The sequence below is a fragment of the Triticum dicoccoides genome, chromosome 7A (assembly GCF_002162155.2).
Source record: "Triticum dicoccoides isolate Atlit2015 ecotype Zavitan chromosome 7A, WEW_v2.0, whole genome shotgun sequence".
Taxonomy (NCBI): domain Eukaryota; kingdom Viridiplantae; phylum Streptophyta; class Magnoliopsida; order Poales; family Poaceae; genus Triticum; species Triticum dicoccoides.
In genome coordinates, this window is record NC_041392.1 from 82,350,808 (window position 1) to 82,422,896 (window position 72,089).

At 45.3% G+C, this 72,089-nt stretch overlaps 3 protein-coding genes across 5 annotated transcripts; 1 reads left to right on the top strand and 2 right to left on the bottom strand.

Annotated features, from left to right (window-relative positions):
• Positions 1-28,570: 28,570 nt before the first annotated feature.
• On the bottom strand, positions 28,571-32,665 carry LOC119330684 (rRNA N6-adenosine-methyltransferase METTL5-like). 3 transcript variants are annotated; one of them, XM_037603798.1, is made up of 10 exons: positions 32,532-32,665; positions 32,376-32,432; positions 31,841-31,938; positions 30,961-31,030; positions 30,158-30,206; positions 29,637-29,725; positions 29,502-29,549; positions 29,252-29,311; positions 29,101-29,164; positions 28,571-29,032 (listed from the first exon to the last, which is right to left on the bottom strand). In XM_037603798.1, exons 1-10 carry the CDS (start codon positions 32,589-32,591, stop codon positions 28,938-28,940), a joined length of 690 nt encoding a protein of 229 aa, XP_037459695.1. In that variant the 5' UTR covers positions 32,592-32,665; the 3' UTR covers positions 28,571-28,937. The 3 variants fall into 3 exon arrangements, with proteins under 3 accessions (XP_037459695.1, XP_037459697.1, XP_037459696.1); XM_037603800.1 differs by lacking the exon at positions 29,101-29,164; XM_037603799.1 differs by lacking the exon at positions 29,101-29,164 and having other exon boundaries at positions 28,571-29,061.
• A 528-nt stretch (positions 32,666-33,193) lies between these two features.
• LOC119330759 (transcription factor MYB27-like) lies at positions 33,194-36,182 on the top strand. The gene is made up of 3 exons (XM_037603884.1): positions 33,194-34,281; positions 34,400-34,526; positions 35,448-36,182. Exons 1-3 carry the CDS (start codon positions 33,878-33,880, stop codon positions 36,180-36,182), a joined length of 1,266 nt encoding a protein of 421 aa, XP_037459781.1. The 5' UTR covers positions 33,194-33,877.
• Positions 36,183-36,634: 452 nt separating this feature from the next.
• Positions 36,635-44,988, bottom strand: LOC119330760 (MADS-box transcription factor 5-like). The gene is made up of 8 exons (XM_037603885.1): positions 44,633-44,988; positions 39,666-39,741; positions 38,860-38,921; positions 38,273-38,372; positions 38,054-38,095; positions 37,918-37,959; positions 37,222-37,358; positions 36,635-36,862 (listed from the first exon to the last, which is right to left on the bottom strand). Exons 1-8 carry the CDS (start codon positions 44,815-44,817, stop codon positions 36,823-36,825), a joined length of 684 nt encoding a protein of 227 aa, XP_037459782.1. The 5' UTR covers positions 44,818-44,988; the 3' UTR covers positions 36,635-36,822.
• Positions 44,989-72,089: the final 27,101 nt, after the last annotated feature.

Genomic DNA, 72,089 nt, shown 5'->3' on the forward strand with positions numbered 1-72,089 from the left:
CTTCGGAGTGTCCTTCAAGACGGTGTAGCTCTTTCGTTTCTCTCTCGGTGGACTAGTTGCATAGAGGGCACCGTACTATCAAGAGGGGGTCCGCTGGGGTATTGCATGGGTGGAATCATCACGTACACATCAGCTTCTCACCCTCCGAGCTTTTCCATTCCATTGAAGAGATCTCTCCGCTTTTCTTTGTCCTGTCTGGGTCCCAGCGGTAGTACCGCGCGACCCAGCCGTAGTACCGCTGAGGAGCCACAAGTGGCAGTACCGCTCCACAGTGGTAGTACCGCCCGTGACTCCACAGCAGTAGTACCGCTGGGGTGCCTGGCACCACTGCCTCGTCCTCAACCTCTTTGGAGAGATTCTCTCTCTCTCTCTTCAGTGTCCCAGCGGTAGTACCGCACTACTAGCGGTAGTACGGCCGAAGGGTCACAAGCGGCAGTACCGCTCCACTACGGTAGTACTGCCCATGACCCCGCTGCCGTAGTACCGCTGGGCTGTCTGGCTCCTACCGCCTCGACTCGAGGGGTCTTTTTCCCGTGTCAGGTTTTGTGGCACTAGTTGCGGTTGTAGAGGCGGTAGTACCATTTCAGGAGCGGTAGTATCGCCCCTACCACCCCGGTAGTACCGCATTGGGTCCTTTTCCCTACTAGTCTCCTCTGCACGGTAGTGCCGCTGGCTGGTGCGGCAGTACCGCTGACCTAGCGGTAGTACCGCCCCCTCTTAGCGGTAGTACCGCCCTGTGCGGGGCTCGTTGGTGAGGGGCAACGGTTGGGTTGTTGCCCCCACTATAAAAGGGGGTCCCCTTCTTCCCTTTGACCTACCCCTTCCTCCCCCAAACTCCATTTATTGCTCAAGCTCCATTAAATGCTCCAAGCTCCATTTTCGCCCGATCTATCTCTCTAGCCAATCAAACTCGTTGATTTGCTCGGGAGTGGTTGAGAAGGCCCCGATCTACACTTCCACCAAGGGATTTTCGATTCCCCCACTCATCCCTAGCGGATCTTGTTACTCTTGGGTGTTTGAGCACCCTAGACGGTTAAGGTCACCACGGAGCCATAGTCCATTGTGGTGAAGCTTTGTGGTTTTGTTGGGAGCCTCCGATAAGTTGTGGAGATTGCCGCAACCTTGTTTGTAAAGGTTCGGTCGCCGCCTTCAAGGGCACCAATAGTGGAATCACGGCATCTCGCATTGTGTGAGGGCGTGAGGAGAATACGGCGGCCCTAGTGGCTTCTTGGGGAGCATCGTGCCTCCACACCGCTCCAACGGAGACGTACTTCCCCTCAAAGGGAAGGAACTTCGGTAACACATCCTCGTCTTCACCGGATCCACTCTTGGTTATCTCTTACCTTTACTTGTGCAAGCTCTTTAGTGTTACTTCTCTTGCTTGCTTGGTTGCTTGCTGGTATTGCATCATATAGGTTGCTCACCTAGTTGCACATCTAGACAACCTACTTTGATGCAAAGTTTAATTTGATAAAGAAAAGTTAATAATTGGTAGTTGCCTATTCATCCCCCCTCTAGTCAACCATATCGATCCTTTCAATTGGTATCAGAGCCTCGTCTCTTTATTAAGGACTTTACCATCCAAAGAGTATGGTTGATACCGTAGACGGTGTGGAGGAACACTCCGGTGTGAATCCGATCTCGTCTACGGGTGATGGGGGAACCTCGGTCTCTCGTGAGGAGTTCAATGTGGCCTTGGAGACATTGAAAACCTCCATGATGACCGAAGTTGAAAGCATGTTTACTAAATTTCTTGAGGGGCTTAAACTATCCACCGCACCGTTGAAAGTGGGTGACACCGCCAACAAGGTGACGGATGCTATCCACGACAAGGGGGAAGCTAGTAGTGAAAAGGCTCCTTCTTCTAGTGGTAAGAATGACACCGACATCTTTGCCCATGTGGAACCACCACTTGTTTATGGTGGACCAGTTCCTTCCACTCATTTTAATCATGCCGGTCCTCCCCCTAAGATTGTGAAAAATGAGGATTTTGATTCTTGGGTTTACCGCTTTAAACGTCATTTAAATCATGTGAACACTAACCTTTGGAGAATCATTGAAGAAGGTTTATATCCACATGATCCAAGCAACTTCACTCCTCGAGAAGCCGCGGACAATCAATTCAATGAGAATGCTCTCTTCATCATTCAAGATGCAATTCCACCCGAAGACCTACCTCATCTTCGTCCCTTCGCCTTGGCCAAAGATGCATGGCATTGTGTTATCTCTCTCTACCGGGGAAGCGCAAGCATTCAACGCTCCAACTATGAAGTGGTGCAAGATGAGGCCGATGAGTTTGCTATGAAGGAAGATGAAGAACCTCGTGAGCTTTATCGGAGAGTAACCAAACTCCCGGTCTCACTACGAGATCATGGGAGCAAGGACACAGATGACAATTGGATCAAGCGCAAATTCATCAAGGCAATGATGCCCTACCACAAGGCCATGTCCTCCGTCATTCGTCAAAGACCGGACTTCCACACTTTGAACTCAAGCGAAGTGTTGGATGAGTTTGTGGCCATGAACATTTTGGACAAGACCGCCGACAATGCGGTGCTCTGTTCTCAACGGGCAAAGAAGCCTAACCTTGCATTGAAGGCCAAGCTCATTGTTGAAGAAGAAGAAGAGGAAGAAGAGGAGAGCAACCCCGAAGATACGAAGTATGCATATCATGAACACATGGCACTTGCTTCAAGGCAATTTTGGAGCAAGAAAAACTCGAGGCAAAACTTTAGCAAAAACAACTCGAGTGGCACGAGGGGCAAGCAACATGTAAGGACTTGCTACAATTCTGGCAACGTGAGTCATTTTGTTGCGGAATGCCCGTATGAGAAGAGGGAAGACAATGGTGGCAAGCTCATCTGAAAGGACAAGGCCAAGTCATTCCCCAACAAGAACAACTTCACCAAGAAGACTCCTCCCAAGGCATTGGTGGTACAAGAAGAGTACAATGAGGATGATGACGATGATGAAGATGATGAGTCGGTTGCCATGGCCTCCGTTGCCATTGCGACGACTTCACGGGTGTCTCTCTTCGACTCACCCAATGAGAGCATCACCGCCAAGTGCCTCATGGCTAAAGCCACCAACAAGGTAACCCTCAACATCAAAACTACCATCATTAATCATCCTTCTCCAATGGATAACATTAATGAACTTGAGGGAGCTAATGTGGAGGCTAACGAGTTTGAGGCCTTTATGGGAAAACTCAAGGGAAAATCCAAGAAGCACTTTGTTGCTCTCTTGGAACAACTTGGTGAAGCCAATGACATGATCGAGGTTCACGAAGACACCATCACTAATATGGAAGGGCATAGTCGTGACTATGCCGATGAGATTTCGGATCTTTCCAATGCTCTTGAGGAAGAGTGTGGTCTTCGATTGGCTCTTGAGGAGTCACACAACGTTGATCATGCTAAGTTAAAGAAAGATTATGATCATGTCCTCATAGTTTCTCATGTGCTAAACTCCGAGAAGGCCGAACTTGAGGTTGATCTTGCTAGACTCAAATAGGAGTTTGATCTACTTGACAAGGCTCACAAGGTCTTGAAGGGTGCTCATGCTAACCTCAAAGAGTCTCATGATCAACTTCAAGTAAAGCTAACCAAGGAAAAAGCCACTTTCCCTCGTATGATGTTAATTGATAATGCAAATGCTACTAACCCGTGTTGTGAGCATGTGCATCTCATTGAGGAGAACGCTAAGCTAAAGGGGCAACTTGAGAGAGGTCTTGCGACTTGCATACAAGGCAAGAAGAACCTCAACGATCTCTTGATCAACCAAAAGGGAGTTGTGGCCAAGGAAGGGGTTGGGTACGTGCCCGACTCCAAGAACAAGAAGAAGAATGACAAGACCAAACGACCTCCTCCTCTCATGCAAACCTTTGTGAAGGAGGGAGAGAGTGCCTCCGAGGAGAAGAAGAAGAACAATGTCAAGAAGGGCAATGTCACCCCTCCCAACAAAGCCGGCGATTTTAATCCTTCTTATGTGTTATGCCGTGCTAGTGATGGGCATGTTTATGCCAAATTTGTTGGTTCTCCTCATTAATACATTGAATGGTCTATTTGGGTTCCAAAGACCCTTGTTACTAACATCAAAGGACCCATTACAAAATGGGTACCTAAAACCAAGCATTGATCTCTTGTAGGTGTTTGCTTCCGGTGGGGGATCATGGTTGCTCGATAGTGGAGCTACAAATCACATGACCGGAAGCAAGGACTTGGTGGTGGACGTGCACAAGGTTCCATCTATGCCCACCAATGTCGAGTGGGGTGACGCCTCATCTTCTAAGGTATTGGGACTTGGCAAGGTGGTCATCTCTCATGATCTCACGATCGAGAAGGTCATGCTTGTTGAGTCCCTTGCATACAATTTACTTTCCGTTCGTCAACTTGCAATCATGGGCTTTGCCACTTTATTTGATATTGATACCTGGCCCTCTTGTGGAGCAAGACTCTTAAAGTAGCCTTTGTTGGGCATGTCGAGAACGGTCTATATGTGATTAACTTTTCGGAGCGACCCACTAAGACCGTGACATGTCTAATGGCTAAAGTTGATGTGGGATGGCTTTGGCATCGCCGTTTAGCCCATGTCAATATGAGATCTATGCAAAGTCTCCTCAAGGGGGACCATGTCTGTGGACTAACGAATGTTAGTTTTGCTAAAGATCGTGCTTGCAGTGCCTGTATCGAAGGAAAGCTACATGAGAAGGCTCACCCTCCCACGACTATCATTTATTCGAAGAGGCCTTTGGAGCTCCTTCACATGGATCTCTTTGGGCCTCCATCCTTCGATGGTCTTGGAGGTAGGAAGTATTGCTTGGTGATTGTGGATGACTACTCAAGGTACACGTGGGTGTATTTCTTCAAGAGGAAGAGCGAGACCCAACAAACCTTCATTGACTTTGCAAAAGAAGCACAACATCAACACAATGCAAAGATCTTGACAATAAGAAGTGACAACGGCACCGAGTTCAAGAACTACACCTTGGATGAGTTTCTTAGTGATGAGGGAATCAAGCATCAATATTCCGCACCCTACACCCCTCAACAAAACGGTGTTGCGGAGAGGAAGAACCGGATGTTGATGGATGCGGCAAGGACCATGATGGCGGAGTTAAAGTCTCCGTACAACTTTTGGGCCGAAGCCATCAACACCGCGTGTCATGCATCCAATCGGCTCTACCTCCGCAAGGGCTTGAACAAGACTCCATATGAGATACTCATCGTAACAAGCCCAACCTCAAGTACTTCCGGGTATTCGGGTGTAAGTGTTTCATTCTCAAGAAAGGTGTTCGGTTGTCTAAATTTGAGGCTAGAGCTTATGAGGGCATATTTGTTGGCTATGCTACAAAATCTCATGCTTACCGTGTCCTCAATAAGTCCACGGGACTTACTGAGGAGACATGTAATGTGGAGTTTGATGAGAATAACGGCTCCCAAGTGGAGCAAAGTGGCACTTGTGATGTAGGTGATGAAATTCCTCCCCAAGCCATAAGAAGAATGGGTGTTGGCTTTATCCTACCCATTGAGGAACCCCTTGTGGCCGAAGGAGAAGGACAAATCTCCACTCAAGTGGAGCCATCACCAACCCAAGGCCCACACGCTTCCGAAGAACAACATGAAGGCCCTCATCCTCAAGAACATGACCAAGGGCAAGATCACGCTCAAGACGGTGTTGACACATCAAGTGATGCCCAAGGTCAAGTTCTCTCCTCCGAGCAAGTTCAAGAACAAGAACAAGCCCAAGACGACGCTCAAGATGATCAAGCGACCACTCCTCGTCTCACCCCCGAGGAGGAATTAGAGCGCCGTGCCGCCAAGGTTGCTTCCAAGCTCTCCACCAAGGATCATATCATGACGAATATGCTTGGAAGCTTAAGAAAGGGGGTAAGCACTCGTAGACAATTAGCAAATTATTGTGAGCATCACACGTTTGTCTCTTGTGTGGAACCCCATAAGGTCTATGAAGTGCTAGAGGATCCGGATTGGCTCAATGCCATGCATGAAGAACTCAACAACTTCGAGCGCAACAAAGTGTGGAGATTGGTGCCAAGACTGACCGGGAATCACAATGTCATAGGAACCAAGTGGATATTTAAGAACAAGCAAGATGCCCATGGGATTATGATTCGCAACAAGGCTTGTTTGGTAGCACAAGGCTACTCCCAAGTCGAGGGTATCAACTACGGTGAAACCTTTGCTCCCGTTGCTCGTCTTGAATCCATTCGCATGTTGATTGCATATGCTTCTCATCATAACTTTAAGTTACAACAAATGGATGTGAAGAGTGCTTTTTTAATGGTCCTATTAATGAGTTGGTTTACATCAAGCAACCCCCCCGAGTTCGAGGATCCCTACTTTCCCGATCATGTGTATCAACTTGATAAGGCACTCTATGGCCTTAAACAAGCCCCACGTGCGTGGTATGACCACCTTACCGAGTTGTTACAAGACCGTGGTTTTGAAGTTGGGCTAATCGACCCCACTCTTTTTACTAAGAAGGTTAAAGGGGAGTTGTTTGTGTGCCAACTATACGTTGATGATATTATCTTTGGTTCTCCTAACAAAGCTTTCAATGAGGAATTTGCCGCTCTCATGACCTCAAATTTCGAGATGTCCTCCATGGGAGAGTTGAAGTTCTTTCTAGGGTTTGAAGTGAAGCAAAGAAGAGAAGGAACCTTCATCAATCAATCCAAATACACTCAAGACATGCTCAAGAGATTCAAGATAAGTGATGTCAAGCCGGCTTCCACTCCAATGCCCACCAAGTGCCAACTTGACTTAGATCCCAATAGTAAAGTGGTGGATCAAAAGGTATATTGTTTCATGATTTGATCCTTGCTTTACCTTTGTGCATCTAGACTGGACATCATGTTGAGTGTGGGAATTTGTGCACGGTTTCAAGCCGCACCTAAGGAAAGTCATGACGGTCAAACAATCATTCGATATTTGGCTCATACCCCAAACTTTGGCTTATGGTACCCAAGAGGATCAAACTTCAAGCTTGTAGGGTACTCGGATTCCGATTGGGCGGGAGACAAAGTGGATAGGAAGTCCACTTCCGGAGGGTGCCAATTCCTTGGCTGCTCTTTGGTAAGTTGGTCTTCCAAAAAGCAAAGTTGTGTGTCTCTCTCGTCCACTGAGGCGGAGTATGTTGCCGCCGGTAGTTGTTGTGCACAACTCCTATGGATGAGGCAAACTTTAAAGGATTATGGTGTCACTTGTGACAAAGTGCCTCTTCGGTGTGACAATGAAAGTGCCATCAAGATCTCTCTCAACCCGGTGCAACACTTCAAGACGAAGCATATTGAGATCCGGTATCACTTCATCCGGGATCACATTAGGCGAGGGGAGATCGAGCTCAACTATGTCAACACTCATGAAAACCTTGCATATATTTTCATGAAGCCCTTGGATGAAGCAAGATTTCGCGAGTTAAGGCATGAGCTAAATATCATTGATTCGAGCAATGTGGCTTGAACCCTTGCACACCCCACCACGCTCAATTTGCTGTCTAGTTTAGGTGTAGGCATGGACATAGGGGGAGTGTTGTTCTCTCAATGAACTCTCCCTCCCCCCATTATGCATAAATTGATCAAGTCTTTCACTTTAGCCATTGTTGATGGTACTTGTGTTTCAAAGACGAGTTTTGGTCATGGGCCCAAGGTTAAAATCTTCGCGGCGCCATACCTCTTGACTCAAACATAGGTGGCCTCGGCCACCGCCCTCTTTTGAAGAGGTGTGTCTTGGTCGTTTGCTGGTGTGCTCTCTTTTCTTGCCGTTCTTGTCTTTCCTTCGAGCAAAAGCCATGTTGTTTGGTTGCCGCAGCGTGCTGGGCGGTACTACCGCTGGTGGTGCGCGGTACTACCGCTTATAAGCGGTACTACCGCCCCCAGCACGGTACTACCGCTGAGGGACGGGACCAGGGGGTTATATCGGGGCAGGGGGAGGTTTCTTCTCCCCCATACCCATTCGCTTCGCCCCCTCTTTCCTCTTCCTCTCTCCAGCCTCAACTCGCCGCGGGAGGGCTCCAGCGGATCTCCGTCTCCGGGGCGTCCCTCTCCATTTCCTTTGGTGGAGTCGATCCCCACCCCGTTCTCTTGCCATGGATGCCGGTATTGCCCCCGTTCCTTGTCTCCTTTTGTCTCTTTTTCAGATCTTGTTTCTTAGGGGCAATGGTGGTAGCATCTCTAGATTTTTGGCTAAATCTAGGCTTGAGTTGGTTGGAGAAGGCAACTAGACTATCTCGATTAGAGTTTGGTAGGAATATTTTTGAATTTGGTAGGCCGGTAGTGCTGGATCTGACCACGGTAGTAGGAAACCGCTGTTTCTCCGCCTCGTGCTATAGGAAACTGTTGTTTCTCCGCCTCGAGCAGTACTACCTCTCTCGTTGGAGCGGTACTACCGCTTGACCTCGAGCGGTACTACCGCTCTCTTTGGGGCGGTACTACCGCTTGGGCGGTACTACCGCGAGCATGTCACGGTACTACCGCTGCATGCCAAATTCCATTATATTCCTGCCTTACCTTGATCCTTTTGTTGTGTTTGTTGGCTTATGCTCGTTCTTTCTGGTTGTTTTGCATGTTCTTGTGTTTGGCTCCAGGTGATGATCATTCTGAGCATCAAGCTTGCCGTATCAACCCCGGGCGCGCTACATCAAAACGCTACCGCACCTCTGAGCCAGCCGGTGGTTCCTCGAGCACCCAACCGCCTCCAGCAAATGCATCCGCAAGTGTTCCTCCACCTCCTCAGCACATGAAGAGATCCGCCAACAAGCCAAAGGGGAAGGCTGTGACTGAGATGACCAACAAGGAGTTTTGGGAAAAGCGTCGTCGCAATCCCTATGAGGTGGACCAAGAACCCACTTTGGTCAACCGCCCGTTCTGGAACCGATTTCAGTTTGCCATCTATTTTGATGTGATCAAGGCCAAGAAGAATCTCTTTGTTGATGTCCGCTCCATTGACACTGATGCTATGGAGAAGGACCCGGAGTACTTCGGCGAAGCCCTTCAGATGTGCACTCAGCTGAACATTCTCAGGATCATGCAATTCAACAAGGATTTTGATGCAGATTTGGTGGCTCAATTCTTTCCCACCATTCATCTTGGGACAGATGCCGACAGAACTCTGACATGGATGACCAATGGCAAGTTGCTTTCTGTCAAGTGGAAGGCTTTCATGGAGTTACTTGATATGGTGGATCATGGGCTTGAGACTCCAGTCGGTTTCCGCCCTCACCGCAATGAGACGTCCACCCACAAGCAAGCCCTTTGGCCCTACTGCACTGTGAAAGTTCACCCAATGACTAAGAAGAAGACCTATGAGCTGTCTCCGTATCTGGACATTCTTCATCGCGTCTTCCGTGAGACTCTATTTCCTCGCATCGGGAATCTGGATATGTACCACTCTTATCTCGTGGACATGCTTCTGTCCTGTCAGCATGAGAAGGACGCAAACACTAAGAGAGCCTGGATATTTCTCATGTCATGTGGTCTGAACTTCTATCTACCGTGTCTGAGCGCAAGTGCCCAATATATGGTTCATTCATCATGAGGCTCATTGAGAGGGCCTGGGCACAGACCTATCCCAAAGTGTTGCTAGAGACTGGAGACTTGGTTTCTCATGAGATCAAGCGTCTGAGGAAGAAGGACAATTGGGTCACCCCAGCGCCTCAAACAGGGGGTCCGTCTGCTGCTGCTGCTGCTGCCATGGAGACCGAGGGTGGGGCAGCCACTGATGATCACGAGGAGGATATTGGACCTCTAGTGTTGAACCCTCGTGGGCAAAGAAGCTTAAAAACAAGTTGAAGAAGCTTTTCTGCATGGAGTCTCATGGTCAGTACATGACTCATGTGGCGGAGAAGCATGCCAGGATGCGCCACAAGGAGCTCATGCGTCAGTTGGGAGCGACAGTTGCAAGTGGATCTGAGGGTCAGATCACAGAAGAGGAGGAGTGGATTCATCAGCACTGCCCTTGGACCGACTCCGACACCGAGAAGTTTTCGACCAACGACGGAGATGCAGACGATCACGCTGAGATATGATGATTCGACATCTTCAGTTTGCCATCACCTAGGGTCATAGCGTCGCTCTTTTCCCTTTTTGGTGTCTCGCTGCCAAAGGGGGAGAGAGTGTAGGGATTTGTGTTCATGCTTTGAGTTTGTCGTCTTGTGTTTTCGTGTGTGTTCTCTAGGTGTCTTTGTTTGGTTTGGTTTGGTGCCCGTGAGACCTAAGTTCTAGACATATGGTGTGAGACATATGCTCCCTATCGCTACCTTATTACTTATGTCTATTGAGTACTGTAGTTTATTATGAGTTGCATGCTTGTCATGTTTTATACTCTTCTCTCATATATCTTGTGCTTAGAATTGTGCTTAGAATTGTTGAACTATAAAATATAGGGGGAGTGTTGATCCGGATGTGTGTGTCTTGCTTTCCGTATGCTCCTCTTACTAGGTGTTGGGGAACGTAGCAGAAATTCAAAATTTTCCTACGTGTCACCAAGATCTATCTATGGAGAGACTAGCAACGAGGGGAAGGAGAGTGCATCTACATACCCTTGTAGATCGCTAAGCGGAAGCGTTCAAGTGAACGGGGTTGATGGAGTCGTACTTGTCGTGATTCAGATCACCGATGATCCTAGTGCCGAACGGACGGCACCTCCGCGTTCAACACACGTACAGCTCGACGATGTCTCCCACGCCTTGATCCAGCAAGGAGAGAGGGAGAGGTTGAGGAAGACTCCATCCAGCAGCAGCACAACGGCGTGGTGGTGATGGAGGAGCGTGGCAATCCTGCAGGGCTTCGCCAAGCACCTACGGGAAAGGAGGAGGTGTCACGGGAGGGAGGGAGGCGCCAAGGGCTCAGGTATGGATGCCCTCCCTCCCCTCCACTATATATAGGGGCAGGGGAGAGGGGGAAGGCGCAGCCTTTCCCCTTCCTCCAAGGAAGGGGTGCGGCTAAGAGGGGGGGAGGAGTCCATCCTCCCCAAGGCACCTCGGAGGTGCCTTCCCCCTTTAGGACTCTCCCCTTTTTCCTATATCTTGGCGCATGGGCCTCTAGGGGCTGGTGCCCTTGGCCCATGTAGGCCAAGGCGCACCCCCTACAGCCCATGTGGCCCCCCGGGGCAGGTGGCCCCACCCGGTGGGCCCCCGGGACCCTTCCGGTGGTCCCGGTACAATTCCGATGACCCCGAAACTTGTCCCGATGGCCGAAACAGGACTTCCTATATATAAATCTTTACCTCCGGACCATTCCGGAACTCCTCGTGACGTCCGGGATCTCATCCGGGACTCCGAACAACATTCGGTAACCACATACAAACTTCCTTTATAACCCTAGCGTCATCGAACCTTAAGTGTGTAGACCCTACGGGTTCGGGAGACATGTAGTCATGACCGAGATGTTCTCCGGTCAATAACCAACAGCGGGATCTGGATACCCATGTTGGCTCCCACATGTTCCACGATGATCTCATCGGATGAACCACGATGTCAAGGACTCAATCAATCCCGTATACAATTCCCTTTGTCTAGCGGTATGGTACTTGCCCGAGATTCGATCGTCGGTATACCGATACCTTGTTCAATCTCGTTACCGGCAAGTCTCTTTACTCGTTCCGTAACACATCATCCCGTGATCAACCCCTTGGTCACATTGTGCACATTATGATGATGTCCTACTGAGTGGGCCCAAAGATACCTCTCCATTTACACGGAGTGACAAAATCCCAATCTCGATTCGTGCCAACCCAACAGACACTTTCAGAGATACCCGTAGTGTACCTTTATAGCCACCCAGTTACGTTGTGACGTTTGGCACACCCAAAGCACTCCTACGGTATCCGGGAGTTGCACAATCTCATGGTCTAAGGAAATGATACTTGACATTAGAAAAGCTTCAGCATACGAACTACATGATCTTGTGCTAGGCTTAGGATTGGGTCTTGTCCATCACATCATTCTCCTAATGATGTGATCCCGTTATCAACGACATCCAATGTCCATGGTCAGGAAACCGTAACCATCTATTGATTAACGAGCTAGTCAACTAGAGGCTTACTAGGGACATGGTGTTGTCTATGTATCCACACATGTATCTGAGTTTCCTATCAATACAATTCTAGCATGGATAATAAACGATTATCATGAACAAGGAAATATAATAATAATCAATTTATTATTGCCTCTAGGGCATATTTCCAACAGTCTCCCACTTGCACTAGAGTCAATAATCTAGTTCACATCGATATGTGATTAACACTCAAGGTCACATCCCCATGTGACTAACACCCAAAGAGTTTACTAGAGTCAATAATCTAGTTCACATTTACCATGTGATTAACACTCGATGAGTTCTGGGTTTGATCATGTTATGCTTGTGAGAGAGGTTCTAGTCAACGGGTCTGAACCTTTCAGATCCGTGTGTGCTTTACAAATCTCTATGTCATCTCCTAGATGCAGCTACCACGTTCTATTTGGAGCTATTCCAAATAACTGTTCTACTTGGAGCTATTCTAAATTGTTGCTCCATTATACGTATCCGGTATCTCTACTCAGAGCTATCCGGATAGGTGTTAAGCTTGCATCGACGTAACCCTTTACGACGAACTCTTTTACCACCTCCATAATTGAGAAAATTCCTTAGTCCACTAGTTACTAAGGATAACTTTGACCGCTGTCCTGTGATCCATTCTTGGATCACGCTTGTACCCCTTGACTGACTCATGGTAAAGCACACTTCAGGTGCGGTACACAGCATAGCATACTGTAGAGCCTATGTCTTAAGCATAGGGGACGACCTTCGTTCCTTTCTCTCTATTCTGCCATGGTCGAGCTTTAAGTCTTAACTTCATACCTTACAACTCAGGCAAGAACTCCTTCTTTGACTGATCCATCTTGAACACCTTCAAGATCACGTCAAGGCATGTGCTCATTTGAAAGTACTATTAAGCGTTTTGATCTATCCTTATAGATCTTGATGCTCAATGTTCAAGTAGCTTAATCCAGGTTTTCCATTGTAAACACTTTCCAAATAACCCTATATGCTTTCCAGAAATTCTACATCATTTCTGATCAACAATATGTCAACAACATATACTCATCAGAAATTCCATAGTGCTCCCACTCACTTCTTTGGAAATACAAGTTTCTCATAAACTTTGTATACACCCAAAATCTTTGATCATCATCAAAGCATACATTCCAACTCCGAGATGCTCACTCCAGTCCTCAGAAGGATTGCTGGAGCTTTGCATACTTATTAGCATATTTCAGGATAGACAAAACCTTCCGGTTGTATCACATACAACCTTTCCTCAAGAATCATCGAGGAAACAATGTTTTGACATCCTATCTGCAAGATTTCATAAATAATGCAGTAATTGCTAATATAATTCCAACAGACTCTTAGCATCGCTACGAGTGAGAAAGTCTCATCGTAGTCAACTCCTTGAACTTGTCGAAAAACATCTTAACGACAAGTCGAGCTTTCTCAATGGTGACACTTACCATCATTGTCTGTCTTCCTTTCAAAATCCATATGTACCTAACAGCCTTACGACCATCAAGTAGTTCTTCCAAAGTCTACACTTTGTTTTCATACATGGATCCTCTCTCGGGTTTTATGGCCTTGAGCCATTTATCGGAATCCGGGCCCACCATCGCTTCTCCATAGCTCGTAGGTTCATTGTTGTCTAGCAACATGACTTCCAAGACAGGATTACGTACCACTCTGAAGTAGTACGCATCCTTGTCATCCCACGAGGTTTGGTAGTGACTCGATCTGAAGTTTCATGATCACTATCATAAGCTTCCACTTCAGTTGGTGTACGTGCCACAGGAACAACTTCCTGTGCCCTGCTACACACTTGTTGAAGTGACGGTTCAATAACATCATCAAGTCTCCACCATCCTCCCACTCAACTTTTCGAGAGAAACCTTTCCTCGAAAAAGGACCCAATTCTAGAAACAATTCATATTGCTTTCGAGTCTGAATTAGGAGGTATACCCAACTGTTTTGGGTGTCCTATGAAGATGTACTTTATCCGCTTTGGGTTCGAGCTTAATCCTGAAACTTTTTCACATAAGCGTCGCAGCCCCAAACTTTTAAGAAACGACAACTTAGGTTTCTCTAAACCATAATTCATACGGTGTCATCTCATCGGAATTACGTGGTGCCCTATTTAAAGTGAATGTGGTTGTCTCTAATGCCTAACCCATGAACGATAGTGGTAACTCGATAAGAGACATCATGGTATGCACCATATCCAATAGGGTGCAACTATGACGTTTTGACACACCATCACACTATGGTGTTCCAGGCTGTATCAGTTGTGAAACAATTTCCACAATGTCTTAATTCTGTGCCAAACTCGTGATTCAGATATTCATCTCTATGATCATATCATAGATCTTTTATCCTCTTGTCACGACAATCTTTCAACTTCACACTGAAATTACTTGAACCTTTCAATAATTCAGACTCGTGATTCATCAAGTAAATATACTCAACATCTACTCGAATCATCTGTGAAGTAAGAACATAACGATATTCACTGCATGCCTCAGCACTCATTGGACTGCACACATCAAAATGTGTTACTTCCAACAAGTTGCTATCTTGTTCCATCTTACTGAAAACGAGGCTTTTCAGTCATCTTGCCCATGTGGTATGATTTGCATGTCCCAAGTGATTCAAAATCAAGTGAGTCAAAACGGTCCATTTGCATGGAGTTTCTTCATGCATATACACCAATACACACGGTTCGCATGTCTCAAACTTTTCAAAAACGAGTGAGCCCAAAGATCCATCAATATGGAGCTTCTTCATGCGTTTTATACCGATATGACTTACGTGGCAGTGCCACAAGTAGGTGGTACTATCATTACTATCTTTTGGCATGAACATGTGTATCACTACGATCGAGATTTAATAAACCATTCATTTTAGGTGTAAGACCATTGAAGGTATTATTCAAGTAAACAGAGTAACCATTATTCTCCTTAAATGAATAACCGTATTGCGATAGACGTAATCCAATCATGTCTATGCTCAACGCAAACACCAAATAACAATTATTTAGGTTTAACACCAATCTCTTTGGTAGAGGGAGCGTGCGATGCTTGATCATATCAAGCTTGGAAAAACTTCCAACACATATCGTCAGCTCACCTTTAGCTAGTCTCTGTTTATTCCGTAGCCTTTTGTTTCGAGTTACTAACACTTAGCAACCGAACCGGTATCTAATACCCTGGTGCTACTAGGAGTACTAGCAAAGTACACATTAACACAATGTATATCCGATATACTTCTATCGACCTTGCCAACCTTCTTATCTACCAAGTATCTAGGGTAATTCTGCTCTAGTGGTTGTTCCCCTTATTACAGAAGCACTTAGTCTCGGGTTTGGGTTTTACCTTGGGTTTCTTCACTAGAGCAGCAGCTGATTTGCCGTTTCATGAAGTATCCCTTCTTGCCCTTGCCCTTCTTGAAACTAGTGGTTCCACCAACCATCAACAATTGATGCTCCTTCTTGATTTCTACTTTCGCGGTGTCAAACATCGCGAATACCTCAAGGATCATCATATCTATCCCTGATATGTTATAGTTCATCACGAAGCTCTAACAGCTTGGTGGCAATGACTTTGGAGAACCATCACTGTCTTATCTGGAAGATCAACTCCCACTCGATTCAAATGATTGTTGTACTCAGACAATCTGAGCACAAGCTCAACAATTGAGCTTTTCTCCTTAGTTTGCAGGTTAAGAAAGTCATCGGAGGTCTTATACCTCTTGACATGGGCACGAGCCTGAAATCCCAATTTCAGCCCTCAAAACATCTCATATGTTTCGCGATGTTTCAAAAACGTCTTTGGTGCCTCAACTCTAAACCGTTTAACTGAACTATCACGTAGTTATCAAAACGTGTATGTCAGAGTTCGCAACAACCACAGACAACGTTCGAGGTTCAGCACACTGAGCGGTGCATTAAGGACATAAGCCTTCTATGAAGCAATGAGGACAATCCTCAGTTTACGGACCTAGTCCGCATAATTGCTACTATCAACTTTCAACTAATTTTTCTCTAGGAACATATCTAAACAGTAGAACTATAGCGTGAGCTACGACATAATTTGCAAAAACCTTTTGACTATGTTCAGGATAATTAAGTTCATCTTATGAACTCCCACTCAGATAGACATCCCTCTAGTCATCTAAGTGATTACATGATCCGAGTCAAACTAGGCCGTGTCCGATCATCACGTGAGATGGACTAGTCATCATCGGTGAACATCTTCATGTTGATCGTATCTTCTATACGACTCATGTTCGACCTTTCGGTCTCCGTGTTCCGAGGCCATGTCTGTACATGCTAGGCTCATCAAGTTAACCCTAAGTGTTTCGCGTGTGTAAATCTGTCTTACACCCGTTGTATGTGAACGTTAGAATCTAACACCCGATCATCACGTGGTGCTTCGAAACACGAACTGTCGCAACGGTGCACAGTTAGGGGAGAACACTTCTTGAAATTGTTGTAAGGGATCATCTTATTTACTACCATCGTTCTAAGCAAATAAGACGTATAAACATGATAAACATCACATGCAATCAAATAGTGACATGATATGGCCATCATCACTTTGCTCCTTTTGATCTCCATCTTCGGGGCTCCATGATCATCATCGTCACCGGCATGACACCATGATCTCCATCATCATGATCTCCATCATCGTGTCTTCATGAAGTTGCCTCGCCAACTATTACTTCTACTACTATGGCTAACGGTTAGCAATAAAGTAAAGTAATTACATGACGTTTAAGTTAACACGCAGGTCACAAATAAATAAAGACAACTCCTATGGCTCCTGCCGGTTGTCATACTCATCGACATGCAAGTCGTGATTCCTATTACAAGAACATGATCAATCTCATACATCACATATATCATTCATCACATCCTTTTTGGCCATATCACATCACATAGCATACCCTGCAAAAACAAGTTAGACGTCCTCTAATTGTTGTTTGCATGTTTTACGTGGCTGCTATGGGTTTCTAGCAAGAACGTTTCTTACCTACGCATGAACCACAACGTGATATGCCAATTGCTATTTACCCTTCATAAGGACCCTTTTCATCGAATCCGATCCGACTAAAGTGGGAGAGACAGACACCCGCCAGCCACCTTATGCAACTAGTGCATGTTTGTCGGTGGAACCGGTCTCACGTAAGCGTACGTGTAAGGTTGGTCCGGGCCGCTTCATCCCACGATGCCGCCGAATCAACATAAGACTAGTAACGGCAAGCATATTGAACAATATCGACGCCCACAACTACTTTGTGTTCTACTCGTGCAAAGAATCTACGCAATAGACCTAGCTCATGATGCCACTGTTGGGGAACGTAGCAGAAATTCAAAATTTTCCTACGTGTCACCAAGATCTATCTATGGAGAGACTAGCAACGAGGGGAAGGAGAGTGCATCTACATACCCTTGTAGATCGCTAAGCGGAAGCGTTCAAGTGAACGGGGTTGATGGAGTCGTACTCGTCGTGATTCAGATCACCGATGATCCTAGTGCCGAACGGACGGCACCTCCGCGTTCAACACACGTACAGCTCGACGATGTCTCCCACGCCTTGATCCAGCAAGGAGAGAGGGAGAGGTTGAGGAAGACTCCATCCAGCAGCAGCACAACGGCGTGGTGGTGATGGAGGAGCGTGGCAATCCTGCAGGGCTTCGCCAAGCACCTACGGGAAAGGAGGAGGTGTCACGGGAGGGAGGGAGGCGCCAAGGGCTCAGGTATGGATGCCCTCCCTCCCCTCCACTATATATAGGGGCAGGGGAGAGGGGGAAGGCGCAGCCTTGCCCCTTCCTCCAAGGAAGGGGTGCGGCTAAGAGGGGGGGAGGAGTCCATCCTCCCCAAGGCACCTCGGAGGTGCCTTCCCCCTTTAGGACTCTCCCCTTTTTCCTATATCTTGGCGCATGGGCCTCTAGGGGCTGGTGCCCTTGGCCCATGTAGGCCAAGGCGCACCCCCTACAGCCCATGTGGCCCCCCGGGGCAGGTGGCCCCACCCGGTGGGCCCCCGGGACCCTTCCGGTGGTCCCGGTACAATACCGATGACCCCGAAACTTGTCCCGATGGCCGAAACAGGACTTCCTATATATAAATCTTTACCTACGGACCATTCCGGAACTCCTCGTGATGTCCGGGATCTCATCCGGGACTCCGAACAACATTCGGTAACCACATACAAACTTCCTTTATAACCCTAGCGTCATCGAACCTTAAGTGTGTAGACCCTACGGGTTCGGGAGACATGTAGTCATGACCGAGATGTTCTCCGGTCAATAACCAACAGCGGGATCTGGATACCCATGTTGGCTCCCACATGTTCCACGATGATCTCATTGGATGAACCACGATGTCAAGGACTCAATCAATCCCGTATACAATTCCCTTTGTCTAGCGGTATGGTACTTGCCCGAGATTCGATCGTCGGTATACCGATACCTTGTTCAATCTCGTTACCGGCAAGTCTCTTTACTCGTTCCGTAACACATCATCCCGTGATCAACCCCTTGGTCACATTGTGCACATTATGATGATGTCCTACCGAGTGGGCCCAGAGATACCTCTCCGTTTATACGGAGTGACAAAATCCCAATCTCGATTCGTGCCAACCCAACAGACACTTTCAGAGATACCCGTAGTGTACCTTTATAGCCACCCAGTTACGTTGTGACGTTTGGCACACCCAAAGCACTCCTACGGTATCCGGGAGTTGCACAATCTCATGGTCTAAGGAAATGATACTTGACATTAGAAAAGCTTTAGCATACGAACTACATGATCTTGTGCTAGGCTTAGGATTGGGTCTTGTCCATCACATCATTCTCCTAATGATGTGATCCCGTTATCAACGACATCCAATGTCCATGGTCAGGAAACCGTAACCATCTATTGATTAACGAGCTAGTCAACTAGAGGCTTACTAGGGACATGGTGTTGTCTATGTATCCACACATGTATCTGAGTTTCCTATCAATACAATTCTAGCATGGATAATAAACGATTATCATGAACAAGGAAATATAATAATAATCAATTTATTATTGCCTCTAGGGCATATTTCCAACACTAGGTGCACACATTCTGGGGGAGCCCGTCTATATTTTGTAGTTCTTAGTTTTCTTTCATTTATTTCTTTTCCTTGCGCAAATCCCTAATTGTCATCAATCCACCAAAAGGGGGGAGATTGTTACGGCATATCTCTCTCAAGGTAGTTTTGGTGATTGATGACAACATGTTTGCGGTCTAATCATGTGCTTTGAATAGTTCACAGATTCATCCCTGGCACGAGACATTTTCTTCCCTTCGGAGTGTCCTTCAAGACGGTGTAGCTCTTTCATTTCTCTCTCGGTGGACTAGTTGCGTAGAGGGCACCGTACTATCAAGAGGGGGTCCGCTGGGGTATTGCATGGGTGGAATCATCACGTACACATCAGCTTCTCACCCTCAGAGCTTTTCCATTCCATTGAAGAGATCTCTCCGCTTTTCTTTGTCCTGTCTGGGTCCCAGCGGTAGTACCGCGCAACCCAGCCGTAGTACCACTGAGGAGCCACAAGCGGCAGTACCGCTCCACAACGGTAGTACCACCCGTGACTCCACAGCAGTAGTACCGCTGGGGTGCCTGGCACCACCGCCTCATCCTCAGCCTCTTTGGAGAGATTATCTCTCTCTCTCTTCAGTGTTCCAGCGATAGTACTGCACTACCAGCGGTAGTACAGCCGAAGGGTCACAAGCGGCAGTACCGATCCACTGCGGTAGTACCGCCCGTGACCCTGCTGCCGTAGTACCGCTGGGCTGTCTGGCTCCTACCGCCTCGACTCGAGGGGTCTTTTTCTCGTGTCGGGTTTTGCGGCACTAGTTGCGGTTGTAGAGGCGGTAGTACCGTTTCAGGAGCGGTAGTACCGTCCCTACCACCGCGGTAGTACCGCGTTGGGTCCTTTTCCCTACTAGTCTCCTCTGCGCGGCAGTGCCGCTGGCTGGTGCGGCAGTACCGCTGACCTAGCGGTAGTACCGCCCTGTGCGGGGCTGGTTGGTGAGGGGCAACGGTTGGGTTGTTGCCCCCACTATAAAAGGGGGTCCCCTTCTTCCCTTTGACCTACCTCTTCCTCCCCCAAGCTCCATTTATTGCTCAAGCTCCATTAAATGCTCCAAGCTCCATTTTCGCCCGATCTATCTCTCTAGCCAATCAAACTCGTTGATTTGCTCGGGAGTGGTTGAGAAGGTCCCGATCTACACTTCCACCAAGGGATTTTTGATTCCCCCACTCATCCCTAGCGGATCTTGTTACTCTTGGGTGTTTGAGCACCCTAGACGGTTGAGGTCACCACGGAGCCATAATCCATTGTGGTGAAGCTTCATGGTTTTGTTGGGAGCCTCCGATTAAGTTGTGGAGATTGCCCCAACCTTGTTTGTAAAGGTTCGGTCGCCGCCTTCAAGGGCACCAATAGTGGAATCACGGCATCTCGCATTGTGTGAGGGCGTGAGGAGAATACGGTGGCCCTAGTGGCTTCTTGGGGAGCATCGTGCCTCCACACCGCTCCAACGGAGACGTACTTCCCCTCAAAGGGAAGGAACTTCGGTAACACATCCTCGTCTTCACCGGATCCACTCTTGGTTATCTCTTACCTTTACTTGTGCAAGCTCTTTAGTGTTACTTCTCTTGCTTGCTTGGTTGCTTGTTGGTATTGCATCATATAGGTTGCTCACCTAGTTGCACATCTAGACAACCTACTTTGATGCAAAGTTTAATTTGATAAAGAAAAGTTAATAATTGGTAGTTGCCTATTCACCCCCCCTAATCAACCATATCGATCCTTTCAACAGTTATGAACATATTTCTTTAAGACTCCCATGAACCTCTCAAAGGGGAACATATTGTGTAGAAATACAGGACCCAAAACGTTAATCTCTTCGCATAGGTGAACTAGGACGTGCGTCATGATGTTGAAGAAGGATGGTGGGAACACCAACTCGAAACTGACAAGACATTGCACCAAATCATTCTCTAACCTTGGTATGATTTCTGAATCGATTACCTTCTAAGAGATTGCATTGAGGAATGCACATAGCTTCACAACGGCTAATCGAACATTTTCCGGTAGAAGCCCCCTCAATGCAACCGGAAGCAGTTGCATCATAATCACGTGGCAGTCATGAGACTTTAGGTTCTGAAACTTTTTCTCTGCCATGTTTATTATTCCCTTTATATTCGACGAGAAGCCAAACGGTACCTTAATACTAAGCAGACATTCAAAGAAGATTTCCTTCTCTTCTTTGGTAAGAGCGTAGCTTGCATGACCCTGATGTATGCTGTCTTTTCCGTGCATACGTTGCTGGTCCTCCCGTGCCTCAGGTGTATCTTTTGTCTTCCCATACACGCCCAAGAAGCCAAGCAGGGTCACACAAAGATTCTTCGTCATGTGCATCACGTCGATTGCGGAGCGGACCTCTAGGTCTTTCCAATAGGGCAGGTCCCAAAATATAGATTTCTTCTTCCACACTAGTAGAGGCGCACGTGCAACGCACGTTAATATTTACATAATATATTAATTACACGTGGATATTAGGAATGCAATTATTCGTGTGTTAATCATGTGATTGGTGGAATATTTGGTATGATATTAATTGCACGTTAAACACGTTTAACGCTCACCATTGGAGCAGTCTAGGTCATTGGATTGACTTAGTTCGATGGCCGAGATCAGTTGGATCCGCCCCTTTGGGTCTTTTTATATTGGTATAGATGGGTGCGCGTCCATCAAACAGGTTGTCCACTAGGACCCTTTCCAAAGACCACCTTCAAAACCATATCATGTACATCAGCACCAGTACGGTGGTGAGGCTTCGTCCGGTGATCCGCCTCACCTTTGAAATGCTTGCATTTATTTCTTACGGGATGCCTGCTCGGAAGAAATCGATGATGTCCCAGGTACACATTCTTCTTACAATTAGCCAAATATATACTGTCGGTATCGTCCAAATAGTGTGTGCATGCGCGGTATCCCTTGTTTGTCTGTCCTGAAAGATTACTGAGAGCAGGCCAATCATTGATGGTCACGAGCAACAACGCCTTTTTAGGTCAAATTCTTCCCCCATGTGCTCATCCCACGCACGTATAGTTGTTCCATTCCACAGTTGTAAGAGTTTTTCAACTAATGGCCTTAGGTACACATCAATATCGTTGCCGGGTTGCTTAGGGCCTTGGATGAGCACTGACATCATAATGAACTTCCGCTTCATGCACAACCAAGGAGGAAGGCTATACAAACATAGAGTCACAGGCCAGGTGCTATGGTTGCTGCTCTGCTCCCCAAAAGGATTAATGCCATCTGCGCTTAGACCAAACCATACGTTCCTTGCGTCATCTGTAAACTCCTTCCCATACTTTCTTTCGATTTTTCTCCACTGCGACCCGTCAGCGGGTACTCTCAACTTTCCGTCTTTCTTACGGTCTCTCCGTGCCATCGCATCGCCTTGGCATGCTCTTTGTTTTGGAACAAACGTTTCAACAGTGGTATTATAGGAGCATACCACATCACCTTGGCAGGAATCTTCTTCCTGGGGCGCTCGCCCTCGACATCACCAGGGTCATCGCGGCTGATCTTATAGCACAATGCACCGCATACCGGGCAAGCGTTCAAATCCTCGTACTCACCGCGGTAGAGGATGCAATCATTAGGGCATGCATGTGTCTTCTGCACCTCTAACCCTAGAGGGCAGACATCCTTCTTTGCTTCGTACGTACTCTCGGACAATTCGTTGTCCTTTGGAAGCATATTCTTTATCATTACCAGCAACTTTCCAAATCCCTTGTCAGATACATCATTCTCTGCCTTCCATTGCAGTAATTCCAGTGTGGTGCTCAGCTTTTTCTTGTCACCTACGCAATTCGGGTACAACAATTTTTTGTGATCCTCTAACATGCGCTGCAACTTCTTCTTCTCCAAATCACTTGCGCAGTTTCTCTTTGCATCGGCAATGGCCCGACCTAGATCATCAACTGGCTCATCTGATGCCTCTTCTTCAGCTTCTTCCCGCATTGTCGGCTCAGCTTCTTCCTACATTACCGGCTCAACTTCTTCCCTCATTGTTGTATCATCGTATTCAGGGAACCCATGGCCAGGAGCTGTCGTCGTCCTCTTCTTCTTCATTGTCTTTCATCATAACCCCTCTTTCTCCGTGCTTGGTCCAAACATTATAGTGGGGCATGAAACCGAACTCAAACAAGTGGACGTGAATGGTTCTTGACGTAGAGTAATTGTGACCATTCTTACAGTCAGCACATGGACAAGGCATAAAACCATCCGCCCGCTTGTTTGCCGCAGCCGCAAGCAGAAAAGTATGCACGCCATTAATGAACTCGGGAGAGCATCGGTCATCGTACATCCATTGCCGGCTCATCTTCAATACACAGCACCGAAAACACCAAATTAATACAATACATAAAGTTCATACAACACTTAAATGCAACAAACAAATAACTCTCTAGCTAAAGAATTTAAATGCAACAACAAATGCGATCAAGATCGCAACTAAGGTAACAATTGATCTAACAGCATAATGATACCAAGCCTCACTATGAATGGCATATTTTCTAACTTTTCTAATCTTCAAGCGCATTTTCTCCATCTTAATCTTGTGATCATCAACGACATCGGCAACATGCAACTCCAATTCCATCTTCTCCCCCTCAATTCTTTTCAATTTTTCTTTCAAATCCTCATTTTCTCTTTCAACTAAATTTAACCTCTTGACAATAGGGTCGGTTGGAATTTCCGGTTCAACTACCTCCTACATACAAATATCTATGTCAGCTTGATGGGCATAATTTGTCATAAACACGAAATGCAACAAATAGTTTTAAAAGAGAATATACCACATCCGAATCATAACAAGGACGAGGGCCGACAGGGACGGATATCAAAACCATGGCACTATGTATAACAAACAACGTACGGGTAAGATAATTATACGAGTAACTATATATCCAAATCACACAAACATCAATTTTTTATATAAAATTTCATCAACAAGAGGCTCACCACAAGGTGGTGCCGGCGACGGGACGGTGCGGGCGATCGACGATGGTTACGACGGAGATTTAGAAGGCACTAAGTAAACCACACCTACATATGCAAACTAAGTGTTATTTTGACCTCATTTTGCATATAAATCAAATACTACCACATATAATTCCTTCCAAATTACTAAAACCCATAATTAATCACTATATAAACCAATGCAAGAGCTAATCTAGCAATGAGAGATGAAAGGACAAAGTTGCTAACCTTTGTGATCATTTGAATAGATGGGGGCCTGCAAATCTTGACAAATTTGGGGCAAATTTTATGATGAACTCGAGAGGAAGAAGGGAAGAACAGAGAAGAGGAAGAGGGGAAAGGGGGAAAAACAGAGTGTTGGTGGCACGAACCGGTACTAAAGGTGCTGGAGGGGCCCCACTCTGACAACATCCTGCCACCATTCTCATTAGTACCGGTTCGTGGCATGAACCGGTGCTAAAGGTTCGCCACGAACCGATACTAAAGATCTCCTCCCGCCTAGCCGTTGGAACCGGCACTAATGGACACATTAGTCCCGGTTCTGTTACAAACCGGGACTAATGTGTCTCACATTTGACCATTTTTTTACTAGTGATAGTTGGTCAAACCGGAAAGGGTTTGACTTAGGACAGATAAAATGAGCTTTGTAAATTCATCTGTGGGTATAATTACAAAAAAATAATGCCCTAATTATATATCAAAGGCATAATGCGTAGTCTTACTTAGATTAATAAAGCTAAACCGCCAGATACAAAGTGTTGAAAATCAGCTTACATGCAAGATACAAAGTGTTGAAAATCAGCTTACATGCAAAAGCACACATAGAAACAGAAGAAAGCAATTTGCCAAAATTCGTTTTCGGAGGAGTTCATGGCTTCTTCAACTCTCGGGAGGCTAAGTGTTGATGCCAAGCAATCAGGCTTAGCCTTCAAAGAATAGCTTTGCCCTCTCGTCCTGGATCAAAGAGTGCCACACCTTCGATAAGCAGAGCAGCTCACTCGAGAGAACAAATGAGCCTTGGCGAGTAGAGAGGGCAACGGGCACAACCACCTCACCACAAGAAGCTACCAACAGACAACCACAACAAAACACAACCTGCAGGGCCAGATCACCAAAGAAGTCGCGGTGCATTATATTGGGCAACAACGCCACCCAACAGACCCAGAACTTGTATAAACCCGTGCTCACCCCACCACCAACATGTCGTTGTGCCTAGAGAGGGGGGCTTAGGGCATCTACAGTCGGGCGTCCCAAATCCGTTTCAAACACTCGGACAAACAGCCCGATCACAAAAATCGATCCAGAAAGACTTCTCAAAAGGGCCTCAAACGTAAAGGTGGACCGGCACCCCTCATATCTAGCCCAAACCTAGAGCGAATATGAGGACATCAGGGGGCGTCCACCACGTCGGACTGAGGATGAGGTCCCACACAAAATCGTTCGAAAACCTGGCGGTCCGACGAACATCTCCTCCGATGGGGGGTGTGAACGCCGCGTGGCATCATTCCGGCTCGCCGCACGAGGCCAAATCCGGCTCTTTAAACCGGTCAGCATTCTCTAACCCTAGCCACATCCACCTCCTCCCTCTCTGCGCCGCCAGCCCGAACCCATCCACCACATCTCTCTAGCTCCGCCGCTCTTCCCAACTCCGGCATGCTCTTGTCCGGTTTCATGCGTTGGCGGCGGGAGGGAGGAAGAGAGTAGGAGAAAAGAGCAGGAATTAAGTAGAGAGCGGCGGGATGGAGGAAGGTATGTAGTGGGGATTTTGCCGCGGAAATAGTGTCGGTAGCTACAAAAGGGCAGGCTTCACCTGCCTTTTCAGTGCGCCATGAGTGTAAGAGTCTAATGTGTCTCGTGTCCGGACTCCCGCAAAGCTTCCGCACGTTTGATTCTAGTTTATGAGAAAAGGTTGGTCCGGACCGGACCGCTCGACAGACCGATACAGGGACGCGTCGAATGACTTCCAGGTTCTCCACTGAGGCGTGCGGGCTTGCTGTGATGTCGTTGGCGAGATGCGTGGAGGCGAGAAACCAAAGTGTAGGATCCCATCTGAAATCGTCCCCCCGGTCGAGTCACCTCTAAGGTCGAGTCGAGTCGAGTCATCCTCCAGGCGCTCAACATGGTGGCCGCACCAGTGACCCATCATTCGATGGCTGCTACTGGTAGCCAGTGCTAGCTACGTATCGGGCCGGGGCAAGGCCGGCCGGCGCCACGGCGAAGCGGAGACATCAATCAATCACCACCGTCACGGCCCGGTCACGTCACGTCGCGTCACACGGGTGTACTTGTGACGTCGCGATCCCTTGCCGCATCGGCGTTGCGCACCGGCGAGAAAGCCGACTGGATGACCGAATGATTGGGCAGTAGGCACAATAATCATCAGCGGATAAACTCTGGCAACGCGGTGGGTATAAAAAGGCAGCAATGTGGCCGGCAGATGCACGCGGCTCACCAGTGAGAGTGAGAAGCAAGCCGGACGTGTGTGTGTGGCGTCCCTGTGTGTGCGCTACTGTGGCGGTGGTTGCGTGCGGTACGCGAGTGCGATCCTGGCACAGCACGTAATAAAAGTTGGCACGCAGATCCGCCCTCCCACTGTGATCTGCATCCGCTTTATGTGAACCCGCCGGGCGCACGAGACAGGCAGGCAGGCAGGTAGTGACCCTTTGTGAGTGGAACGTACAGTAGGTAACATCATATCGTATGTACCCACGGCCGGCGCGCATCTCATCACCTGCCTGCAGAACCGGCGATTGTAAAGTTTGTAGGTATTATATATCTGGATATTTGCTGACGGAGAGGAGACGACCGTGCGGTGACTGTGACCGTTGATACATGGTTGGAGCACTATCCGTAATAAGTGCCACGGTGTTGACTCTTAGAGCGTCTTTAGCAGACCTCTTAAAATAGAAATCTATAAAACACGGATACATGTGACGGAAAACATGTTTCAAGAGTCGATTTAAGCTACGGCCCAACAGATACGGTAACGATGAACGGTATCTTCCAGCCGCATGGTGCCGCCGGGCTTCCTCGGACGTGAGCGGCGTGCCTCGGCCTCCGGCGCTCACCCTTTGCCGCCTTAGCCGTCCGGCCTCCACTCACCCGTGAGAAATTGGACGAGGGGCTCTGGAGCAGGTTCGGATTTAGGCAGGGAAGCGAGAAAAGAAGACCGGACTTCGCCGGAGCCGCGAGAAATCCATGACTGGAGCCCTCTGGTACGGACGGCGGCGCGCATGGAAGGCGGAGAATACACACGCACACCCTACCCCTACGAGCACCTCCGAAAGACTGAGCCGGCATATCATCTTGAAATTTACGAAGTCACTGTAAGCACCTCGTCATCGACCGGAACGTCTCCTCCCACTGAATGCGCATCGCCGGAAATCCTGATATAAATCCAAGAATAAATGCAAGCATCTAGATTTGAACCCTGGTGGGCTGAAGATACCACAGTCCCTTTAACCATCCAACCCCAGGTTGGTTCGTAAATTCTGGCCAATTTGTGGCCTGTATATTGCCCTCCAAAGTGTAGATACGTTTCCGGTGGCCTGTAAAACGTATACAGTTTCGCAAACTTTTACATGATCCTTTCTGGACAAAAAATTGGACCGAAACCGTAAACTCTCCGGAATTTTACAGGTTTAGCGTTTTTAAAGAATCTAGCGCTCTTACTATGTATCGGAGGGAGTAGTGTACTGTATATACAGGTGCTCATGCATTGTCGACTTTCCCCCGGTTCAACTTTCATCGTGCACACCTGACCTGTCTCCACCATGCCATTGGCATTGCCATGCATCAACAGGAATAGACCACAGTGTGCGTACCTGCCTCTCCATCTTCTCTCAGACTTTCCATCGTGCGTGCTCTCACGAAAAGGACTGCCCAAGGATGCCGCACCACATGATATCTTGGGATGGAAGTCCTGTGATCTCCTCTCTCTTACATGCATGCATGTGGAAAATCCGTGCCATTCTATCCATGTACTCCCTTCGTTCCTAAATATACAAGTCTTTCTAAAGATTTCAATATGAACTAGGAGTACATACGAAGCAAAATGAATGAATATACACTCTAAACTAGGTCTATATACATCCGTATGTATAGTTTATAATGAAATCTTTAAAAAGACTTATATTTAGGAACGGAGAGAGTAGTATAGCAGTACCGGGACGTGGTCTACTGCGACCAACCATTTGTCATCACCCTCCTCCGTGCAAGTCCATGCTTTTAAAGTGCTCACTGGATGAGCAAAAAAAAATGATTTATTTTTAAAACAAGGCAAATGAATTGCCATTTTCATCAATTAGGAAACTGTTTAAAACAGATTGCCGAGGTTGTAGCCAGAGCATTTTCACAAAGTCCTACTCTCCCCCTGGTACGAAAATTTACAAAAGACTAAAATGTTCACCAAAACAATGTGGTGCGTTCTGCCAAAAAAAACCCGAATGAGTGCACACTGTGAATTACTCGCAGCAAAAAATTCCACTTTGAAGAGAATAACTCGCTATGCTCACCGACTTAACTCTGAATTTTGTTCCAAGACGCTGTTTTCCCTGATACTAGTATAAAACAAGGAAAAAACTGAAGAAGTGCTGGTACAGAGAGAGCACCAATCCTGCCTGGCAATGTACTGGAAAGTTCTATTATTGCCCAGGGTGGGTATGGCTGCTAAACTACTGGGGTTTGCCTGCCGCTTACAAGGGGATAAAAGTGCGTAAATCGCCCATGTGTTTTCTTCTTCTAGCAAGTCCAGCCCTGTGGTGGTTCAACGAGCGTGATATCATGATCTCGTCATGTTGCCGCGTCATGCTAGGCTGCTAGCTTTCCCTTTCGTCTCGAGCTTGTGGGACAAAGCGCCACAGATCGACTGCGATATCGAGCTCCTTTTGCTTGTGGAACCTGTAGGTCCGAGGTAGATCATAGCGCAGCTGTAACAAGGAGGAAAAGGAGCACGTTGCAGATATTACCACAGCACAGCAGGTGTGAAGCAAAAGACATGGTTTCGGCCCAGAATCCCGAATTCAGAATAACCTTCCCATAAAAAACAAAAAGGTATTTATCCTCGTTTTAAGCAAGACAAGAAAGGCTAGCTTATTTCTCCGTTTCAAATAACATTACCTCACACAGAACTTCAGCACTGATTGCGTTGCAATTTCGCAGGGCTGCCTTCTTGATGTACTAAAAGATCAAAAGCACAAAAGAAAATGAACACTAGATGAGCATTTCTTCCACATGAAATGTACAAAATGGAAAACGGACAAAATATCGAATATGGTTAGGTTCATCGTGTACAAAATTGAGTAATTCCTTTTGGAGCTCCAATGTTCTCTACAAAGCAGGCATTAAAGATGTACACGGCAGAACTTACTTCTCTCGTAGAAGTCTTGTGCAGAGAATAGACAGCTTGAGATGCAACCTGTGAATAATAAACAGATATAAAAACTTACTGCAAAACTAAGAACGTCTTTCATTAACTGGTATAGTAAACTGTTGCTCTGACAACCTTCAAGCCCATAGAAAGGAATTCCATGTCAGCTCCTTTTCGCTTTGTCCCAAAGGGAGGATTCATGACAACAGTGTCGACAAGAAGGCCTGCACCATATCTCTTATAAGGAACTCAAAAGGTTATGGGCGCTTTTCATTGTTAAAAGCATCTGTATTTGTGAACCAGTGTAATTCATTTCACAAGAACCACACTTTACATGTGTTCCTTTTGCTAACATGATTATATTTCATCTACTTTCCTTGCAAAAAATCATCATCTACTTTCTTTTACCTGCGCAAGCTACACGAAATACTAATTATCCAGCCAGCTTGGAAAGCATTTTCAGCTAGGATACTGAATTGGTATCAAAATGATGTCCTAGACATTATTTACTTATGTATTGAATATACAAAAAGGGCAGTAAGAATGATGCTGAAAAGAACTTCCACAATGGTAGCAGAAAATAGTGTATGACAACCAATAGATAACTAAAGTTTCGATGAGCCTACACAAAATATATTACCACTGAAGAAAAATACCTTTTAAATTTAAGTTCTTTATGTCACACTGAATTAAGTCGATATCCAGCTGCATAACAAAACATTTAATGAAAAGAAACATGTCATTCACATGTTAAAGTATAGTAGATCCTAGAAATAGCAAGTTACTGTGTCAATCCTCTCACATACTACTTTCAGCCCTACCTCTACCTCACCAACATGTACTTAACCATTTAAATTTGATCACTGGTACCAAAAGGGTAAAAACCATGCAAGAAGAACATCAGAGTCAACAACACCGGGGTTGTTATTGCTGACGAAAAGGCAGCGAACATAAGGATTTGACAGGATAGCTTAGCATATTCATGGAGTACTGAATTCAACATAACTTAGGTGAATGGTTTTCTGTGTTGAGGGGTGTGTTTCTGACCAGTATTGGAATTCAGGGTTTAGAGGGGTATTGCACTTATCTCATATAGATACTACATTTAGGGTCAACTCCAGAATTACATTCTCCTTGCTAAAAAGAATCCTTCAGAACTGTATTTGGTACAAGCTAAGGCCCACAACCTTGTCCCTACGAATTTCTTAAGAAGCATATAACGTTATGCTAAAGGCAAGAGCAAATGGGGACTTAAAACAGTTTTCAGCTAACTGCACTTCCAAGTTGTCATCCTTTGATCAACTGTAGGAAGCGCTCGAGATAATAGACTAAGCAGACCCGTGGAAAATTCTGCGTGATACTGTATTTAACTAATTATAGAGGGAAAAGAGTCAATATGAAGGTTTATTTGCTTCAGATAAAAGCAATTGTTGCATTGGAAACGAAAGCAACAGCATACCTCCAGATCAGTAGCATTTTCTTGAGCAAGTTCAAGGGACTGGAGGTCAATATCAATACCAGCGACATGCCTGTCATTCCGGAATCGTATTGAACAAGATTAGGAATATCAAACAACAGAATAACCACAAAAATCGTAAAGATGCCCAATTGGTACACAAACACGTCGGTGTATAGTTCATGACAGTAACAGACAAGCATTTAAAATATTGTGCAGCATATGAGTTCGTTACATGCCATGGGAATGATAGTGTCACATACTCATCATGTTTCGTAATGATAAGTTATGCAACATCATTTTGACCAGCATCTAGAAATTTCAAACAAAAAATATATGAGGTAAATTAAAGTATAATAATAATAGAAACAGTTTTATTTTCTTAGATCTTCAGTACGAGTAACTAAGTTACAGACAAGGCACCAAGGCAGGTGGATCAGTGAGCTTTTATGGTAGTTTACTGTCTACTAAGACCAAGTACTGGTAAATCAGCACATAAACATCATGAAGCAATGTAGTGCCTACTAGTTAAACTCTTGGTGTCCCCCAAAAACATGGTGTACCTTATACTGCACAATCAATGAGCAAACCATGGCACACGTAACCAGTCTTCAGTTCTCCATTCAGTTACAGTTTAAAGTAGGTGTGCAAATGATGGCGCGCGAATTATGAAAATGACAACGCTATTGTACGGTTAAGGAGCGAAATCTCTGTTGATACCAACTCTGTTGTGTGCAAATTATGGCATGGGAATTTTAAAATGACAACGCTGTTGTATGGATAAAGAGCAGAGATCTCTGCTGATACCAACTCGGAAGAAACAATTGTAAATAATAACTGAAGAAAACGATTACCAAAATACTAAGAGCTTCAACGCACTCACTCGGCATCCAGCAGAGCACTCGCGACAGCCAGGGTACCACAGCCGCACCCAAAATCAGCCACCACTTTACCAGCTATGTCATCGAAGCTGTTCTCAGCCTGACAGATTCAGCAAATCACCATGAGAAAGATAAAAGCAGAGGCACACCAGAATCACTAGAATTTTAGCATCCAAGCACGCCCAACAAGCCTACTTATTAGCTATCTGTCTGCCTCACTGTTCAGATAAAAATAGCCAGGAAAGACACTAAAGGTTGAGGCACAACTTGCAAGCAGCTGAACATTCAAACATTCCCAAATTTGTACTACAGGCAGTATATACAGAGCTAAAAGAACTAAAGCGTGAGCAACAACTTGTGCAGAATCTTCTACGGCAAGCCTACTAGCCCACTGCCGGAGCAGCTTGCCGGTTTTGGGCATGGAGCCGCGGCCGCGCGCACTCGCGGCGTCCAATTGCAGACAGAATCACATCACAGCAAGTACCAGGATCGCATCCATGCATAAAGGGGCATATGAGAATCGGGGCGGGGTACTACCGTGTAGAGCATCCTCGACGCGATGTGGGGGCCCGTCGCGTACTGCTCCAGCTCCACCTGTACCCATCACCTCCGCCGGCGACGGCGGCGGCGAAGCTCAGATAAGGTCATGCTTGTTCTGGAGGCGAATCGAGCGGCGGATGCGGCGGAGGGTACCTTGGGGTCGGAGAACTGGGTCAGGCCCCCCAGGAGGCCCTCCAGCTGCTTCAGCTTCATCTCCTCCTCCCCTCGCCGTCGCCGTCGCCGTCACGGAGTTGGAGATGTGCCCTCTCTTCCTGCCGGCGAGCCAGTGGCGCCTCCGACGGCCAGAGGGCGGCCTTTTCCCTTAGGGCCGGCCGTCGCGGGCCGGACCGCAATACCAGGCCTCTATTTTGGCCCACCTGTAAGGTCCAATGCCAGCCCAAGAGCCCATCACGCCCAACCCCAAAACGAGCCCAGTACGAGAGTGGGTGGAAACTCGGTACAGGCGGATGGTCTCTCTCTCTCTCTCCTTCCTTTCCTTCTCGTGCCGTGCGGCGGCCGGTGGGCTCGAGACCGCCGTCGCCGTCGCCACCGCCATCGCCGCCGGCTGCCTCCTGCTCCGTCCGTCCCCGCCGCTGGCGAGACCAGCGCTTCCCGTGGGCGGCGGTGCACGTAGCAGGTACGTACCGCCCGCTCGTCCTCCGCCCCAGTTCTCCGGCTTTGCGCTTGAGCAAGCAGCATTTTTTTTCCTTGCTAAATAAGCTAGATTTCTTCCCCTGCACAAAAGGGGTTCCATTTTGTTCCAGCGGGTCATGGTCTGAGCTCGTAGTTTCCTTCATCTTCAATCTATACCGAAGTTTAATTACAAGGCTAATTAATCTGTACCATCTCTGAAGTATCATTCAGTTATAATTGCTTGAATATACACTTTCATGCCCCGGCCAGAAACAAAGTCTTGCCATTTTCTACAACATGTGTGATTGATCGTACTACTTAGACATGAACTCTGCACTCTTGGAGAAAACTGCTTGAAAGGATCGCCGATTCAGTTCAGAATGAATTTACATCTGAATTCTGCACAAATTTTTTTTAGCCAAGTAGATGTGCTTTACTTTTACTGTACATCACAAAGGAAAACGAAAGGACTGATGGTATAGGCATATAGCATCGCATGCCATGCCATGCACTCGGATGTTAATGTCTTCTTGACTTCACCAGCATGTTGCAAAGGGTGGTGTGTGTGCCACGTTTTCTGAATAATGCGTGCTGCTTAATTAACTATAGTTTTCTTTCTCTTGCATGAAGTAATCTATTTATGAAAGTAAATGCCCCATTAACAACGCAACTTAATAAACCCATAAAACCCCCTTGGGTTGTGGCCATTAAGGGGCCATAAGGTCGGTCTTTGTCAAGATATAATGTGACACGCCATGCCAATGTCTCCTCTTCCGAGAGATGCAGGTAGACAGGAACCAGCATCCCTCCGGTCCCTCTTCCCCCCACCCCCAGCCCTAGCAGTAGCCAGCTTCTGAAACCCCTCCATGGATTTCGGTTGCTTCCAGCCCCACGCGGGGAGCTGCGATGACACGCCGCTTGATTTCCATGTGCAGCAGAGTGCCCACTATGATCTCCACTCCCTTGATCGTTCGTTCGAGCCTGTCGGCGGATCAATTGGCCCCTTTGCGGCCTTCTATCCTGACTACTACCCACAAGTTGCGACGACCAAGGCTGTCATCGGCGATGCTTCATCAATCGTTCATAGTTCTGGACCTCACCTGCCTCTGCTGACGCCAAAACTTGAGGTTTCACAACTCATAGGAGGCGGCCTTGGATCGTACAAGACCTATGAGATGAGCCGCCGGTTTTTCCCAAGAAAGAAGGCCTCCAGTAAGGCTCTCAAGAGGGCTAATGTTGTCAAGGGGCAATGGACACTGGAAGAAGACAGGTAAGAATTAGATATGTTGTTTCATGCTTCGTTCAGTATTGTCTCTGTTTGCAGCGCTGTAAGTCTGTGTTATTACTTGCTATCTGTGTTGTTAAGTTCGTTCTTGCATCTTTTACAGGAAATTGGTGAAGTTAGTGGAGCAGTTTGGACTGAGGAAATGGTCTCAGATAGCGCAAATGTTGCCTGGAAGAGTTGGAAAGCAATGCAGAGAAAGATGGCACAACCATTTGAGACCTAACATCAAGGTTTGTCTCTCCAACTTCCGTTTGAACTGAACCGAGGGGTCAAATCTATTTTGATCTCCTTTATATTCTGTAATAAATGGAATGCCTACAGTTATGTCTTTTGCTTTGACTGTGTTTAATGAAATAATAAACTAATTAAGCTCCAAAAAAACTATTTTGAACACATTTAGTGAGATTTGAATGTCGTTGGGTCAGTCTGCAATACATTATGGGTGCACTAAATTTGGGGAATTATATACATGATGCCATTTTTGGTTTGCTTATATCAGATTCATGGGTGGGGATAGTATTTAGTACTAGATTTGCAATCTAATTCAGCTTAAAAAAACTAGTTTGAAACTTTGAATACATTCAGGGAGATTTGAATGTCATTGGGCCAGCCTGCCCTTTATTAAGGGTGCACTAAATTTTGGGAGTAATATAAGCGATGTCTTTTTTGGTTAGCTTTTATCAGGTTGATGGGTGGGGAATGGGTATAGTACTTAGTACTAGAATGGTTCTTATCCATGATGATAGAATCTCAAACCGGCACTCAAAAACTATTTTTGTACCCTTCTAGTGAGCCAAACAGAAGAAAATTCTAACCTGACATGGCCACATGGGACAAGAAAACATAAACTGAGGGGAAATATTATTTTTGAAAAACTAGAAACAATGCATCATGGAAAATTATGTTGTTGACCAGAGCCATAGAAGTTCAAATAACCTTTGCCCCTATTAAAATTTTAAAAATTACAAAATGTTTAATGGTAAATAACAATAATGGATAAATATCATGGTGAAACCAAAAAATGGGGCATGGATGTTTCCAAATCTGAAATATTTTTGTCAAGTTCTTTTTCCTGAAATCTTCTCATATTATCTGTGTAGTATTCATGCTTGAAATAAACTTTTTGTGCGTGGATGAAACCACAAATGCAGAAAGATACTTGGAGTGAGGAGGAAGACATGGTTCTAATACAAACACACAAGGAGGTTGGCAACAAATGGGCAGAGATAGCTAAGCGCCTGCCTGGGAGAACTGAAAACTCCATAAAAAATCATTGGAATGCAACCAAGAGAAGGCAGTTTGCACGGAGGCGGACCCGCACAAGCGCCAAGAATCCCAAATCTGGGACCCTTCTGCAGAACTACATCAAAAGCCTTGGAATTGGCTCTAGCAAGGTCACTGCTGCTCCACTAGCCCCAAAAGAACGTCCACTGTCACCATCTTCACCAGCATCCCCAACACAAAATCTGGCACAGGTGAGTGACAGTTGGTCAGAATCCAACCCATCCAACATAATGGTCAGCGAAGGACTATTCAGCACAGATGACAGACAGGCTGACTCTTGTGAAGAAATTCTGGTCCCTACATGCGATGACTTTTCTATTGACATGTGTGATGGTTTATTTGACACAAAGGAGGATGAGCAATACCCGGTTTACAGCATAGATGATGATGTTGACATGGACTATATCTTCAACCATATGGACTACACTATTAAGATTGACCATGAGATAGATATGGAGATGGCATGGTGTGATGACGCACTCGCAAACATTGAATCTGGATCATCGCCATTGGTGACAGTGGCAGGTCCAGCAGAAATCAAGACTGTCCAGGTGAAGGAGGAGATGAATCTAGTTGAGCTGGTCACACGTACAGAGACTTGACATTATTATATATGCATGCTATTTATAGGTAATATGACGACCTTTTGGATGTTACTATGGGACCTGCTATTTATAGATAATATGACGACCTTCTGGTTGTTTCCGTAGATTATATGACGACCTTCTGGATGTTTCCATAGATTATATGACGACCTTCAAATGTATTATGGAACCATATTGACATGATAAAAATGGTAAATAAGACCACGTGTATTATATGGCTTGAAAATGAAGTGTTTATTATATATTGAATTAATGTTTGAAACATGTTTCTCATTTCATTATTATGGTATAGTTACCTAATTTTACTTTATTTTCGTTATGGAAATGGAGATGAATTGCTATACTTTTATGAACATTTATGGATAACATGTCAGTGCGGTGGTGACTTGTTGTTTGTAGCTATGCACTGACACGATGCACTACACTTAATTCAAACTGAGAGATTATGTGGTCAATTCAGCATCCAACATTCAGATAATTCTTCTCTCAAGTTTAAAATAACACACAATATGATTGAATAGTACATAATAGGTTGTTTTAAGTTAGAACCCATTGATAAAAGAAAGCATTGCATTAAATTTTTATCACATCGACCCAACGTAGGACATCTGCGCTCAGGCTCAGCTCATACAACCATTCATTCTTTGTTCAACTGATCCAGGAAATTTCGTTGATACCTGCACACGATCGTAATAGGTAGTTAAGAAAAAAGTTTAATAGGCAAAGACATGTTTAAAAAGGAAACCTTTTTATTGATTCTGCACAAGCTGTTCTAGTCTGATACTTCAGTTTCTGTTGGTAATGCAAATTGGGATTTTATTCCTTTTTTTTTACATGTTGGCAATCTTGTTCAAATATAGTACTGTATTCCTTTCAAAAAGAATGTTTAAAAATCAAATCATATAATTTACTAAAGTATGAGCTGTTGATATGAGTTTTCCTTTTTGCTGAGATAATTTATTTTTAAAGAACATGGTTAATGTTAATAAGGCATCATACTTGGAGTCTTTTATTAATAGCTGAAGAAAAAAATTACCCTATATGCAGGGAAGGGTCACAATCATGATGAAAATACTCCTGTTGATTAGCTTGATTAGCATGGCCACTAGACCCACTAGGTCCAACATCCTGGCAAGACATTTGCAGCACATTTTCCACACTAGTTTCTTGTATCTGGTACAACAAAGAGGTAAAAATTGAAGCACGCATAGCTCACACTGCTTTCGAATATATGTGACGAACTCAGCCATTAATTTACCATTCCCAATAAAAACCACAGCCATGGAATTTTAACAACAATATAAATACCTTCTTTTGCCAAGAAATCTATGGTCCGTTGTGCATTTCCATCGAACAAGCAAAAATATATATATATATTCAAAAACCCGTTGAAAGAGCAGGACATTATCATCGTGGACTGTCTCATATTTCAGTTGCACGATCTTTCTTTAGTTAGGAGAAAGAAACTAGATGATTGACAATTTAATGAAATAACCGAAACAATACGAAGTCGGCTAGTGCTAACTTTCCCTCCATATATATGTTTTTATTTTATCACTGAGGCTTCCCTGTACTGTGTATGGAACTCCTGAGCGTGTCTAAATGAGGATTAACCAAAATAATTTGTGTATATATGGCACATTCAAGCTAAGCCAATGCTGGAAATAAAATAAAATGATTAAAAACCGTGAGGGAAGAGATGAGGTTTATCACTCATATTGATGTATTATACCTTCTTCCGTAAGTCTTTATTAACATCTTGCAGTTGTTGTTCCTGCACAAATTAGTAATTAGTAATTCTGGGGCCTCTACGCTGAAAGAAATATATTGAACAAGATCAGGGCTTAACAAGACGACACACGTGTTACCTTGCGCTTGAGCTCAAAGAGCTGATCAAGTGACTGTTGGCTCTGTATAAGTCATACACAGAAATAGCTAGTCAGCATGACATTCTACATGTTAAACAAATCTGATCTCAAACATTTACATATTATTACAGCATGCATCTGAAATATGAACCTACGACTTGTGAAGTACATATATGGAAATATGATCACCAGTGAATTTACTTGACTATGATGATGTACCTTTGTCGCCCTGATATGTTTGAGAGATATCTCAATTTGGTTCTCAAGCTGCTCAAGTTCCTTCATGTTAAGTGGGCCCAAGTCCTCGCCAAGAAGATTTCTGTAAAAGATCAATAATTTAATATAGGCACTAACAGCTCCTCTCTTCTCTCTGTAATCTCTCTCAACTCTCAAGTACACACATAGTAAAAAAAGGCTCAACACATACACACGTATTCCATTAATCACTCCATGCTCTCATCGCTTCCTAAACTCTCTCCATGATCAAGACGACTCGGAAACCATCTGTGAACCAAGCAAACTATATGCAGGCACTTCTCCTTATCTATGATCTCTACTTGCATGCAGGCCATTCGATAATTATGTAATGCAGCAACTAAAACGCAGACGGCCACACAACAAACACATGTCTGCGTCTACTAATGTGTGTTTGCCTCCATCTCCCTCTAAGAGCACGCATGCTAAGTCCATGTCATCCATGATCGCTTAGTCAATGACAATATTAAATAGCAATCGGTCACCTGGTAAGTAATTAATGATCGATATATCTAACATTTCCTATAGTTGGCTAGGTAGGGACTACATACCTCTGAGTTGTCTGTAGGAACTCAACTCTTGTCTTCAGCTTCAAGTACTCCTGGTAATTGCTCTAGTTTGGATAAGAAAAATTAACAACCCACTGGTCAAGTAATCGAGTGAAATCATGACTATAATACAGAACTACATTATGCATAAACCATATATATGTATGGTTGTTTACAAGGTACTGCAAAAACTTTCTAGGAGATAATAGCTATGTGACAATGAAAATAGAACGGTATGGCATACTATAAGATACTGCTAATGAAATATTCCAAAGTTGATAATATGAATGACGAAGCGTACATAAATTAGCAATATAGTAGTTTTTACATCACATTGAAGTTAGGGGGTAAGTCCTCTCCAGCGTTAATTAGTTTTGTTTTCAGAAAGGGATATTAGACCCATCATGTGAGAGCTCTGTACATGTGCAAATGTTCAGAAAGTTTTATTTCATTCCGTTAAATACTTACTGCTACTCAGAAGCAGTAGATGGAGCTCTTATATTTCACCATATATACCACTGCATTTAATTAACAGTTTAGATCCAAATATCCAATTTGAATTATTACTTTGCTTTATGTATTGATACTTGATTTTCCATGAGCCGTGAAATTACATTAAACACATTAATTCCAGTCACCAAATTGCCATAATCTGATCCTGAACATAAATCCTATCCAAGACTAACAGTTCACAAAATGCACGTGGCACGCCATGTATATACTTCTAGAAACACCGCTCTAGTGTCTAGTGCATACTGTTCGGTTTTGCACATGAAATGTATATGAAGCAACAGTGTTGAAAAGGTTACTTGTTCAGTCTCCGGAGTTGCAGTTGCCTCGGAGTTGAAGTTGCAGCTGCGGTACCGCTCTAGTGTCTTGTACATGCTGTTGAACAACAAGAAAAATGGATTATAGACAAGCTTTTGAAAGAAGAAAATCATGAAATATCTCTGACCCAATCAACGTAACGTAAGAGTTCATTACATTGTAGTGTGGCATGACCAAACGAATTTGACATTGCTGAATCGTTTGGAGAACAGTTATTTCTAAGTCGACCATTTCGCTTAAACAATTGGATGTAAATATAGACCACCTTTGGGTTGAAGGGTTTTTCTAAGAATCTGTAGGATTTAAATCCATCGGAATTTTCCCTATGAAGGTCCCTATTCCAAACATGCCTATTCTGTAAATATTAATTGTACCATATCTTTCATTAACGAATAGACGGTACTCCAGCCGATTTTATGAAAATTTAAAGCTATGGACTAATTTTAATTGAGAAAATTAGGATATTGGCCACATCACAGATCGGTACTCAAGAAGTGTATTGTAGCTAGCATAATGTAACCTCTAGTGCGGTCCGGTCCAATTTGTACAAAAGGCAGTTCTTATTTGGTGCACACTGCACAAACACATAATACACATGTCCTCAATTGTTCCTCTAAAAAAACATGTCCTCCATTGTCACCGAGAGAACTGGAACATTTCTCTGATAACGTGAAGTATTTTTTAAACTAAATTTCTTGCTACTTTCTCTATTAATTTGTTTCGTAAGAACATGTTATTCTAGAAAGGAAGAAAATGCTGTTAAGTTTGGGAGCGGCGATAGTGGCGTGTCGGCGACTCGTTCTAGTGGTGGCAGTGGTCGTTCATGATCCATGGAACTCGATGTAATTTTTATTATGTTTTGAGGTGTTTTATATTTTTTATGAATCTTTATAATAGATCTGTGCTCTTTTCGCAAAAAATGGTGTAGCTATGTGTACTAAGATATAAAAAAAACTATTTACATTTGTAAGGTTAGAGAAAATAACGCTTTGTAAGAAAGCCACGAATCGGCAAACCAACCCTAGACACCACAACTTGATCCGATCCGTGCGCCGCCGGGCAAAGCCTGCGCGGCGCCGGGGAGGCTGCTTCTCGTTGGGAGCTAGTATGGAGGAGCTTGTGGGCTACTACGGGATGGTGACGGTGCTACGTGGTCAGGTTGTTGCTGTCGGCAGATGATGTTTGGCGGACGAATTGGCGATCCAACGCGGTGATCTTCAACGGTGGCATGGCCTAGCTACGTCACTAAAGAGGAAGTCGGTGCATGGTCCTGGATGGCAGCAAGCTCGACATCAAACCCGAACTTGTCGCGCAGTGGCATGGACGTTTTCTCTTCTTCAGGTTTTCTTTAGGGAGTCTTCGAGTTTTGTTTGGGGCAGCTAGGTAGCGACTATGTCCTCGTCTAGGAATAATGTTCTCCTTGCTCTTTTTCTATTCCGTTGGTGTGTTCATCAACCTTGGAGTGTGTGTGGAGCCGTGTCTCTGGCAGGTCTTCCAAGATCCGGTCGGTTTTAGGTTTTCGATGGATCCGTATATATTCGGCCGGCGTTCATGGTCTTAGGAGTTTCCGCAGGACCGTTTTTTCTTCTGCGGGGTGGGAAATCTCGGCCGCCGGCATCTCCTGGTCTGCATCGACAACATCCCGACCGCTGCTTCTGCAAGCCGCTAGGTTTAGAAAAGTTTTCTCCGTAGGTGGCACCAAGCTTTGCTCATGGCGCGCCGCGGGTGGAATGATGCAGGAGGAGGAAGACTTCGGCACCCCCAAGGATTTGACAGTATTCTTATCTATCTGTGTGGGTGTGTTTGCAAGGACCTACGACACGTAATACATGGCCTTGGGCCCTGTCGCAAAAGAAATAAATTGACAGAAAAAAAAGTAAGTTTGAGACTTAACATGCCATTTTGCCATTAGGAAAAAAAGGGGTTCCATACGATTATGGCATGATGGCGCGTGCTCAATGCAAAGTAAAGCAGGGTACTGTTACATCACTTTTTTTCTTTTCGAACAGGCAGTACTACGGCAGCAATAATACCCTCGAGCTCCAGTACGCGTCTTCACGTGTTTGCTACTACTGCCTTGCTTAACTCGCCCTGCTGCACTGGCCGGGCGGTTCGCCCGCTGGCTGAGCTAGCTAGCTATACCATGGTACTCCTACTAGCAGCAACATCTCACCTGTCTGTCCGTCTCGGTCAAAGTTCTACGGCCGACCGGTGGAGACGACGACGACGACGACGGAGCACCGGCCGGCCGGTCACATGCCATGCCATGCCATGCCTGCCGGGAAGAACATCGTAGGAGGATAAACCCTGACGATCCATCGTTTCCTAGGGTCACTTTTCCGTCTTTTTTCTCTCCGGCCGCGGCCGCGTGCGAGTACGGCGCCTGACCGGCGTAGGGAGAGGGGGGTGGGTGGGGAGACGAGGCCTCAATGGAACAGTGGAATTGGATCCCAATGGAACAGTAGTAGAATTGAACAGTATAATTGGATCCCAATGAAACAGTAGTAGAATCTATAGCTAGCTAGAGAACGACACACACACACACACCAGGAAACTTGTAATTAGGTCGAGCAGTGCCTATGCACACACATAGTACTAATTAGATCTGGCCATGCCAGCCGGCTGGTACAGAGGCCGAGGCCATGTGCATCGCGCTATGCAGAGGCCACACAGCGTGGTGGTTTTGTCATCTCTTATGTATCGATTGAGTGAAAATGTCATTTTTATTAAGAAAAAAATGTCGACATAACAAAACAGGAAAGGGGTAACACCCAGCAGATGGATGGATGGTAGGGAAGAAGCAACAGATCTTTCCGCACAAGCTCTCATGAAAAATGAGGAATTGGTTTGTTTCTAGGGCACAGATCAAGTAGTATTAGCGCAACGAGAATCAGGTTTTTATAAGAGAAGAATGTATGTAGGATTTTAATCCAGCATAGGATTTTTTTCCTATGGACGCCATTTGAGAAGAAGTTTGCCACTAATAACATTTTCCATGCCTTAACTTTAGGATTTTCTAACAAAAAGGTTATACCTCGTGTTTTTTTTCCTTTTTGCATGCACCTTTTTTAATATCTTAAAATTCTTTTGAAGTACTCAAATGGCCATGTCTGCAAAGTCCCGTGCTTTGGTTTCAGAAACCATGACGGTGCCCATTGCTGTTTTTTGTACTGAAGAGGCGACTAGAAGTGTGCAAACCTAAATAATATGCAGCTAGCTATCCAATTTTTTTTTACTGGATAAAGAATCAACCTTTAAGACTGCAAAATAAAGCCCCCATTTCACACATGCCTGCTCCGTAGATACTGTAACATCTCTTTTCTTAACGAATAGACAGTGGCCCTAACGATTTCATACACACAAAAACACATATGTTTAATTAGTTAATTAGGATATTGCTCGCTGCACATGTTGGCATTGGACAAATGCATGGGCGCTACCATAAGGTAACCTCAAATCCGGTCTAATCTGTGTAAGAAATTTTCTAATTATTCAGTGCACAAAACACAAGCGCATTTTTCAAACCAAGAAACTTCGTGATGGGCCGGCGACATTTTGTTTTAGTTTTCAAATTTCTCGCCACCTCCTCTGTTTGTGTCTCAAATATCATATGCACATATAGAAAAAATGACGGCAAATTATACATTTTTTTTGTGACTGGTCAATTTTACATGTCACAGACTGTGTCACGTGTAATTAATTAGGAAGGAATGGGGTACCATTTCCCCCCTGCAACTTCTAGCTGCACTCTGCTGAACAAACTCTGAGACCATACAATAATAGTACGAGCATCTCATAAATCCTCTCTCTTCGTCAGTGTTTGCTTAGAGCTGCATACGATTATAGCTTAATGACGCGTACTGCCTAGTAATGTAAGCAATTTATATGTTCGGTCCTTGCCGTTGCGCCCTCCGGGTAAGCCCTCTCCGCCAGTGGACGACGATGAGGTACGTACGTACTACGCCTGTCTGTCAAATGTCCACGGCCAACACGCACTGCCACTGCCAGTACCGGGCGGTGAATTGAATTCATTCCATCGTTCACATGCGGCCGGAGAACAGCATGGTACTCCTGCTCCGGGATAGGACGAGTACAGCTGAGGACGAGCACGTACACCGATACATAGTATCGTTTTCTCCGTCACTTTTGCTCGCCTGGCCGCGTGCGCGTACGGCCGCTCCGACGAGTCACCCAGACAAGACGGAGAGAGAGAGAGGAGAGAGGGCCGAGGGCTCAATGGAACAGTAGAATTGGGATTGGTTCCCAATGGAACAGTAGAATCTCCACACACACAGACACACACACACACACACACACACCAGAGGGGGGTCGAGGGCCAGATCTCCCAGGAACTCCCCGATGCAACAATGCAAGAGAGTAACTAGTGGCTGATTGATTTGTTTCCTGAGCTGGGCAACGGGCCGGCCGGCAGAGGGAGAAGAAATTAGTAAAATTGCTTGTGTGATTCTTGCAGAAACAAAAAGGTACTGTCTGCTCTATGTGTTTGCCTGCCCAGATCTGGAGATGCTACCTAGGAAAAACGAAGTGGTAGACTAGTATAGTTCTGAGTGATTCATCGATCGGCATGTGCGTGGCTAGTGAGGAGCGCAGAGCACAGGTCTGCCGAGAAAAAGAGCGTTGAGGGGAGAGGCTACGCGCTACGGGATATGGCTAGGATCGAGCCTGGACTGGATGACTCTGTCAGCTGCCGCCTACAGCGACCTCAACTCGCATAATAAACACCAGAAGAGGTAAGGGGAAGCACCCCACCTCGCGCTCATGGATGGATGGAAGACGCGGCAAATCCTTCCCCAAAACAGCAGCGAGGGAGAAGAGGGGCTACCATGGTAGCCATGCGTCTAAATGAGCAAATCTTCAAGCAAATTAACTTTTTCATATGATAAAACAAGTCAGAGGGTAGGATTAGTTAGATGCAGCGGTTGTGTACCATGAGGATGTGGAGAACTCGAAGAGGCGGCCGCGGGTGGAGAAGATGATGAGCGCGACCTCGGCGTCGCAGAGCACCGACAGCTCGTACGCCTTCTTGAGCAGCCCGTTGCGGCGCTTGGCGAACGTCACCTGCCGGCTGATCTTGTTGTCGATCCGCTTCAGCTCCACCTTGCCGCGCCCCATCCTTCCGCCGCCTTGCCGCTCGCTGGCTCTCTTCTTCCCCGGCCTCTCTCTACCTCTCTCTTCTTTCCTCTTCTCCTCTCGGATAGCACTAGCCGGAGGAGGAGGAAGGAGGAGCTGTCGTAGAGTACTTGCTTCTCTTTAAAGTTTATGCTATGGTATGGTATGCTATGGCAGGACGGATGTCACCCTGGCCTGGCCTACGCATGTACTGCACCGCACGTACGGTGCGCTCCCGTCTTTGGGTTTGGCCCCTTTCCCTTTCCCCTATATCTCCCTTGAAGATTTCCTCCCCCTCTATCTCCCTCTGTCGTCCTGTCAGCCGTGGAGGAAATTGCACAAACCACCTACTATTGGTGCTAGTTTTGCACAAAACACTCACTTTACAGGTTTATTGCACAAAACACCACATTCTGAGGTAATTTGTTGCAGCTAGGTCTAATCCATCATTTGGATGCGTTGACATGATTCCTGACAAGTGGGTTCAGTTTGTAAGTGCATCCGTGACAAGAAAAAACAGCCACATCAGCAGCCAACTAGAACTATCAATATCTCACAATTCTTGCTCCAATTAAGCTGATTTTTTTCTAGAATATTAGTGAGTGCACACATGATTTATTGGTTTGTTTTGCATTTTACGAAAATGTTAAATTTGAACAAAAATATTAAACGAGTCAACTAACATTGCAAAATCGCCCAGTATTTGGATGCTAAAACCTCATGGCGGTAATATTTTGGTGTATGCGACTTGATGATGTCTGTAATGGTCACATGACAACTACTTGGACGGTAACACCTCATGGCGGTAATATTTTAGTACGTGAGAGTTGATGATGTCAATAATGGCTTTATGGCAGCCACTTGGATGCTAAAGCCTGACAGCGACAATATCTGCCATATCTTGGTGCTACTGATTTTATTTTATGAATATTGTGCCTATTTATGAATCATTTTATATTTGTGTAGCAATCTTATGTTTTTCACATGAAAATGTGTGGTGTGCTATTAGCTATTTGTAACCAGTAATGAATCTGGAAAGTTTCAGCTGGTTTGGATCACATTATAATGAGATATCTGCAGTTTACATTGGCTCATAATTTTTTTTACTCAAAAATCAAAATTTTCAAAAAAAATGCAGAACAATTCCAGTAAATCACACATGTATGCAATACTACTCTCGAAAAAAGGCAGCTCATTTGGACCACAGTTTGTGAGATATTTGCAATGTTAGTTGACTCGTTGAAATTTAACATTTTAAAAAAATATTTTAAAAAACCCAATAAATCATAGATGCACTCACTAATATTCTGGGGAAAATCCAGCTCAATTGAAGCAAAGAATTGTGAGATATTGACAGTTCCAGTTGGCTGCTGATGCGGCAAGTTTTTCTTGCCGTGATGCACTTACAAACTAGACCCACTTGTCAGAAATCATGTCAACACATCCAAATGGTGGATTAGACCTAGTTGCAACGAATTACCCCAATATGTGGTGTTTTGTGCAACAAATCTGTAAAGTAGATGTTCTATGCAGAACTAGCACCAAAAGTAGGTGGTTTGTGCAATTTTCTCGTCAGCCGTGCTTTCTCTGTCATCGCCGTACGTGGCCCGGCCCGCCCGTCCCGTCGATCGCTCCCCCTAGGCCCTACCTGCCTAGCTTGGCTCGGCAGCGGCCATGGCTCTCCTCTCGCCGCGCCACCGTGCCGCGGCCGCTCGGCAACAGTGACGGGCGGGGCCGGCCGGAGCGGAGGGGTACAGTACGATCCGACGTGTCGACTGCTTCCAAGCACCAAAGCTTAGCTACGCCATCATTTCGTCGAGAGAAGAACTTCATTTTAACCTCGGCGGCCCAGACGATGGATCATGGATCGATGGATGGATCATGGATCGACGGCGTACCGGTACGATTGGACTCCTCCTCCCTGCTCGGGTTATGAGACACGTACGGCGGCTTTGGCAGACTTGAAAATTACATTTTTGGCCCCAAATTCCCCGTTTGATGTGTGGTGGGAACTAGCGGTGGGAATTTGCGGGGAAGCTCTATCCCGGCTGAAATTGGGAGGCGACCAAGGAAGAGACGCCTGTGAATTGACCTCACCTCTTTAATTCCCTTTCCACTTCCCACATCAACTTCTTCTTTTTTTTGCTGGTGCCCTCATCAACTTCTTTGCCCCCAATCAACAGCGGATTATATGTCTCGTACCCCGGCAATGCTACACATACAGGTTTTTACAGGAGTTTACAGGAATGATTTGATGTGGCAGGTTTTCATTGGGTGTAAGGGGAGGATGCGGGCCCATCCCCATGAAAATCAGGATGGGATGGTTATTATGTTTGGAAGGAGTCCGCAAGAGCCTGTAAAGCCCTGTACGTGTAGCATTTTTGCTCGTACCTCTTTTACTCTCATCCCGTATCACTATTTTGCTCCAAACAAGGGCCCGACTGCTCACAAATGGATTCCGTGACTCTTTAAAGAATAAATGAGTACATTTTTTGCACATAGAAAAAGGGTAGTTGCACGTTCCTACAAACGCAAACCCGTGTATGTTTTTAAGAGCAACTGCATGGCAAAACAAAAAATGATTTCAAATCGATTCTGCAAAATAAATTTAAACATACAAAGCAAATGTTCAAATAAATACAACTACAAATTGTAGAGACGATGGTCGCGCATTTGTGAAGTGCACAACTGGTGTAGAATAGTTGTGCAGTTCATATATGGACTACAGGAAAATTACAGATTCGATACAACAACTAGAAATAAAGGATGCTTGTAGATCATAGCATATGTACATGCAATGTCATTCTATGTGTTATATATTGTCGATCGACGTATCTTTAATTACATAGCTTCTTTTCTTTTCTTTACTGAGACACAGTAGGCTCGTTGTAATTCTTTCATGGATGTTATCTCCGTTCCTTCGAGGATTTATTATCTTAGTATTCTTTTTGTAGTAGATAAATGCTGGCATGGTGGTGGTTCGACATCCGGCCTTGCGACAGAATTGTCTCTGGCTAGAATGCATTCGGTGGTCTTAACTTTTGTCTTGACACTAGTGCAGAACCGGGCAATAGCACCGGTTCGTAAGGCCCTTTAGTGCCGGTTCAGTAACCGGCACTAAAGTGTGGGCATTAAAGCCCCCCCCCCCTTAGTACCGGTTCAGCACGAACCGGTGCTAAAGGGCAACCACGTGGCACGAGCCAGCTCCGGGGGCGCGTAGGATATTAGTACCGGTTGGTAACACCAACCAGTACTAAATGTTTGGGTGTGTTTTGGTTTTATTTTTTATTTTTACTTCAATTTTGTGTTTTCAATTTAATTTGGTGATTGTTTTACATTATAATGAGTTGTTAAATCATTAGGTGAAAGTACTGCATATTAGTTTGACTGGATGCATGTGGATCCTAGCTAAGTCATCAAGTATATGTCATATCCATATTATATATACTTGATCACCTAATCTTGTTATCGAGGTAATATGGATATGGAATATACTTGATCACTTAGCTAGAATCCATCCAGTTGAAACTAATCTGCGGTTTTTTCATAAATGATATAATAACTCATCATCATCATCATATTAATATAAAAACTCTTGCATCATATATATCATCACCAACAACAGTTTTCATAGCTAGCTAAAAATCATCATATAATAGTCGTCTCATTACCACTACTTAATCATCATATAGTCATTACCGCTATCTAATCACCACCAACACTAGCTTAAAGAAGAAACATTTACTTGTACCAAAAGCAAAGATATCATCGAGTTCAACATGGTAATGATATTATAAGCGTTCATAACACCACAAAAGCAAATCACTCTTTGAGATTAAGTTCAGGACGAAGAACACGGACATGAGAGGTCAAGTACTAAGAGTATGAACTAGCTAATCACTCCTGCTGCTTTCTCTCGGGTAAAATAGCATAGAACATGTATAGCTTTCCTAATTCATCATATTGGAGCATGCAGATGAACCTGTCTCCTAATCGTGGGTTGCGCTTTCTGATTGCTGCCCTCTAGTACTTCTCTGCGATCGTTCACAATTTTGCTCCAGTCTTTTACTATTAAGTATTCCTCGCTATTAGAAATCCTGAATGCACTAAAGTGCATTGTAGGATATCTTGGCCATAAACTAACAATATTCATGGTACCTTTAGTCTCGATTCAATCAGGCACAACATTCATCGAGAGTCCCTGTTGAAGAACATCGTATAGTAACATACTTAGCAATGAAGTTTAGCTTTAAAAAAATAATGTATGCAAAAGATGCACTGAGAAGAAATAGTAGAAATTTTACCATCTTTCCTAAATATATGTGACCGTAGTTCAGTAAGAACACTATTGGTCGCACGTTTTGAGTACTAACATTTCTAAGTGCAGGAATTTTTTTTATCTTGATAGCATCAAGATCCTCAAGCCATGAAACATAATGACTTGTCTCCTCGCAGTTTAGTTCAGCCCCGGGACAGTGGACGGTCCTGTCTACTAAGCGCCAGACATGTTTGCTTGATTGGAAATAAGTTGTCAATATAAATTACTTGTCAACTCTTTTTGAATAAACAATATCGAAGACATAAATATGGTTGAGAAACTCACATAATGGTAGAACTGGAAGCGTCTGCACATCAACCCAGATGTCTCTATTACCTTCAATATCATCTTCCGGACGAATATCAAAGGTGATAACCATATCAGGCTCAAATGCATAAGCCTTGCATAGTGCTTGCCAAGTTTTGCATTCAAAATAGGTGTATGTGTCTGCATTGTATAATTTGACGTTGAAGGTATAACCATGCTCGGTCTTCAAGTAAACTTTTTTTACCTTCATAGTTTTGTTAGGACTGAAACCTATCTTATCCAAGACAAAAATTCTTGTATGGCAGGGGATACGCTAGTAGAATAGTGAAAAAATTAAAATTAAAAGTTGAAGCAAATGAAGCATAAGTCATGCTTAATTATGAAAAAAGACTTATTGTTCTGACTTATTGTATCCACTTCGAAGTTCTCATCCAGCTTGATGCTCAAGCGCCTATCATTAACTAGAAAATTTCTGCCGCACAGGCCGCGCTGGTCTTCGCAGTATTCACACATAATGAAATCATGTTCGTCGTTAGACGACATTCCTATGTTCATAGATAAACATTAAACACTTATTAGTTCTATTAATTCAACTAATTCAACTAATTCAACTAGTTCTGTTAATTCAACTAGTTCAACTAATTAATTCAACTAAGCACTTACGAAAAATATACCTAAATAAAGTAGCTCAACTAATTCAACTAAACTAGTTCTATTAATTTTCTAACTAATAATAAGGTAGCTAGTTCTATATAATAAATGTTAATTAGATAATCAAATCTCATATAACTAAATTAAATATATATATCTAACATATAATTTATATCGAATTCATTTAACATTTGACATTAATATCTAACATATGTTCATATATAGGTGAAACATTAAACACTTACTAGTTCTATTAATTCAACTAAATAAACTAGTTCTATTAATTCAACTAAGCATTTACTAAAAATAAACTAATTTATATCTAATTTTTTATATAGTTTTTTTCTTTTCTGCTTTATTTTTTTCTATTTATTTCAGAGTAGTTTTTTTTCTTTTCTGCTATATTTATTTCCTTCTATTTATTTCTGAGTAGTTTTTTCTTTTCTGCTATAGTTTTTTTTCTTTTCTGCTATTTTTTCTTTTCTGTTTTTTTCTTTTCTGCTTTTTTTATTTTCTTCTATTCATTTATTTTTATATACCATGCCAAGTTGATGGTTGAAAGTTGATGGCGTGGCTTTGAATGGTGCATACTGAATGCACAAAAAGTCTGGAGTTATAATAAGTTTTAAAAAATGAAGTGCCGGTGTAACAGATGAGTTCTCGTCCGAAACCCTGATACTCCGAAAGAGATTGTCCAGTTTGTACACGAAGTGCGTCCAGTTTTTGCCGTGACCCTTTCTACTCTTTCGCACATGCTATGCGGGTGAAATGATGATACCATGCCAAGTTTTAACATTTTCACAGTTCATTTTGTAGTGATTTTCAATTTCACGGTCATTTAGCTCTCTAAACAATTAGGTAAATGACTGAAAAACAGCAAATGATGTCAGAAAATGTTGGATATTGATGACGTCGCTTTGAATGTTGCATACTGAACACAAAAGAAGTCCGGAGTTCAAATAAGTTATTAAAAATATAAAAGAGGTGCAATGCTGGTTAATTTGCTTCAAGCCTTTCGGAATAGTGTAGACTGCACTACACATAGTGTTGGGGAACGTAGTAATTTCAAAATATTCCTACGCACACGCAAGATCATGGTGATGCATAGCAACGAGAGGGGAGAGTGTTGTCTACGTACCCTCGTAGACCGGCAACGGAAGCGTTGACACAACATAGAGGAAGTAGCCGTACGTCTTCCCGATCCGACCGATCCAAGTACCGAACGTACGGCACCTCCGAGTTCTGCACATGTTCAACTCGGTGACGTCCCTCGAGCTCCGATCCAGCCGAGTGTTGAGGGAGAGTTTTGTCAGCACGACGGCGTGATGATGGTGATGATGTTCTACCGACGCAGGGCTTCGCCTAAGCACCGCTACGGTATGACCGAGGTGGAATATGGTGGAAGGGGGCACCACACACGGCTAAGGAACGATCACAAAGATCAACTTGTGTGTCATGGGGTGCCCCCTGCCCCCGTATATAAAGGAGGGAGGGGGAGGTGCGGCCGGCCCCTAGGGGTGCACCTGGAGGAGTCCTACTCCCATCTTGCCTTGTTGGAGAAGGAAAGGGGAAGGGGAAAGAGGAAAGGGGGGCGCCGGCCCCCCTTCCTTGTCCTATTCGGACTAGGGGGGAGGGGCCACGCGGCCTGCCCTGGCCGGCCGTCCTCTTCTCCTTTAGGGCCCATGTAGGCCCATTAACCCCCGAGGGTGTTCCGGTAACCCCGCGGTACTCCGGTAAAATCCCGATTTCACCCGGAATGTTTCCGATATCCAAATATAGGCTTCCAATATATCAATCTTTATGTATCGACCATTTCGTGACTCCTCGTCATGTCCGTGATCACATCCGGGACTCCGCACAACCTTTGGTACATCAAAACACAAAAACCCTAATTACGATCGTCACCGAACTTTAAGCGTGCGGACCCTACGGGTTCAAGAACTATGTAGACATGACCGAGACACGTCTCCGGTCAATAACCAATAGCGGAACCTGGATGCTCATATTGGTTCCTACATATTCTACGAAGATCTTTATTGGTCAGACCGCATAACAACATACGTTGTTCCCTTTGTCATCGATATGTTACTTGCCCGAGATTCGATCGTCGGTATCTTAATACCTAGTTAAATCTCGTTACCGGCAAGTCTCTTTACTCTTTCCGTAATACATCATCCCGCAACTAACTCACACTACAAGGATTCTAGCATCTTTGATCAACGAGCTAGTCAAGTAGAGGCATACTAGTGACACTCTGTTTGTCTATGTATTCACACATGTATTATGTTTCCGGTTAATACAATTCTAGCATGAATAATAAACATTTATCATGATATAAGGAAATAAATAATAACTTTATTATTACCTCTAGGGCATATTTCCTTCAGTCTCCCACTTGCACTAGAGTCAATAATCTAGTTCACATCGCCATGTGATTTAATACCAATAGTTCACATCACCATGTGATTAACACCCATAGTTCACATCGACATGTGACCAACACCCAAAGGGTTTACTAGAGTCAATAATCTAGTTCACATCGCTATGTGATTAACACCCAAAGAGTACTGAGGTGTGATCATGTTTTGCTTGTGAGAGAAGTTTAGTCAACGGGTCTGCCACATTTAGATCCGTGAGTATTTTGCTAATTTCTATGTCAACAATGCTCTGCATAGAGCTACTCTAGCTAATTGCTCCCACTTTCAATATGTATCCAGATTGAGATTTAGAGTCATCTGGATCAGTGTCAAAATTTGCATCGACGTAACCCTTTACGACGAACCTTTTGTCACTTCCATAATCGAGAAACATATCCTTATTCCACTAAGGATAATATTGACCAATGTCCAGTGATCTACTCCTAGATCACTATTGTACTCATTTGCCAAACTCAGGGCAAGGTATACAATAGGTTTGGTACACAGCATGGCATACTTTATAGAACCTATGGCTGAGGCATAGGGAATGACTTTCATTCTCTCTCTATATTCTGCCGTGGTCGGGTTTTGAGTCTTACTCAACTTCACACCTTGTAACACATGCAAGAACTCCTTCTTTGACTGTTCCATTTTGAACTACTTCAAAATCTTGTCAAGGTATGTACTCATTGAAAAACTTATCAAGCGTCTTGATCTATCTCTATAGATCTTGATGCTCAATATGTAAGCAGCTTCACCGAGGTCTTTCTTTGAAAAAAACTCCTTTCAAACATTCCTTTATGTTTTGCAGAATAATTCTACATCATCTCCGATCAACAATATGTCATACATATACTTATCAGAAATGTTGTAGTCCTCCCACTCACTTTCTTGTAAATACAGGCTTCACCGCAAGTCTGTATAAAACTATATGCTTTGATCAACTTATCAAAGCGTCTATTCCAACTCCGAGATGCTTACACCAGTCCATAGATGGATCGCTGGAGCTTTCATATTTTGTTAGTACCTTTAGGATCGACAAAACCTTCTGGTTGCATCATATACAACTCTTCTTTAATAAATCCTATTAAGGAATGCAGTTTTGTTTATCCATTTGCCAGATTTCATAAAATGCGGCAATATCTAACATGATTCGGACAGACTTAAGCATAGATACGAGTGAGAAATTCTCATCGTGGTCAACACCTTGAACTTGTCAAAAACCTTTTTGCGACAATTCTAGCTTTGTAGATAGTAACACTACTATCAGCGTCCGTTTTCCTCTTGAAGATCCATTTAATCTCAATGGCTCGCCAATCTTTGGGCAAGTCAATCAAAGTCCATACTTTGTTCTTATACATGGATCTCATCTCAGATTTCATGGCCTCAAGCCATTTCGCGGAATCTGGGCTCATCATCACTTCCTCATAGTTCGTAGGTTCGTCATGGTCAAGTAACATGACCTCCAGAACAGGATTACCGTACCACTCTGGTGCGGATCTCACTCTGGTTTATCTACGAGGTTCGGTAGTAACTTGATCTGAAGTTACATGATCATCATCATTAGCTTGTGTTGAATTTTGTGATTCCCGTAGCATGCATGTATGGTGAACCGTTATGTGATGAAGTCAGAGCATGACTTATTTATTGATTGTCTTCCTTATGAGTGGCGGTCGGGGACGAGCGATGGTCTTTTCCTACCAATCTATCCCCCTAGGAGCATGCGCGTAATACTTTGCTTTGATAACTTCTAAATTTTTGTGTATATGAGTTCTTTATGACTAATGTTGAGTCCATGGATTATACGCAATCTCACCCTTCCACCCTTGCTAGCCTCTCTAATACCACGCAACTTTCGCCGGTATCATACACCTACCATATACCTTCCTCAAAACAGCCACCATACCTACCTATTATGGCATTTCCATAGCCATTCCGAGATATATTGCCATGCAACTTTCCACCATCTAGTTCACCATGACACATCCATCATTGTCATATTTCTTAGCATGATCATGTAGTTGACATAGTATTTGTGGCAAAGCCACCGTTCATAATTCTTTCATACTTGTCACTCTTGATTCATTGCATATCCCGGTACACCGCCAGAGGCATTCATATAGAGTCATACTTTGTTTAAGTATCAAGTTGTAATCATTGAGTTGTAAATAAATAGAAGTGTGATGATCATCAATCAATAGAGCATTGTCCCAAAAAAAGGCCAAAGAAAAAAAGAAGGCCCAAAAATAATAAATAAATACATAAATAAGGGGCAATGCTACTATCCTTTTTTCCACACTTGTGCTTCAAAGTAGCACCATGATATAGCAAGTCTCATATGTTGTGCTTCAAAGTAGCATCATGTTCTTCATATAGAGAGTCTCATATGTTGTCACTTTCATATACTAGTGGGAATTTTACGTTATAGAACTTGGCTTGTATATTCCAATGATGGGCTTCCTCAAATCGCCCTAGGTCTTCGTGAGCAAGCAAGTTGGATGCATACCCACTAGTTTCTTTTGTTGAGCTTTCATACATTTATAGCTCTAGTGCATCCGTTGCATGGCAATCCCTACTCACTCACATTGATATCTATTGATGGCCATCTCCATAGCCCGTTGATACGCCTAGTCGATGTGAGACTATCTTCTCCTTTTTGTCTTCTCCACAACCACCATTCTATTCCACCTATAGTGCTATATCCATGGCTCACGCTCATGTATTGCGTGAAGATTGAAAAAGTTTTGAAAAAGTTAGAGTATGAAACAATTGCTTGGCTTGTCATCGGGGTTGTGCATGATTTAAATACTTTGTGTGGGGAAGATGGAGCATAGCCAGACTATATGATTTTGTAGGGATAACTTTCTTTGGCCATGTTATTTTGAGAAGACATAATTGCTTTGTTAGTATGCTTGAAGTATTATTATTTTCTATGTCAATATAAACTTTTGTCTTGAATCTTTCTAATCTGAATATTCATACCACAATTAAGAAGATTTGCATTTAAATTATGCCAAGTAGCACTCCGCGTCAAAAATTCTCTTTTTATCATTTACCTACTCGAGGACGAGCAGGAATTAAGCTTGGGGATGCCTGATACGTCTCCAACATATCTATAATTTTTGATTGCTCCATGCTATATTATCTACTGTTTTGGACTATATTGGGCTTTATTTTCCACTTTTATATGATTTTTGGGACTAACCTATTAACCGGAGGCCCAGCCCAGAATTGCTTTTTTTTGCCTATTCCAGTGTTTCGGATAAACAGAATAGCAAACGGAGTCCAAACGGAATAAAATCTTCAGAAACGTGATTTTCTCACCGAACGTGATCCAAGAGACTTGGACCCTACTGCAAGGGATCAAAGAGGTGGTCACGAGGGTGGGGGGCACGCCCCCCTAGGGCGCGCCCCCTGCCTCGTGGGCCCCTCGGTGCTCCACCGACGTACTCCTTCCTCCTATATATACACACATACCCCCAAACGATCAGAACAGGAGCCAAAACCCTAATTCCACCGCCGCAACTTTCTGTATCCACGATATCCCATCTTGGGGCCTGTTCCGGAGCTCCGTCGGAAGAGGGCCGTCATCACGGAGGGCTTCTACATCATCCTAGCCCCTCCGATGAAGTGTGAGTAGTTTACCTCAGACCTTCGGGTCCATAGTTAGTAGCTAGATGGCTTCTTCTCTCTCTTTGAATCTCAATACAAAGTTCTCCCCCTCTCTTGTGGAGATCTATTTGATGTAATCTTCTTTTGCGGTGTGTCTGTTGAGACCGATGAATTATGGGTTTATGATCAAGTCTATCTATGAATAATATTTGAATCTTCTCTGAATTCTTTTATGCATGATTGGTTATCTTTGCAAGTCTCTTCGAATTATCCGTTTGGTTTGGCCAACTAGATTGGTAGTTCTTGCCATGGGAGAAGTGCTTAGCTTTCGGTTCGATCTTGCGGTGTCCTTACCCAGTGACAGAAGGGGCAGCAAGGCACATATTGTATCGTTGCCATCGAGGATAACAAGATTGGGTTTATTTCATATTGCATGAATTTATCTCTCTACATCATGTCATCTTGCTTAAGGCGTTACTCTGTTTTTAACTTAATACTCTAGATGCATGCTGGATAGCGGTCGATGAGTGGAGTAATAGTAGTAGATGCAGAATCGTTCCGATCTACTTGTCACGGACGTGATGCCTATATACATGATCATGCCTAGATATTCTCATAATTATGCACAATTCTATCAATTGCTCAACAGTAATTTGTTCACCCACCGTAGAATACTTATGCTCTTGAGAGAAGCCACTAGTGAAACCTATGGCCCCCGGGTCTATTCTCATCATATCAATCTCCATCACTTTAATCTTGCTTTGCTTTTTTTTGCTTTGCTTTTACTTTTTACTTTGCATCTTTATACCAAAAATACCAAAAATATTATATCTATCAGATCTCACTCTCGTAAGTGCCCGTGAAGGGATTGACAACCCCTAATCGCGTTGGTTGCGACTAGCTATCGCTTTGTGCAGGTACGAGGGACTTGAGCATGGGCTCCTACTGGATTGATACCTTGGTTTTCAAAAACTGAGGGAAATACTTACGCTACTCTGCTGCATCATCCCTTCCTCTTCGGGGAAAACCAACGCAAGCTCAAGACGTAGCATATATCTACAAAGAAGGATGTACACCCGAAATAGTTACAACACGAGGAACAAGATATCCAAAGGGAGGTCATACATATACCAATAAGATATTTGCTTGGGAGCATAGCACATGGCTAGATATGGTCTTATTGTATATAAATTAAGTCCACACACGAACAACAAAGACATCACAACTAGCAACAAGAGATCATTGTTGGGATGCTTTGAGAAAGGAAACAAGTATCACAAGAATGAATGAATAACATGCCATGATACAACCTACACAAGGTTGATGCAAGAAATGTGTGCATGAAGAATATGAAGATACTTGTTACCGAGTTAACATTGGAAGGATGTAGTAGATACCAATTGAAGGTAGATAGTAGTTCATTGATCATCCTAGCTCGACTCCAATAAGCACATGACGACAACACCTTCCTTGTGAGTGAGCCGAGCATCCAATGTATCTCCAATTGTTCCTAGAACAACAACACAAACAAAATGATACCCAAACTTATTGGGACCAAAGAGTTAGAAACACCAACAATACATATGACAAACTCCACATAAATATGTGCATAGAGAAAAGGAAATGAAATTCATGCGCATATCATCCAATTTGAGACTAGGTGGAGTTTCCCCTATATATTGGGTCGAAGAAAGAAAGCATGCCAAAGATACTACATGAAGTTAATATGCATGCTCAAGACTTTCAAGAACCGATACCAAATGACAAAGAAAAACCAAGTGAAGAAAATATACCAAATGAATAAAACATCACTTGGAGGATATCCATAGAAGATACATCAAGGAATGAGATATCCATTGATACACTAAAAAAAGGTATCAAACTCCCAAAAGAGAGGATGGTTCCAAACAAACCAAGCTCTCTACAAAGTTTCATGATGGCACAAAGTACCAAAATGAAAACGGCTTGCCTTCCACCAACACACACTTGATAAGGATCGCAAGACGAGTGTTTTATAGAAAATAGGATAGCCCCCCCCCCCCCAAGACTAGTGCATTGAGAGAATTTGCATTTGAATACAAAATGCACAAGGTGGGATCACCACTTTCACTATATCTAGAAAACACTAAACAAGATCAAGAAATAAACAAGATCTACAAGTGGTATGGAAGACAAAGGGAGATGATACAATCCTTGGCAAGAGAAAAGGCAAATAAAAAACAAAAGCCAATGTAAAGATGATCAATAAATTCTACCACAAAAGTGAGTACCAATTGTCAAAAGACAAGAAGTAAATGGAAATAATTCCCGGTGGTAGATAGCAAGGATATCCGACATCATCTTCACACCATACAAAAAGCAAATTGCAACTTGTAGAGCTAACATGCCACCTAGGAACAAGATAATTTAAAATATCAACTCTAGATGACAATAGCTCAAATGTACACATTTTCTAGGCTAGTAATATACACATAGCATATTACTCCCCCATAATGCGATACCAATTAAAGATAGACAAGAGGCAATTAAAGGATCCAACAAGAGATAATTAATGGACTATTTAGAATTTGAATTTCTCATGAGAAGACATACCACATAGTGACTAGATAAGTTGCAATATCAATACTAAGTAGTATTCCCCATGTACCCACCTTTATAGGATTGTGAAGTGCACAAAGCACATCACTCCCCCATAATGGGATATTCCATTAATCTCTCACAAGAGCCAACTAAGAAATAAACAAGGTGCAAAAGGCTCAAGCATGACACACACGTACATGATGTGCAAACAAACACACACATACTTGATTTCTCAAGATAATCAAGTTGGAAGCACAACATATACAAACACATGCAAGGAACAAAACCAAAACATGCAAGAGGGCAAGTAACTTTCAATGTAAGCAATTTAGGTACAAGTTACTGCAAGGAGGCACATTGGCTATAAGATATAATCTTGATGATTCAATTGACTTGGCTTGATACAATAAGAATGATGAAGTCCCCTTAATTCTTCATAATGTAGCCAAGTCTCCAATGACCTCCAACATCACCTATTGATCAAGTTTGAGCTTGTTGGTCCCCAACCAAGTCGGGTCCTAAGAGGTTAGTCACAATAGGCTTGGCTACCCAAATGGTTCTTTGCTTCAAACCACTTTGAGTACCAACAAACTTGGCAACCACATTGCCAACCTTATCCTTCCCAAGAGAATAGACATCATCAATAATAATTGGGTTGGATAAGTTACTACTAGTGCATGAAGAGGCGAGGTGACCTTTCTTGCGACATAGGTAGCAACGTCTACTCTTCACTTTGTTCTCACTTGATTTCTCAACTTGAGAAGCATAAGCTTGAGTCTTCTTGGGAAGAGGATTTTCTTCAACTTGAGGTTGAGAATGAGAGTGTACTTGTGGCCGCTTCCCTTGTTGCTTGTCACTAATGGGTTTCTTCTTCAATGGGCAAGATCTAACATGATGCCCTTCTACTTTGCACTTGAAGCAAACAATCTTGGCCAAATTCATGACTTGTTCTTGGCCCTTCCTTTTGTTCACCTTGGATTTCTTCTTCTTGTTGGAGTTGAATCCAAGTCCACCTTTTTCATTGGGGGATTTTCGCACACTCAAGATATTGTTGAGTGTGGATTTCCCTTCATGACTCTTTTCCAAGTCTTTCTTCAAAGAAGTGACTTGGGCCCTGAGCTCTTTGATTTCCTCTACATGGTTAGTCTCAACACAAGTACTAGAGGAAGTATAAGCTTCATTGTTAGAGCAACAAGGCAAGGAAAGCAATTCATCACAAGATGTACCAACATTGTGAGTAGATGAATTACAAGGACTAGCACATGGCAATATAGCATTTTGACTAGAATTAGTGCTAGTATCCACATGAGGCTCACTAGATGTTACCTTAGAAATCATGGCCTCATGAGATATCTTTAGCTCATTATGGGATACTAGAAGATCATCATGAGAGCTTGAGAGCTTTTCATGGTTTTCTTCCAATTTCCCATAATTGCTAGATAGCAACTCAAGTTGAGCCCGAAGCTCAACATTCTCCTTCAAAATGGATGCTTCACAAGTAATAGAGTTAGTATCCCAAGCATCATCATTAACAACAATAGGAGAGGACACCTTGGCAAGCTCATTTAAGTAAGAAGCTTCAAGTTGAGCATGAGACTCGGTGAGTTTGATGAGCTCACCCTTGATGACCCTTGAGCCATTTTCGAGGTGCTCAAAATCCTCGAGGAGTCTAGCATAAGCAACTTCAAGCTTAGCATTTTTAGTTTTGAAATCATTGGCCGCCTCGAGTGCTCTCTCATGAGATTCCTTTATTCTAGATAATTCTATAGCAAAGGTCTCCTCAAGAGATTCGGATGAGGTTTGTTCATGTTCAAGAGCTTGAGATAGCTCCGTGATCTCATTTGCGTAATCACGCTCATGAGCTTCCATTTTCTCAATGGTGACCTCATGCTCCTCTAGATGAGATTCCAACTCCTCAATGTATTTCTTGCCTTCAATGGCAATAGACATGATTTCCATGAAGTTGGAACGAGCAAGTTTATTTTTGTGAAGAGCTTTAAAAATCATTTCTCCCTTAATTTTTAAGGAGGCAACATTATCATTCTCTTCATCATAATCAACATCATCATCACTCTTGCCATCATCACAAGATATATTGGGATTCAAAGTGGGAGATACCTTTGAAGCCTTGGCCATAAGGCAAAATGCAATAGATGATGATGTAGGATCCGTTGAAGCACCATTCAAGACCACATCTTGTTCCATGGGGTGTTGGGTTTCCTCTACATTGTTATCACAACAATTCGAGGACATATATACATTTTTATCATGGCAATAAGACATAGTAAACATATCATCATGAGATTTAGTCAAGCAATTTCTACATGATATGCAAGGACTATCAACACAAGCGTGTGAAACATTTGGAGTGCTCGAAGTGTTAAAGCCCAAAGAAGGAGCATTGCAATAAGATAGTGATGAAGGATCATCCACAATAGACATACTATCATCATTGCAATGACCAACACTACTCACCATATCATTACCTTGTGGCAAACCACATGTAGGTGAAGTAGAAGAAGTTGAGAAGACTATACGACCAGATGTGGAGGGAGAACAATCATCCCCACAAAACTTGGACACGCCATATTTATCTTGAAGCTTTGTCCACAACTCATGAGCATCCCAGAACGACATGAGTTGAAATATAACTACATTGCTCAAAGCATCAAAAAGCACATTAGAAGCTTGAGCATTGAGATAAGAGTTTTTCTCATCCTCTAAAGATAATCTTTGGGGATCCTTTGGAGGAGAAAAACCCATATCTACAATTCACTCTAAATTTGGGTCCATGACCCTAAAGTGATTAAGCATGCGAATTACCCAAACATCAAAATTTGTGCCATCGAAACTAAGAGTGTCAGAGAATCCTAATCCCCTAGTCGACATCTTTACTCTCTAGGCGGTAAAGCCTAATAAAGAGAGAAGAGGCTCTGATACCAATTGAAAGATCGAGGATGTCGTCTAGAGGGGGGGGGGGGTGAATAGGTGCTTTAAAATAATTACGGTTTAGGCTCGAACAAATGCGGAATAAACCTAGCGGTTAATTTTCTAAGCACAAAACCTAAAACAACTAGGCTCACCTATGTGCACCAACAACTTATGCTAAGCAAGATAAGAAACTATGTGATAGCAAGATATATGACAAAGAACAATATGGCTATCACAAAGTAAAGTGCATAAGTAAAGGGCTCGGGTAAGAGATAACCGAGGCACGCGAAGACGACGATGTATCCCGAAGTTCACACCCTTGCGGATGTAAATCTCCGTTTGAAGCGGTGTAGAGGCACAATGCTCCCCAAGAAGCCACTAGGGCCACCGTAATCTCCTCGCGCCCTCGCACAATGCAAGATGTCGCGATTCCACTAAGGGACCCTTGAGGGCGGTCACCGAACCCGTACAAATGGCAACCCTTGGGGCGGTCACCGAACCCGTACACTTTGGAAACCCTTGGGGGCGGTCACCGGTACCCGTCAAATTGCTCGGGGCAATCTCCACAACCTAATTGAAGACCCCGACGCTTGCCCAGAGCTTTACACCACAATGATTGAGCTCCGAACACCACCAACCGTCTAGGGCGCCCAAACACCCAAGAGGAACAAGCTCAAGGGTACCAAGCACCCAAGAGTAATAAGCTCCCCAACTTGTAACTTCCACGGATCACTGTGGAGAACTCAAACCGATGCACAAATGCAATGGCAAGGGCACATAGAGTGCCCAAGTCCTTCTCTCTCAAATCCCACCAAAGCAACTAATGCTAGGGAGGAAAGTGAGAGGAAGAACAAGAAGGAGAACACCAAGAACTCCAAGATCTAGATCCATGGGGTTCCCCTCACATAGAGGAGAAAGTGATTGGTGAAAGTGTGGATCTAGATCTCCTCTCTCTTTTCCTTCAAAAACTAGCAAGAATCCATGGAGGGAGTGAAAGTTAGCAAGCTCAAAGAAGGTCAACTATGGGGGGAAAACGAGCTCAAGAGATAGGGAACCATTGGGGAAGAAGACCCCCTTAAATAGGTCCCCACAAATCTGCCCGTTATGTACAGAACAACATAGGAGCGGTACAACCTCTATGAGCACCGGTACACCCGGTAACAGGCAATAAGCGGTACAATTGGCCCACAACCGCCCAACAACTGCACCACAACAGAGACTAGTCCGGTGGTAGAGCGGTACATGACCGGTACAACCTTCGGACCAATTCTGGAGCGGTACAACCGCTCCAAACACCGGTTGTACCGGTCAAGCGGTACAACCTCTCCATGGGGCGGTACAACCTCTCTGTGTAAAACAAGCAATATCAAAACAGCCACAACCTTCGCATACGAGCTCCGAATTTGACGAAATCAAGTTTGTTGGAAAGCTAACGACAAGGGATAACACAATCTTGAGAGAAATATCAATAAGAAGCAAATGAGAAAAGGACCATAATAAAATGGTGATAACCCTTCCTCGGATAGGACCGGTAAAACCTGCAACACCGAAAACATCATAGAAGATGCATGCGAACTCCGTTTTCTATGAACTCAAGCTTGTCATCAAGATGACCATAAGCTCTAAGACTCACAAATGGAACCAAACAAGAACCAAGAAAGATAATGCAAGGATGCAATGGTTTGAGCTCTCGACGAATGATACGATCAAGCTACTCCCTAGAGAGCCCCCCTTGATAGTAGGGCAATCGATCCTACAACCCGGTCTCCCAACTACCACTATGAGACCGGTAAAATAGAAAACCTATTAAGGGCAAACCTTTGCCTTGCACATAGTCCACTTGAGCTAGATGATGACGATCTTGACTTCCTCAAGTTGGACCACCTTTCTTGATTGTGTTGGCTCGATGAAGACTAGTTGATTGCTCCCCCATACTCCACTATGGGTGAGCCACTCTTTGGCACATCTTCACAATTCCATTGACACCACAATGGACGGCAAGCTTCAAGCTTGATTGCTCCCCATACTCCATTATGGGTGAGCCACTGTTCGAGTTGCTCCACTTGAACTTGCACACTGCAAACTTGATGACGATCACCACTTGATGACATCCTCCATGGGTTGTATGAGATCTTCCTCTTGACGCAAGACCATGGAAACATACCTAACCCCACAAAGAACTCTCACGTAGACCATGGGTTAGTACACAAAGCGTAATGGACAATGCTTACCATACCATGGGATCACTTGATCCCTCTCGATACTTCTTCTACGCTTTGTGAGTTGATCAATTTGATTCACTCTTGACTTAGTCTTGATCAATATTGAATCTTTCCAACTCTCTTCATTTGGATGATGTCTTGAAGGTAAACATGAATGATCACACAATCTTCTTCTTCAAGACATGCTTGCAATAAACTCAACTCACACATGACCAATCTTTGGATAATTCCTTGAAAAGCACTTTGGCCATCTCAACTCACACATGACCAATCTTTGGATAATTCCTCGAAAAGCACTTTGGCCATCTCATAAACTCCTTGAAACCAACACATGGACTTTAAGACAATCCTATGGACAAATCCTTCAAATATAACTCAAGGCAACCGTTAGTCCATAGAGATTGTCATCAATTACCAAAACCACACATGGGGTCAGCGCATGTCCTTTCAGGGAGTTGCATAATCTCATAGTCATAGGAACATGTATAAGTCATGAAGAAAGCAATAGCAACAAACTAAACGATCAAGTGCTATGCTAACGGAATGGGTCAAGTCAATCACATCATTCTCCTAATGATGTGATCCCGTTAATCAAATGACAACTCATGTCTATGGTTAGGAAACATAATCATCTTTGATCAACGAGCTAGTCAAGTAGAGGCATACTAGTGACACTCTGTTTGTCTATGTATTCACACATGTATTATGTTTCCGGTTAATACAATTCTAGCATGAATAATAAACATTTATCATGATGTAAGGAAATAAATAATAACTTTATTATTGCCTCTAGGGCATATTTCCTTCACATAGCTCAGTGCAATCTATGCTATTCCGAAAGGCTTGACGCTAAGAAACGTGCAGGTGAGCATTACACCTCTTCGTCATTGTCTCTGCACTCACGGCTTATAAACCGCCCATACTGCCTCTCTCTTGGCGAGGTGGGACTAAAAATCAGCTTACTAAGAAACTCTACTACCGGTTCATGCCATGAATCGCTACTAAAGGTCTTCGTGGGGCCCCAGCCTGACCACAGCCGCACTGGCCTCATTAGTACCGGTTCGTGGCATGAACCAGTACTAAAGGTTGCCCACGAACCGGTACTAATGATGTCCGCCCGCCTAGCCATCGGAACCGGCACTAATGGTCACATTAGTGCCGGCTCAAATTCAAACCGGCACTAATGTGCTTCACATTTGACCCTTTTTCTACTAGTGTGACCGGTGACTTCGAACTAGAGTTTGTCTGATTTTTGAGCCATGCATCCGACATATACTCCCTTTGTTCGGGTTTATTAGGCCATCGGGTCATCCTGCCATGTTATGGTTTATTAGACCAAATGCAATGAAATTATTTAGGGAAGTGGTGCATGCATCAGAATTAACTAGTGCTGGAGGTATGAATGGTGGTAGGCCTGCATGCATTGATTGGTTAGACTGGTTGTAGTGAGGAGTATTGTATACTAGTATCATGCATATAATACTAGTATATGATACTACCTCCGTAATGCATAGTATCATAACTTAGTATCTTAGATTGCCTTCATGTATGACACAAAGTAGCATAACATTTAATATGATACGGTATCATGATATGATACCACACCTTCTCTTTCCTTATTTAATTATGTGCCATATCATGCAAATAGTCTAGTTGGCATGCATGATACCGCTTATAATACTACCATTACGACCAACCTTAGAGCAATTACCATCCGATTTGTGCTTAGTTGGAGGAGAGAGGAAATGAAAGAGAAAAGAAGCGGGCTACAAATTTACACCTAGCTGTAGCACGGGCTCCAACATCCTTTGTGAGAGAGAAAGATGTGGGCCCTATATTAATGGCAGTATAACTAGTAAGTGATGTGACAACTCCATATAACCGGCTGTTGGCTATACTGATAACCATGCTTCTCTGGTGAAAATGACGAGATAAGTAAGTTGTTCCTCTCTCCAAGTCTTGGTATGAGACTTTTGACTCTCTAACCCCGATAAATACAAACGGAGGGAGTAGGTAGCAACATCACTCGCACCAAAATATGTGCTTGGATAGTTAGTAAGTTGCGATTGTATGTTAGCTACCGAACCCCAAATTTGACAATGTGTGGCATTAGGGCATGATTTCTCGGTGCGCATCTACTCTTGAAAATAATTGTAGTTCTAGGTTTGTCTCAAGTCAACTTTGGTTAAGTTTGACCGTCTCTAGAAAAATGTACAAAGATCTACATCACCAAATACACATAGTCAAAAAATATATTTTACACTGAACCTCTCTAGAGACTAATTTGGTATTATAGATGTTAATATATCAGTGCAATAAGTGTGCCTTTTTTCCCCTCTGTCAAGGCGACCAGGGCAAAGTTTTCCTCCCCTCAATCCTTCCCGGCGAGCCCGTGGGTTCGCCATCTCTCTGCCTACCGCATTGGTGACGGCCTGCGGCAGGTGGGGGAATCCTGGTGCCTCGGCTCTAGCTATTAGAGACGTAGGGTTTTAGCCCTCGCGGGAGCGACACTCGGGCAGATGGCGGCGCTTCTTCTTCAAGTCAGTCTTCCAGACTCCAATCCTCCTCAATTTCGTCCGTCGGGACGGATTAGACGGAGCTCCCGCGTAGATTCCTGCCGGCTCCTCGGGGCCGCGAGGTTTTGATTTCTCGCCGCGTGTATGCCACGGCGGGATTTGTCGTCAGATTTTTCAGATCGATATAAAGGTTCAACGGCGACGACTGTGGCTTCGGGGCACTGTTTCTTGAGGGCACATGCACATATAGGGTCTGTTTGGTTCATGACTAATTTTGCCACAACTAAGCTTAGCAAAGTGTGGCTACCACAAAAAGTCTGTCTAACAAAATGGTCACCACAAATGTGGCAAGTTTTGGCAAAAAATTGAGCCCATGACATGTGGACCATGTTTGCTAGAAAAGTGTGGCATGTCACAAGTGTGACAACAAATCAAACACATGTCTAAGTTGTTGGGGCACGACTAGGGTTAGGCGTGATAACCTTAGGTTGTAAAACCAAACAAGCCCATATTTTTTCCCAAGGGAACCTGCAGGCTCTGGGCTTTGTATTATCTCATACCGGTACCATTTTCTCATACCAGCACTAAGGGCATCTCCAGCCGCGCCCCCAAGAAGGAGCCCTAGGCGTCTTTTCGTCTGCTGGCGCCAAAAAATCGGCCCAGTCGCGCCCCCAAGAGCCCAGTTTTCGCCGGCTCGGGCCGAAATTGGCGCCGGCGGACCCAACCCGAACCCGACGCGCTGGGGGTCGCTCGGGGGTGCCGGACGAATCGTTTTCGGCGCGAAGAGCCGCGGGCCCGCCGCGTCAGCGACTCTACCCTCTTCTCGCCCCCTTCGTCGTCCTCATCGCCTCGTTTCCCGCGGCGAATCAATGCCAAAGCTGTCGCGCGCTGCCGCGCCGGTCAGCCTCCATTGATGCCTCACGGGCGGCGCAGTGAAGGCTGGGCGGCGCGTCCCTCGGCCGCCACGCAATCACGCCATGCGTAACGCGCCGGCCAAGCCTACCACGCGGCGCCTCCGCCTATAAAAGCCGACTACAAGCGCGTCGGAGAGACTCACCCCGATCATCCACCGACGACGCGCTCATTTCTCCCCCTTTCCTCCTCTCGCCGTCACCAGTTGAGAAAGCATGGCCAAGCGTTTCCCAGGCGATGGCGCGGCGGCGAACGGATTCGGGCGCCGTCATCTGCACGAGGACGAGGCTCGCCTCCTTTTCGAGGCCGAGTATCCGGTCCCGCCGGACATGCGGGTGCCCGGGGCTTGGAGGATCAGCGCCGACGGCGTGCCGGTGCCACCACCACCCACCGGGGCGACACTGCGTGCGGAGATCGCATGCATCCGCGCGTCCCTGCCGCGGACGGCGAGGGAGGGGCCACGGTATGTCCCCGACAGCCCGCTCTGGGAGCCCTACTTCCGCCGCCGTCACGCCGAGCAGCTCGAGGCCACCAACGGCGTCGTGCCCTCCGGCAGGCTCAACTCCGATGGCCGGCGCCGGTGGTGGGGCGTGCCCGGCCGCACGTTGGAGGCCATCCTCGAGTACATCGAGGGCGGCAACACGCCGCGCCTCGAGTATCCGCTCCCCCGTCCTTCTCACACCGCCGGGGAAGCTCCTGGACGCCGAGGCGCATGGAGACCGGGGCGTCCTCCTCCTCGTCCGGCGGCTCTCCCTGCCTCCACCTCCGCCCCGTCAAGCCGGAGCCCCAGGACACGCCTGTCAGCGCGCGTACCCGCAGCTCCGGCGGCTCTCCCTGCCTCCACCTCCGCTCCGTCAAGCCGGAGCCCCAGGACACGCCTGCCAGCGCGCGTACCCGCAGCTCCGGCGCCCTCGTCGAGCCCAAGGTGGAGTCCAGCCTCCCCACGGAGTACGAGGAGATAGCCCGGCGCGGCTTCTCCGACGAGGACGCAATGCGGTGGTCGCGCGACGACTACGTGCGCGAGGAGATGGTCCGGCAGCGCCGGGCCCTGGAGGAGATCGCCGCCCGCAAACGTGGGCGCGAGGACAGGGACGGTGTCATCGTCCTCGATAGCGACGACGACGACGCCCCCGGACCGTCCAACCCGCCGCGCCAACCGGGGAAGGGATGCAGCAGGGACGGCGAAGGCGTAGGCGGGGGCGACGACGATGACGATGACTATAAGCGGTTCTACAGCCTCCTCGGCATGTAGAACCGCGTGGGCGGGCGGCGAGGAAGACGGCGGGGTAGCCCGCGGTAGTTTTTTTTTTTGTAAAATATGTTTAAATTTGAACGAACTCGCCCGTATTTGCGTTGTGTTTGCGCCGAATTTGAACATTTTAAAAATCCGTAGGGGGCCGCGACTGGGGGGCATCACGCCCCTAGTGCGCGGTTTAGCGCCGGTGCGCCTCAGGGGGCGATTTTTTGCCCCTCCTGGGGAGCCAACGGCTGGAGATACCCTAATAATGCTTACAAACTTTGCCTGCCGTCTGGCAATAGTAGTACTCAACATGACCTGGCTGCTGGCATTTCTCTCTCTTCTGCCGGGGTCAGTCAGCACGTAGACTAGTAGTGGCGCGCATGAATGCATGCTCCTGTTGCCCGTTGGCAACGTGGTACAAACAAAAAAGCCGGGGCACGCCTGGGGCGGACCGGGCCAGAGCACCCGTACGCGTACGCAGCGCCTTGAATGAACCACTACGTACCACCGGCCCGGTTGCTGGCAGGCCACTGCCCACTGTAGCACGCTCTGGACCGGACCGGACGGGCGCGGGGCGCGAGGCGCGCGAGCGGCGAAGCGACGCGCGCGGCAGAGAGCACCGAGCGGCGGGCACTGTTGCGGGCGGGCACGTGTCGACCGGGGTCTGGGCGAGGGGGGCCGGGACGCCCGCATCCATCATCCCACGTACCACCCGCGTCAGGGCACCAGACGCCACCACCCCTGGTGCTCTGCTGGGTGGGGTCTACGGGAAGGTGGAGCAGCATGGCAGGGGCAGGGGATCTTCTTCTTCTCTTTTATTTTTATCACCCTTGGCCTGTAGTACTACAAACAGTGCCATGCACCCTGCTCAAAAAAAAAGTAGTGCCATGCAGCACCATCGGCGTTCCCGGCGCCGGCGGCGAGCTGTGGCTTTGGCCAGTAAAACTTTTCCCCGCTGGTCGCTGTAAGATTCCATGGCTGTCTTTTGTTTGAAAGATCAGCGGCCGGGCCGTTCTTTTCCCGTCTGATAGTATATACTACTACGTAATACTGTACTAGCAAATCAGATCGGTCGGTCGGAACAGTGCCATGCATGCAGGGCCCGGCGTCGCGTTTCCAGCTGTGGCTTCTGCTGCCTGGTCCGTTGGTATCTAACCAATTGGTTTTCATAAAGCGAAAAGAAGGGAACTATAAACGGGATGGCGCACGACCCGGCGAACGACGTGCGATGGCGCGTCTCCTACGCCGCCGACCTCGTGATGGGCAAGCTCACCTTCTCCGACGAGGCTCTCCTTCTCCGACGAGAGGCTCTTCGTCCGGTGCTGGTGGACGTACGCGGCGTCACGATCGATGCGCGCTTCCTACGGGATGGTGAGTCCGTAGACATCGAAGACATCGTATCCTTTTCTTGCCATTTTGCGAGGGTCCGAGATCGATTGCCGCCGACGAGGCCAGTGCCGTCGCTGACGCGGGCATCGATCAACAAGGATGCGGCACACGGGCGGTACACGGCACGGCGTGCAAGCGCGCCGACGCGGGCTGATGCGGGCCTGAGCTCCCCCACCTACCCATCCATGGCGGATGTGCGACACGTGGGGGTGCATCCGATCCTCCATTCCGAGCCAGGGGTTCGCGGTGAGAGTATAAAACCTAAACCGAGCCCAGTCCTTGACCTAGATACTGCCTTCTCCCACTTCTGAACGACGAAGAGAAACCCTAGATCGACTCCCCCGATCTCCTACGGGTGGTGGAAGGGCAAGGTGGGAGGAGATATGCGCTCGTTCGCGGCGGTAGCGGCCTCCCCTCCACTCCCCACCATGGATGCGGGTCGCGGCTTCGATGGGGGGCGGCGTGGAGGCGCGGGTGCAGGCCGTGGAGTGGGGCGGAGCTCGGGCCGAGGAAATGGCCGGGGAGGAGAGCGGAGCAAGTACTCCTAGAAACGCGACAACGGCGGCGACCGCACCATCTCGTCGTCGTCCAACACGGCTTCGGGCTCGAGCGACACCTCGAGGTGGGATGCGGCGGCGACGACGGCTCCGACGCGTCGCGACCCCAAGGAAGGAGGCGTTTGGGTGGAGAAACACCAGAGATCCTCGAGCTCTGGGGGCAATGGAGGAGGACAAGATCCGTCCCCACCACCTCGTCGTCCTCAGGGGAAAAATCCTCGCCAGGTGCCTTCTTCCAGTAACCTTGAACCCTGCCCTATTTGCAAATCTCATGAACATCTTCCTGTTCGATGCCGGCAAGCTTTCTGTGAACGTTGCAATACCTTGGGCCACCTTGCTTCTGTTTGCACAACCTTTCTTCCTTGGGAGTGTATTGCCCCCATGTGTGCTTTCCAATCCAAAGGGCAGGGGTTCTACTATATCCATGATTCCTGTACTGCCAATCAGCTTAGAGAGAGATCTAATAGTGTGGTAGTCACAATTGTTGAGGGAGAAACTTCTACTCGCCAAATGGAGATAGATCTTACTAACTATCTAGCTACTGGATGGCGCTGCTCTGCCCATGCCATTGGTCCTGGGGTCTTTGTGGTTCGCTTCCCTAATCCTCGCTCGGTTGCTCAAATCTGCTATCTGGGACGGGTAACTCTCAAGACCACTCGGGTGGTGATTCATGCCTCCCCTTGGTCATCCGCTGTGGGATCAAAAGGGGTTATGGAAGTAGCGTGGGTTAAAATCAGTAATGTTCCTTTGGACAAGAGGAGTGAGAGGAATCTTGCCTATCTAGCATCTCTTGTTGGGGTACCACTTGAAATTGATGCGGCTACTCTTCATCGTCCGGCCTCTACTAGAGTTAAATTGGGATGCCGTAATGTGGACGCGATTCCTGTGATTGCTGAAGTTGTCCTGGGTGGGCACTTCTATGGCTTCTTTTATGAAGTGGATCAAGTTATTGTGAGAGATCCAGAAAGAAAAAAATGTTGTGCAGGTGTCCCCTAAGTATGGAAAAGAAAATCCTACAGACCGAGGGGCGCATATGACTCCTGGAGCTCAGATGGGAAGCTCCTCTGCCGGGCTTGGGGGGAAATCTTCCTCCATTCCCCGAGGGAGGTGTCTGACCCCATTCAGGAGTCACAAGAGAGCCTGGAATCTGATGGCTCGCTGCATAACTCGCTCCTGATTGAGACCATGGTGTTCGATCAAATGGCGTGTGATGACAAAGTAAGTAAAAAAGATCTGAATCCTGATGAGTTTTCCCTGTCTAATGAAATAAAAAGAAAACCTACTCTGATGTGGTGAGAACATCCCAGTAGGTGCTGGAGGCGAGTAACTCACAAGATGCTGGGATCAAGGCGACCACTGATTACATTGTGGAGTCCCCGAAGTTAACTATTGGTGTTGAGGTGATTCCTACTCCTCCTCTTGTCACTGAGGAAAACCTGTGTTTAAGCTCGCCCTATGTGCAGAGCAAGATGAAGCGAGTGGACGACAAGGCGATTGCGGTGGCCAAAAGAAGAAATATGGAAGGTACAACAAAAAACTCCAATTATTTTGATGCATTATCTGATAGTACTCTTATCCTGGAAGCTGTCAAAATGGGGGTTGACATACCTGACAATGATTTTACTTGCATTGACATTATTAGAGAACTTGAGAAAACTCGTAA

Bases quoted from the DNA above. Each gene is read 5' to 3' on its own strand.
- LOC119330684 (XM_037603798.1), bottom strand. From the start codon at position 32,591: ATGAAGCTGAAGCAGCTGGAGGGCCTCCTGGGGGGCCTGACCCAGTTC. The intron at 31,939-32,375 runs GTAGTACCCCGC...TGAATCTGTCAG, and splicing joins CGTCGAGGATGCTCTACACG to GCTGAGAACAGCTTCGATGA. The intron at 29,033-29,100 runs GTAATATCTGCA...TCGGACCTACAG, and splicing joins TTCACACCTGCTGTGCTGTG to GTTCCACAAGCAAAAGGAGC.
- LOC119330759 (XM_037603884.1), top strand. From the start codon at position 33,878: ATGGATTTCGGTTGCTTCCAGCCCCACGCGGGGAGCTGCGATGACACG. The intron at 34,282-34,399 runs GTAAGAATTAGA...CATCTTTTACAG, and splicing joins TGGACACTGGAAGAAGACAG to GAAATTGGTGAAGTTAGTGG. The intron at 34,527-35,447 runs GTTTGTCTCTCC...CCACAAATGCAG, and splicing joins ATTTGAGACCTAACATCAAG to AAAGATACTTGGAGTGAGGA.
- LOC119330760 (XM_037603885.1), bottom strand. From the start codon at position 44,817: ATGGGGCGCGGCAAGGTGGAGCTGAAGCGGATCGACAACAAGATCAGC. The intron at 37,960-38,053 runs GTAACACGTGTG...TAATTTGTGCAG, and splicing joins TCTTTGAGCTCAAGCGCAAG to GAACAACAACTGCAAGATGT. The intron at 37,359-37,917 runs GTATAATACATC...TTGTTGTACCAG, and splicing joins ATAAAGACTTACGGAAGAAG to ATACAAGAAACTAGTGTGGA.